Source organism: Procambarus clarkii, unplaced genomic scaffold (assembly GCF_040958095.1).
Source record: "Procambarus clarkii isolate CNS0578487 unplaced genomic scaffold, FALCON_Pclarkii_2.0 HiC_scaffold_112, whole genome shotgun sequence".
NCBI lineage: Eukaryota > Metazoa > Arthropoda > Malacostraca > Decapoda > Cambaridae > Procambarus > Procambarus clarkii.
In genome coordinates this window covers 2,617,447-2,689,535 of record NW_027189145.1, presented here as the reverse complement: position 1 = coordinate 2,689,535, position 72,089 = coordinate 2,617,447, and the positions used below count along the sequence as shown (strand labels likewise).

Sequence of the window (72,089 nt, the reverse complement as noted above, 5' to 3'; positions counted from 1 at the left end):
CCCTTCCTGACCGACTCCCTCCCTCCCTCCCTCCCTCCCTCCCTGACCGACTCCCTCCCTCCCTCCCTGACCAACTCCCTCCCTCCCTCCCTTCCTGACCGACTTCCTCCCTCCCTCCCTTCCTGACCGACTTCCTCCCTCCCTCCCTTCCTGACCGACTTCCTCCCTCTTTCCCTTCCTGACCGACTCCCTCCCTCCCTGACCGACTCCCTCCCTCCCTCCCTGACCGACTCCCTCCCTCCCTCCCTTCCTGACCGACTCCCTCCCTCCTTCCCTTCCTGATTGACTCCCTCCCTCCCTCCCTGACCGACTCCCTCCCTCCCTCCCTGACCGACTCCCTCCCTCCCTCCCTGACCGACTCCCTCCCTCCCTCCCTCCCTGACCGACTCCCTCCCTCCCTCCCTCCCTGACCGACTCCCTCCCTCTCTCCCTCCCTGACTGACTCCCTCCCTCCCTGACCGACTCCCTCCCTCCCTCCCTTCCTGACCGACTCCCTCCCTCTTTCCCTTCCTGACCGACTCCCTCCCTCCTTCCCGTCCTGACCGACACCCTCCCTCCCTCCCTTCCTTCCTGACCAACTCCCTCCCTCCCTCCCTTCCTGACCGACTCCCTCCCTCTTTCCCTTCCTGACCGACTCCCTCCCTCCCTCCCTGACCGACTCCCTCCCTCCCTTCCTGACCGACTCCCTCCCTTCCTGACCGACTCCCTCCTTCCCTTCCTGACCGACTTCCTCCTTCCCTCCCTGACCGACTCCCTCCCTCCCTTCCTGACCGACTCCCTCCCTCCCTTCCTGACCGACACCCTCCCTCCCTTCCTGACCGACTCCCTCCCTCCCTTCCTGACCGACTCTCTCCCTCCCTTCCTGACCGACTCCCTCCCTCCCTTCCTGACCGACTCCCTCCCTCCCTCCCTTCCTGACCGACTCCCTCCCTCCCTCCCTTCCTGACCGACTCCCTCCCTCCCTCCCTTCCTGACCGACTCCCTCCCTCCCTCCCTCCCTCCCTTCCTGACCGACACCTTCCCTCCCTTCCTGACCGACTCCCTCCCTCCCTCCCTTCCTGACCGACTCCCTCCCTCCCTCAATTCCTGACCGACTCCCTCCCTCCTTCCCTTCCTGACCGACTCCCTCCCTCCCTTCCTGACCGACACCCTCCCTCCCTCCCTTCCTGACCGACACCCTCCCTCCCTCCCTTCCTGACCGACTCCCTCCCTCCCTTCCTGACCGAATCCCTCCCTCCCTCCCTGACCGACTCCCTCCCTCTCTCCCTCCCTCCCTGACCGCCTCCCTCCCTCCCTCCCTCCCTCCCTCCCTCCCTCCCTCCCTCCCTCCCTCCCTGACCGACTCCCTCCCTCCCTCCCTCGCTGACCGACTCCCTCCCTCCTTCCCTTCCTGACCGACACCCTCCCTCCCTCCCCTTCCTGACCGACACCCTCCCTCCCTCCCTTCCTTCCTGACCGACTCCCTCCCTCCTTCCCTTCCTGACCGACACCCTCCCTCCCTTCCCTTCCTGACCGACTCCCTTCCTCTTTCCCTTCCTGACCGACTCCCTCCCTCTTTCCCTTCCTGACCGACTCCCTCCCTCTTTCCCTTCCTGACCGACACCCTCCCTCCCTCCCTTCCTTCCTGACCAACTCCCTTCCTCCCTCCCTTCCTGACCGACTCCCTCCCTCTTTCCCTTCCTGATCGACTCCCTCCCTCTTTCCCTTCCTGACCGACTCCTTCCCTCTCTCCCTCCCTGACTGACTCCCTCCCTCCTTCCATTCCTGACCGACTCCCTCCCTCCCTTCCTGACCGACTCTCTCCCTCCCTTCCTGACCGACTCCCTCCCTCCCTTCCTGACCGACTCCCTCCCTGACTGACGCCCTCCCTCCTTCCCTTCCTGACCGACTTCCTCCCTCCCTCCCTGACCGACTCCCTCCCTCCCTTCCTGACCGACTCCCTCCCTCCCTTCCTGACCGACACCCTCCCTCCCTTCCTGACCGACTCCCTCCCTCCCTTCCTGACCGACTCTCTCCCTCCCTTCCTGACCGACTCCCTCCCTCCCTTCCTGACCGACTCCCTCCCTGACTGACGCCCTCCCTCCTTCCCTTCCTGATCGACTCCCTCCCTCCCTCCCTTCCTGATCGACTCCCTCCCTCCCTCCCTTCCTGACCGACTCCCTCCCTCCCTCCCTTCCTGACCGACTCCCTCCCTCCCTTCCTGACCGACACCTTCCCTCCCTTCCTGACCGACTCCCTCCCTCCCTCCCTTCCTGACCGACTCCCTCCCTCCCTTCCTGACCGACTCCCTCCCTCCCTCAATTCCTGACCGACTCCCTCCCTCCTTCCCTTCCTGACCGACTCCCTCCCTCCCTTCCTGACCGACACCCTCCCTCCCTCCCTTCCTGACCGACTCCCTCCCTCCCTTCCTGACCGACACCCTCCCTCCCTCCCTTCCTGACCGACTCCCTCCCTCCCTCCCTGACCGACTCCCTCCCTCTCTCCCTCCCTCCCTCCCTGACCGACTCCCTCCCTCCCTCCCTCCCTCCCTGACCGACTCCCTCCCTCCCTCCCTCCCTCCCTCCCTCCCTCCCTGACCGACTCCCTCCCTCCCTCCCTCGCTGACCGACTCCCTCCCTCCTTCCCTTCCTGATCGACTCCCTCCCTCCCTCCTTCCCTTCCTGACCGACTCCCTCCCTCCCTTCCTGACCGACTCCCTCCCTCCCTTCCTGACCGACTCCCTCCCTCCCTCCCTTCCTGACCGACTCCCTCCCTTCCTGACCGACTCCCTCCCTTCCTGACCGACTCCCTCCCTCCCTTCCTGACCGACTCCCTCCCTCCCTTCCTGACCGACTCCCTCCCTCCCTCCCTCCCTCCCTCCCTTCCTGACCGACTCCCTCCCTCCCTCTCTCCCTACCTTCCTGACCGACTTCCTTTCTCCCTTCCTGACCGACTCCCTCCCTCCTTTCCTCCCTCCCTTCCTGACCGACTCCCTCCCTCCCTCCCTCCCCTTCCTGACCGACTCCCTCCCTCCCTCTTTTCCTGATCGACTCCCTTCTTCCCTTCCTGACCAACTCCCTCCCTCCCTCCCTTCCTGACCGACTCCCTCCCTCCCTTCCTGACCGACTCCCTCCCTCCCTTCCTGACCGACTCCCTCCCTCTCTTCCTGATCGACTCTTTCCTTCCCTTCCTGACCGACTCCCTCCCTTCCTGACCGACTCCCTCCCTCCCTTCCTGACTGACTCCCTCCCTTCCTGACTGACTCCCTCCCTTCCTGACCGACTCCCTCCCTCTCTTCCTGATCGACTCCCTCCCTCACCGACTCCCTCCCTCCCTTCCTGACTGACTCCCTCCCTCCCTGAGAGGGAGCCACTGGGGCTCGTCCAGGAGGAGTCATTTCATTGCATTCAATGTTGGGATTTTTCACACACTATGGTACTGTATATTGCATCTTTCTGGAAGAGTGTGAAAGAGCTTGTCAGCTGGTCGGAAGAGTCTGCAGGGTCCTGGCGCCTGACAGCTGACTAGACAGCGCTTCGGATTCGTAGTCCTGAGGTTCCGGGTTCGATTCCCGGTGGAGGCATAGAAAAATGGGCAAAAAGTTTCTTTCACCTGATGCACCTGTTACCTAGCAGTAAAGAGGTACCTGGGAGGTAGACAGCTGGTACAGGTTGCTTCCTCGGGGTGTGTAACAAAATGGAGGCCTGGTCGAGGACCGGGCCGTGGGGACGCTAAGCCCCGAAATGATGTTAAGATAACCTCCTTGAGGTTACCTTGAGGTGCTTCCGAGGCTTAGCGGCCCGGTCGTCGATCAGGCCACCTGGTTGCTGGACTGATCAACCAGGCTGTTAGACACGGCTGCTCGCAGCCTGACATATGAGTCACAGCCTGGTTGATCAGGTATCCTTTGGAGGTGTTTGTCAAGTTCTCTCTTGAACACTGTGAGGGGTCTGCCAGTTATCCCCCTTATGTGTAGTGGCAGCGTGTTGAACAGTCTCGGGCCTCTGATGTTGATAGAGTTCTCTCTCAGAGTACCTGTTTCACTTCTGCTCTTCAACGAAGGTATTCTGCACATCCTGCCATGCCTTCTGGTCTCATGTGATGTTATTTCTGTGTGCAGGTTTAAGACCAGCCCCTCAATTATTTTCCACGTATAGATTATTATTTATCTCTCCCGCCTGCGCTCAAGGGAAAACAGATTTAGGCTCTTTAGTCGGTCCCAGTAGTTTAGATGTTTTACCGAGTGGATTCTAGCAGTAAGGGATCTCTGCACGCTCTCTAGGTCAGCAATTTCTCCAGCTTTGAAAGGGGCTGTCATTGTGTAGCAGTACTCGACTCTAGAGAGCACAAGCGTTTTGAAAAGTATCATCATCGGTACAGCATCTCTAGTGTGAAAAGTTCTTGTTATCCAACCTGTCATTTTTCTTGCAGTTGTGACTGCAACTTTATTATGTTCTTTAACCCTCAAACCGCTAGGGGCCCAAATGGAATTCACACCCACTTTACCTTGAGGTTACCTTGAGGTGCTTCCGGGGCTTAGTGTCCCCGTGACCCGGTTGTCGACCAGGCCTCCTGGTTGCTGGACTGATCAACCAGGCTGTTAGACGCGGCTGCTCACAGCCTGACGTATGAGTCACAGCCTGGTTGATCAGGTATCCTTTGGAGGTGCTTATCCAGTTCTCTCTTGAACACTGTGAGGGGTTTGCCAGTTATGCCCCTTATGTGTAGTGGAAGCGTGTTGAACAGTCTCGGGCCTCTGATGTTGATAGAGTTCTCTCTCAGAGTACCTGTTGCACCTCTGCTTTTCAACGGGGGTATTCTGCACATCCTGCCATGTCTTCTGGTCTCATGTGGTGTTATTTCTGTGTGCAGGTTTGGGACCAGCCCCTCAATTATTTTCTACGTGTAAATTATTATGTATCTCTCCCGCCTGCGCTCAAGGGAGTACAGATTTAGGCTCTTTAGTCGGTCCCAGTAATTTAGATGTTTTACTGAGTGGATTCTAGCAGTAAAGGATCTCTGCACGCTCTCTAGGTCAGCAATTTCTTCAGCTTTGAAAGGGGCTGTCATTGTGCAGCAGTACTCCACTCTAGAGAGCACAAGCGTTTTGAAAAGTATCATCATCGGTATAGCATCTCTAGTGTGAAAAGTTCTTGTTATCCAACCTGTCATTTTTCTTGCAGTTGTGACGGCTACTTTATTGTGTTCTTTAAAGGTAAGGTCTTCCGACATGAGTACACCCAGATCCTTTACATTGCCTCTTCGTTCTGTTATGATTTGCCTGAGTTTTGTACGTGGTTTCTGTTTTTATATTTTCAATTTTTCCGTAGCGCATGAGCTGGAACTTATCCTCGTTAAACACCATATTATTTTCTGTAGCCCATAGAAAGACCTGATCTACATCTGGAGGTTTGCCGTGTTCTCTATGTTGCCAACTCTCATGAAAATCCTAGTGTCATCTGCAAAGGATGATACAGTGCTATAGGTTGTGTTCTGGTCTATGTCCGATATGAGGATGAGAAAAAGTACTGGAGCAAGCACAGTACCCTGGGGGACTGAGCTCTTCACGGTTGATGGGCTGGATTTTATTTTGTTGACTATTACACATTGGGTTCTGTTAGTCAGGAAATTGTAGATCCATCTGCCTATTTTCCCGGTAATTCCTTTTGAACGCATTTTATGTGCAATAACACCATGGTCACATTTATCAAAAGCTTTTGCGAAATCTGTGTAAATTACATCAGCGTTTTGTTTGTCTTCCATAGCATCTAATGCCATATCATAGTGGTCCAGCAACTGCGACAGGCAAGAGCGCCCTGTTCTGAAACCATGTTGTCCGGGGTTATGGAGATGCTGTGATTCCATGTATTTTGTGATCTTACTTCTTAGCACTCTCTCAAAAATTTTTATGATGTGCGATGTTAGTGCTATCGGTCTGTAATTTTTTGCCTCTGCCTTATTTCCTCCTTTATGGAGTGGTACTATCTCTGCTGTTTTTAGTATGTCAGGGATAACGCCAGTATCTAGGCTTTGTCTCCACAGAATGTGAAGGGCCTGCGATAGTGGTTTTTTACAGTTCTTGATGAATATGGAGTTCCAAGAATCCGGGCCTGGTGCAGAGTGCATAGGCATACTGTTTATGGCTTCTTCAAAATCTAGTGGGGATAGGGCGACGTCTGATATGTGATTTGATGTTGGTATCATATCCATGAAAAATTCATTTGGGTTATCAATCTTTAGTGCATTTAATGGCTCGCTGAAAACAGAGTCGTACTGCTTCCTCAGTAACTCACTCATTTCTTTGTTGTCATCGGTGAAAGTTCCATCTCCCTTTCGGAGGGGCCCGATACTAGATGTGGTTTTTGATCTTGATTTTGCATAGGAGAAAAAATATTTTTCGGATTTCTCTCTATTTCACTGATGGCCTTTTGCTCTCTTTGCCTCTCCTGGGTTTTGTATGATTCTTGTAGCTTGAGTTCAATTGTTTCTATTTCTCTACCTAACCTTCTTCGCCGTTCTTGAGATAGGGTGCGACTCTCAAGTTGTTCCGCGATTCGTTTTCTTCACCTATATAGGGAACGACGTTCCCGTTCCAATCTGCATCTCTTTCTCTTTTTTCTTAGGGGTATGCGGTTTGAACATATTTCTAGTGCTACTGAGCTTATTTTTTCCAGGCACTGGTTCAGGTTTGCATTTTCTAGCTGTTCTTCCCAGTTTATTTCTGTGAAGTCCTGGTTTATTTGCTCCCAGTTTATCCGTTTATTATTGAAGTTGAATTTACTGAAATCTCCTCCACCGGGAATCTGGACTGGTTTTGAAGGTCCATTCCCCATGGTTGTCAGAACTTCAATTAAGTTGTGATCTGAGTAACAGGTATTTGTAATCATTATGTTCCCGATCAACTCATCATTATTAGTGAAAATGAGGTCCAGCGTGTTCTCCTTCCTAGTTGGTTCTACTATTTGCTGGTTTAAGGCAAACCTATCGCATATCCGTAGCAGGTCATTTGCATGTGCCTGTTCATTTAGGCTACTTCCTGGTATTCTTTCTGATATTACTGTATTAGCCAGGTGCTTCCATTTCAGGTGCCGTAGGTTGAAGTCCCCAAGCAGGATGATGTTCGGAGCTGGATTTGTGGGGTTTTCCAAGCAGTGCTCTATTTTCATTAGTTGGTCTTTAAACTGCTGAGGGTTTGCCTCCGGTGACTTATATACAAGGACAACAACTACATTTAGGATCTCTATTTTGACTATCAGCACTTCCACCATATCATTTGAGGTGTTTAGCAGCTCAGTACAGATGAGTGTGTCTTTGATGTAGAGGCTGACCCCACCCTGAAGCCGGTGTTTCCTATCACATCTGAAGAGATTGTATTCTGGGATCCATATTTCACCATCAAGGTAGTCCTTTGTGTGAGTTTCCATTAGGGCTGCAAACACTGCATTTGCCTCATGAAGGAGACCATCTATAAAGTGAACTTTGTTGGATTTGCGTGTTTTTATACCCTGAATGTTGGCAAATATAAATGATGTTATCGTGTTAGTGGAAGTGCTGGATGCTTTAATTGGTGTTAATATCTGAGGCTCTGATAAGGAGGCCACTGTGTTTGCGTCCTCTCTAGCATTTGACCGAGTTGGTGGTAGAGTCTGGTCATTTTTAGCCATTCTTCTCCTCCTCCTCTTGCTAAAAAATTATCCCGGTCGATGGAGTAGTGGCTGTTTTCATAGTGGTAGTCTGTCGGTTTTATTCGCCTGGTACCTCTTATATGAAAAGCTGGACATTCAGCATTGAAGCACTCTTTCCTGTCCAAAGAGTTCTTGCAAATTTCTGGATGAAAGAATTCACAGCTTTTGGTACATTTACCTGTATTGAGGAGGTTTCTGCACTTTCTAGGGTGATCGTGTGTACATGTTCCATTTGTTCTTCCCGATTCCCCATGCTTACAGGTAGCCCATTTGTAATACCAGCAGATTTTGGGGCCTTGTTTTGTTTGTGTCCCTCTGCCAGGGACCGCACTCTGCTGCGGCGCCCCCGACACTGTGCCCTGCTCCGGTGCCTGTGACACTGTGCCCTGCTCCGGTGCCTGTGACACTGTGCCCTGCTCCGGTGCCTGTGACACTGTGCCCTGCTCCGGGGCCTGTGACACCGTGCTCTGCTCCGGTGCCTGTGACACCACGCTCTGCTCCGGTGCCTGTGACACCACGCTCTGCTCCGGGGCCTGTGACACCGCACTCTGCTCCGGGGCCTGTGACACCGCGCTCTGCTCCGGTGCCTGTGACACCGCGCTCTGCTCCGGTGCCTGTGACACCGCGCTCTGCTCCGGTGCCTGTGACACTGTGCCCTGCTCCGGTGCCTGTGACACCGCGCTCTGCTCCGGTGCCTGTGACACCACGCTCTGCTCCGGTGCCTGTGACACTGTGCCCTGCTCCGGTGCCTGTGACACTGTGCCCTGCTCCGGTGCCTGTGACACCACGCTCTGCTCCGGTGCCTGTGACACCACGCTCTGCTCCGGTGCCTGTGACACTGTGCCCTGCTCCGGTGTCTGTGACACCACGCTCTGCTCCGGTGCCTGTGACACCACGCTCTGCTCCGGTGCCTGTGACACCGCGCTCTGCTCCGGTGCCTGTGACACCGCGCTCTGCTCCCAGGCCTGTGACACCGCGCTCTGCTCCGGGGCCTGTGACACCGCGCTCTGCTCCGGTGCCTGTGACACCGCGCTCTGCTCCGGGGCCTGTGACACCGCGCTCTGCTCCGGTGCCTGTGACACCACGCTCTGCTCCGGGGCCTGTGACACCACGCTCTGCTCCGGGGCCTGTGACACTGTGCCCTGCTCCGGGGCCTGTGACACCACGCTCTGCTCCGGTGCCTGTGACACCACGCTCTGCTCCGGTGCCTGTGACACCACGTTCTGCTCCGGGGCCTGTGACACCACGCTCTGCTCCGGGGCCTGTGACACCACGCTCTGCTCCGGGGCCTGTGACACTGTGCCCTGCTCCGGGGCCTGTGACACTGTGCCCTGCTCCGGGGCCTGTGACACTGTGTCCTGCTCCGGGGCCTGTGACACTGTGCCCTGCTCCGGTGCCTGTGACACCGCGCTCTGCTCCGGGGCCTGTGACACTGTGCCCTGCTCCGGTGCCTGTGACACCACGCTCTGCTCCGGGGCCTGTGACACTGTGCCCTGCTCCAGTGCCTGTGACACCGCGCTCTGCTCCGGGGCCTGTGACACCACGCTCTGCTCCGGGGCCTGTGACACTGTGCCCTGCTCCGGTGCCTGTGACACCGCGCTCTGCTCCGGTGCCTGTGACACCACGCTCTGCTCCGGTGCCTGTGACACCACGCTCTGCTCCGGTGCCTGTGACACCGCGCTCTGCTCCGGTGCCTGTGACACCGCGCTCTGCTCCGGTGCCTGTGACACCGCGCTCTGCTCCGGTGCCTGTGATACCGCGCTCTGCTCCGGGGCCTGTGATACCGCGCTCTGCTCCGGTGCCTGTGACACCGCGCTCTGCTCCGGGGCCTGTGACACCGCGCTCTGCTCCGGTGCCTGTGACACCGCGCTCTGCTCCGGGGCCTGTGACACCGCGCTCTGCTCCGGTGCCTGTGACACCGCGCTCTGCTCCGGTGCCTGTGACACTGTGCCCTGCTCCGGTGCCTGTGACACCGCGCTCTGCTCCGGGGCCTGTGACACCGCGCTCTGCTCCGGTGCCTGTGACACCGCGCTCTGCTCCGGTGCCTGTGACACCGCGCTCTGCTCCGGGGCCTGTGACACCGCGCTCTGCTCCGGTGCCTGTGACACCGCGCTCTGCTCCGGGGCCTGTGACACCACGCTCTGCTCCGGGGCCTGTGACACTGTGCCCTGCTCCGGTGCCTGTGACACCGCGCTCTGCTCCGGTGCCTGTGACACCACGCTCTGCTCCGGGGCCTGTGACACCACGCTCTGCTCCGGGGCCTGTGACACCACGCTCTGCTCCGGGGCCTGTGACACTGTGCCCTGCTCCGGGGCCTGTGACACTGTGCCCTGCTCCGGTGCCTGTGACACCGCGCTCTGCTCCGGGGCCTGTGACACTGTGCCCTGCTCCGGTGCCTGTGACACCACGCTCTGCTCCGGGTCCTGTGACACTGTGCCCTGCTCCGGTGCCTGTGACACCGCGCTCTGCTCCGGGGCCTTTGACACCACGCTCTGCTCCGGGGCCTGTGACACTGTGCCCTGCTCCGGTGCCTGTGACACCGCGCTCTGCTCCGGTGCCTGTGACACCACGCTCTGCTCCGGTGCCTGTGACACTGTGCCCTGCTCCGGTGCCTGTGACACTGTGCCCTGCTCCGGTGCCTGTGACACTGTGCCCTGCTCCGGGGCCTGTGACACCGCGCTCTGCTCCGGTGCCTGTGACACCGCGCTCTGCTCCGGTGCCTGTGACACTGTGCCCTGCTCCGGGGCCTGTGACACTGTGCCCTGCTCCGGGGCCTGTGACACTGTGCCCTGCTCCGGTGCCTGTGACACCACGCTCTGCTCCGGTGCCTGTGACACCGCGCTCTGCTCCGGTGCCTGTGACACTGTGCTCTGCTCCGGGGCCTGTGACACCGCGCTCTGCTCCGGTGCCTGTGACACCGCGCTCTGCTCCGGTGCCTGTGACACCGTGCTCTGCTCCGGTGCCTGTGACACCGCGCTCTGCTCCGGTGCCTGTGACACCACGCTCTGCTCCGGTGCATGTGACACCGCGCTCTGCTCCGGTGCCTGTGACACCGCGCTCTGCTCTGGTGCCTGTGACACCGCGCACTGCTCAGGGGTCCCCGGGGTTGTGTGGGGTCTATGTTCTCCTATTCCACATTCCATAACATGGCATTTATTAACATTAAATTCCATTTGCCAAGTGGCGCTCCATGTACTTATTTTGTCCAGGTCTTCTTGAAGGGCATGACAATCATCTAAGTTTCTTATCCTTCCTATTATCTTAGCATCATCAGCAAACATGTTCATATAATTCTGTATACCAACTGGAAGATCATTTATATAGACAATAAACATCACTGATGCAAGAACTGAACCCTGTAGTACTTGTGGGGTAAAATCCAGGCAGCTAATCTCTCTTTTCAAATTGATTTAATAAAATAAAGTTATGTCTTATTTATTTTCTTAGTAAGTAAGTATTAATTAAGTGGACTGTATGTACTGGTAAACTGCCTGAAATCTTCTTACACACTATTGGAGGGACAATTGGTAGCTTAAACCACTATGTTATGGTCCCTTCTTAAACTACCAATTGTTTACCTTTAAAACTATTATTTCAGTTATTTCATTATAAGTAATTAATTATAACTACTGCTACTGCTATAATGTCTTAGCTGTGCCAGTAGAATGGGCCTAGTAAGGCGTGTAGGTGTAGCCTCAAGATGGGTGTGGCCCTGCCTCTTTGTGCCACGTAATGGCGGCTGGTGGGAAGGACAAGGCTTGGCAAACAAGTAGTTAATTATGTGTATGAACCAACTGTCTGCACAGATTCTTGAAGCTCCTCTCACAATTTACGGTGTTTTTGGGGATGTCCTACGACATAACCATCTACATATTTATATTAAACAGTGCACTTGAATAATAAACAATACTTGGTAGACGGATACAGATGTCGTTGTGATGTTGTTAGGCTGTGTGGCTGGTGTTGACACGTAAATGGGGTGTCTAGCTGTTTACACCAGTTAAGACAGCGTGGTAAGCTCATCCCATGTTTGTTGATATGTGGTATGGACGCCTTCCTCTCCGGGGTGACGCTCTTATGCCCTGGTTCCTCACTCAAAGTAATTTTACATTAACAAGGGAACCTAGCTACTATTTGTTGTAAATAATTATATTCAATCTTAGTGATTACTTTTTTGTTAACTTTAGATACTAAACTAATCTATTAACAATGTTTCATAATGTAAATATACGATGACTTTGATGACGTCACGGAGTCTCCCATTTTCCATCCTGAAGGGAGTATAGACTAGGGGAGACTGTGTTATTTGTGTGTGTGGTTGTATGTGTGTGTCGGTTTCCCGACATAATTCCCAGGGGCAGAACACGGGTCGAAGTCCCGGTAAGGACTGCGAACACTTTATTCTTCTCCCTCAGAATTATAGTGCTGCTTTAATTTGAGTTTACATTGTTGTGCAGCAGTCCGTTGGGGACGTATGTCCCGTACTGGCGTATCGGGTGCTGGAAGTCGTTGTACGTCTTCTTTCCTGGCCAGTTCTAAAGGTACTAATTTCTCTAAAGTTTTGAGAGTAGTGTTGCCTTTGCATTTTACTTTCACTATTCTCAAGATGCCCTGGCTGTCTGGATGAACAGAGACTATTTCTCCTATAGGCCACTCCGAGCGTGGTCCGTCACTATCCACCAGAACTATGTCACCAAGGTTCAAGTTAATTCTATTATAGGGACTGTTTGCCCCGTAATGATACTCCCTCAGAGCTGTTAGGTATTCACGAGTCCATACGTCATTCCACCGACTTATCACCCCTGAAAGATGTTTGAAACGTTGAACCAAATCACTCTCTTTGACATATGAAGGATCCTCTGGTTCCTCATCCGTAAGGGACACAAGTGTTTTGAGAGGTCTCCCATACATCAAATGAGCTGGACTTAATGGTTCACGCTGCAAAGCATCATCAGAGAGGTAGGTAAGTGGTCGGTTGTTAACTCGTGCTTCTATTTCTATGATTACTGTTTGAAGCTCCTGAAGGTCAATCTTTTGGCGGTGTAGGGTTTTCCGTAAAGACCGTTTCACCGTACCAACCATCCGTTCATAGAAGCCTCCATGCCATGGTGCTCTGGGAGGTATGAATTTCCAATAGCACTGCCGTTGAGTTAGGGCTGTGCGTACCTTTGGGTGTGTCCAGATTTTCCTCAGGCATGCTTCTCCTGCCACCAAGTTGGACCCATTGTCTGAAATCATTAACTTGGGACAAGATCTACGTGAAGCAAACCTGCGGAAAGCCTGTAAGAATGCTTCGGCACTCATATCGGGAGTCACTTCTAGATGGACTGCCCTTGTTGTGGCACAAGTAAAAAGACAGATATAGGCCTTTACTGGTTTCTTGTCTTTAGTGCCTGTCAGTGTTAGTGCTCCTGTGAAATCTACTCTTGTTGTCTCAAAAGGATGAATATGTACGACTCGTTCCTTCGGAAGTGGAGGAGGGCCAGGATATGGACACACTCTGGCATCGTATCTCCGGCATACAACACAGGATTTGATTATGGATTTTACTGTCTGTCTACCTTGGGGTAGCCAGTACTGTTGTCTTAATTCTGTGAGAGTATCTAATACCCCACCATGCAGAGTGCAGTATTTGTGTATATGTAACACAATTAGTTTGCTTACTATGTGGTGACGTGGGAGCAATATTGGATTTTTTGCCTCCAGATCTATGTCAGCATGTTGTAAGCGTCCTCCGCATCTTATCAAGTTATAATTGTCAGTGTCTAACCAGAGACCCAGATCATGTTGTAGCTTCTTAGGAACATTGTCAATTTCTGTCCCGAATGTGTCGGTCTGAGCTCTTTTAACCCAGTACCTTAAGGCACTAGGGAAATTATGCTTGATTCCTATTTTCTTTAGAAAATCAAACACTACTTGGGTGACACCTACAAGTTTGTTCAGTTCAGAGTACCGAGCAGGATCAATTACCAAAGTCTGAGGTAGTTCCGGGTTCTCAGTGGGAACAGTGACATTGGTCACAATGACTTGTGGCTTTTGTTCAGGCCACTGGTCGCTGATTAGCCACTGAGGTCCGTTGAACCACATCTCTGCCTTTGTTAATTGCCGTAAAGTCAGGCCTCGGGAGAGATAGTCAGCTGGATTCTCTTTAGTAGGTACATATCTTAGTTTATACCCTGCTGACAACTCTCGTATTTCCTTAACGCGGTTACTCACGTAAGGATTCTTACTGTTATTGTTTTTAACCCACTGTAGCACTGCCTCATTATCTGACCATACTACTGTCTCTGTAAAGTGGATGTGGCTTAAGGCCTTGATCAGATAATGAGCCAATCTTACACCTAGCAGTAAGGCTGTTAATTCCAGTTGTGGCAGTGATCTTTTCTTTAAAGGTGCCACTCTGGCCTTTGATGTGAGCAAATTGGCTTGCCCATTTGAGACCAGGTAAGCTACTGTACCATAAGCCTTTCCTGAGGCATCACAAAATACATGCAACTTAATTGGTTCCTTTTCATTTACTGTTGTGTTCCTAGGGAACTTGACAGACTCTAGGATGCTTAAATCTTTCACTAACCCTTGCCATTTTTCTTGTAGGGCAGGTGTTAGAAGATCATCCCAGCCTATCTTTTGTTGCCAACATTCCTGTATTATCATCTTCCCATTAATTAGTATTGGACTTAATAAGCCTAATGGGTCGAAGGGTTTGCTGACTTGTGATAGCAATTTTCTCATTGTTAAGTTAGTGGTATCTGTCTCCACTGACTTGATTGTCAACTGATCGGTTGTCGTGTTCCATTGGACACCTAGAACCTTTGTCATCTCGGGTACTTGGTAGTCGGGAAATTCAGTTGTGATCAGTTGTTTTAATCTGTCATTGTTAGAGACCCAAGACTGGAGAGGCATATTGGCTCCCATTAATTCTCGATTGGCCTCATGGTATATGTCCAACAGCTTACTTTCACTGTTGGCTGTTCCTTGAAAGTTATCCACATACAGGTTTTCGCTAATTTCTGTCTTGTTCGGGCTATTGGACTTCTTCAAGTGCGTATCCAAGGTAGCTTGAAGCAGAAATGGTGAGCTCGTGGCTCCGAACAAAACAGACGCAAACCTATAAGTGATTATTTCACTGTTTGGATCATTAGGATCCTTAATCCATAGGAACTTTGTGTAGTTCCGGTCTTCTTCTTGAAGACCTACCCTAAGGAATGCCTTGCTAATGTCGGCCGTATATGCATAAGTCCCTATACGAAACTTTAACAGCACGTCATAAAGCCTTTGTGTTAGGCTTGGGCCTGTTTGAAGGCAATCATTTAACGAAACACTATTCTGCCCCATCTTAGCACTGCAATTAAATACTATCCGTAATGGGGTAGTCGCAGAATCCTTCTGAACATGGTGGTGTGGCAGATAATGTCCTTCCTTTGGGTTATCATTTGTTACAACTTCGATAAATTTGTCATCGAGCTGCTTCTGTATTATTTCATGGTACAACTTCAAGTTCTCAGGTTGTCTTTGTAAACGTAACACCTGTGATCTTAATTGATTTTGTGCCATGAAGTAGTTGATGGGTAGCTGAGGGTGATTCAGCTTCCATGGTAACCTGACCCAGTACTGATTATCTCTGTAGATAACTGAGTCTAGGTATTGTTTATAAGTCCAGTCATCATCTGGACTAGGCTGTTCAGGGACAATGCCGAGAGTTGCCAGGTCCCATAACTTATATACTGGGGGATCAAGCTCATCCTCGGAAATGTCTCTGAGTTGCAGTGGAGACTGTTCTCCTAGTCATGCAACCATTACTGTGTTGGCATGTTGGTGATCCACAGGTGCGGGTTGTTTTAGCCGTAATACTGGGCCTGTTAGTAAATAGCCACCTGCAGATGGTAACACGTTCATACCGTGGTAATCTTCCTTTCCTATGATAAACTTATGGTAGACATCTGATCCCATAAGGATTCCAATATCGGAAAGGTTGTCCGATGTAATGTTATCAGCCAAAGGCATTCCCTTTTCTTCTAGGAATTTGGCTGTTGTTCCTAGACCTTCTATATACAGGTCTGTTGGAAATCTATCTACTACTAGTGCTGGTACTTTTCGTACATAACCTCCTAGTCGTACTGTGGGTCGTACTACCCCGTAAGTTCGGGCTCCTGAGTTAGTCAGGAATCCTTTTATGTTTATCCGTGTCTCCTCTACAGGTGTAAGTTTCAGTTTATCTACCAACTCCTTGGATATAAAGGTCAGTTGGGACCCCTGATCAAATAATCCACGTACGGTGGCCTTTTTCTTTCCATTTCTAATGATCAATCGTGCAGTAGGTAGAGCTGATTTATGGTTAGACCTGGTTGTGAAGACACTTATGTCAGGTAACACAGTACAAAGTTTTACTGATGCTGTAGCTCCTTCCTCCTCCTGTGGTTTGGGAGACTTTATACTTGTGTCCCCACAAAGTGCAGTATGGTGTTGACCCTTATGGCACTTAGTGCAGATGCGCATTACTGTTGTGCAATTGTCGGGATGATGTTCCCTTATACACTTGCTACATCTATATAACTCCTTGAGTCGTTTTATGCGTGTTGCACGATCAGGGTAGCGTCTGCAATTGTACATGGAATGTGATTGCTCACAAAACACACATGGTTTCCAGACATTAACAGTATCTTGAGGAGTCACCGTCTTGGGTGATGCGTTGACTGTAGGTTTGGAAGGACCAACTGCATATGTTCCTACACTGCCCTGATTCCACTTTGTGGAGGGGGAAGATGTTTTAGCTTTGTTTGGAGCACTGTTTGTACTCTGTTGTTTACTATTAGTAGCAGATGTGGGTTTAGATGGTTTTTCTTCTGGATTAACTCTTTCTCGTTCTATGATGGTTTGTAAACCCTTTGTAATCTCATTTACAGTCAAGGATGACTTACCTACTAATACAAACAACTTATCCAGTATGTCCCTGGGTAATTTCCGTGTCATGTGGACTTGTATTATCCAGTCTGACTCATCCAGGTTCACTTTATTTTTAAGTGCCTTGAGTATGGACTCAAGCTCCAATCTGAAGGTTTGGAGTGAGACTGCAGTATTATTTGGAGGTTTAATGTCTAACAGTCTCTGTGTTAGAATTCTGATAGTCCTTTCAGGTTTAGCGTAATTATCTTTCAGGAGTTGCACTGCATTGTCATAATCATCATCTGTGTGATTTAGATTACAGACTACCTGATACGCTTCATCCTTCAAGACACTCTGTAAGTATGTAAACTTTGTTGTTTTTGGCACATTAGCATTAGAATCCACAGAATCGACAAATTTGCTCCAGAAACCGTCCCAACTCTCGTCTTCTCTTCCAGAAAAAGTTGGTAAACTAAGTGATGGCAATTTGACTTCTGGTGCTGTCTGTTTCTGGGAAGTTGTGGTTACAATATTTATATTAGCTTTATGGGCATGTATGATATCATCAAAGTATTGCAACTGTGTAAACATTGTATCTTCATAATCGGAATGTTCTTGTATAACATCTTGTAATGTTTCTCCACCAACACTGGTATTCTGTAGTAAAACTTGATATTCTTTCATTTGTTGCAACACACGGTCATATTTGTTCCGTGCAAGCCTAAGATAATTTTCCAATGCTACATAGTTAACTGGAGTTTGTTTACTTATGTCATCACATGTGCTAATCTGCCGTGATAAATGATCCCTCAATCCTGTGAGGGTTATTTGGACATTTTTGACAGTAGACATTTTGGAAGTACTTGTTAGTCGTATAGACTATATTTAAATATACACTGTAAAATCATACACACTATAATTTGAGTGGTAGACCTGTATCAATGCTGGTATCCGCAAGTTAGCCCATCATTATCACTCTTGGTTGGTACAGAGACACAGGTTAACACTCAAAGGTGAAATGATTATAGTTAAATTGTACTAATGTTATATTGATATCATATTGACAACACAACTCGGGTTGTCTTAAATACTGCATAAAAATATGTACTTGCTAGGTTGTAATATGTGTTCAACTCTAGACAAGTGTAAAATTCTTACCCTTACACCAGGTTAGCACAATAAATTAGACTAGGTTGCTGTACAACACCAGCCTAAAATGTTCTACCCTTGTGCAAGAATTAGTAGTAAATAATGTGGCATGCAGTAAATGTTACAGTAATGGCAATAATAATGCAATAATTACAAAAAAACATATATAAGTAACTTATAAGTAAAGTAGCCTCTTATCAACCTCTTGTAATGAAATGAAAAAAGCACAATTGTTCCTTTGATACTGTCAGAACAATAATAGTGCTTGTTGTAAGTTCTGTTTGCTATGAGATTGAAAAGTTAGGCTAGAAAAATGCAAAAAATATAGCAGTGTCTTCCTGCTATAATGTGTGTAGGTAATATTGCACTATCACTATATGTATGTATAATATCTAGTTCAAAGAACTAAATATAATCCGGTTCCGTAGGACCAAACTATTGTGGGGTAAAATCCAGGCAGCTAATCTCTCTTTTCAAATTGATTTAATAAAATAAAGTTATGTCTTATTTATTTTCTTAGTAAGTAAGTATTAATTAAGTGGACTGTATGTACTGGTAAACTGCCTGAAATCTTCTTACACACTATTGGAGGGACAATTGGTAGCTTAAACCACTATGTTATGGTCCCTTCTTAAACTACCAATTGTTTACCTTTAAAACTATTATTTCAGTTATTTCATTATAAGTAATTAATTATAACTACTGCTACTGCTATAATGTCTTAGCTGTGCCAGTAGAATGGGCCTAGTAAGGCGTGTAGGTGTAGCCTCAAGATGGGTGTGGCCCTGCCTCTTTGTGCCACGTAATGGCGGCTGGTGGGAAGGACAAGGCTTGGCAAACAAGTAGTTAATTATGTGTATGAACCAACTGTCTGCACAGATTCTTGAAGCTCCTCTCACAATTTACGGTGTTTTTGGGGATGTCCTACGACATAACCATCTACATATTTATATTAAACAGTGCACTTGAATAATAAACAATACTTGGTAGACGGATACAGATGTCGTTGTGATGTTGTTAGGCTGTGTGGCTGGTGTTGACACGTAAATGGGGTGTCTAGCTGTTTACACCAGTTAAGACAGCGTGGTAAGCTCATCCCATGTTTGTTGATATGTGGTATGGACGCCTTCCTCTCCGGGGTGACGCTCTTATGCCCTGGTTCCTCACTCAAAGTAATTTTACATTAACAAGGGAACCTAGCTACTATTTGTTGTAAATAATTATATTCAATCTTAGTGATTACTTTTTTGTTAACTTTAGATACTAAACTAATCTATTAACAATGTTTCATAATGTAAATATACGATGACTTTGATGACGTCACGGAGTCTCCCATTTTCCATCCTGAAGGGAGTATAGACTAGGGGAGACTGTGTTATTTGTGTGTGTGGTTGTATGTGTGTGTCGGTTTCCCGACAGTACTCCACTTGTGACATTTCTCCAGTCCGATACATTGCCTCTGATCACAGCCCTCATTTTTCTGTCAGTCAGAAAATTTTTCATCCATGTTAGAAGCGTACCTGTCACTCCTCCAGTATTTTCCAGTTTCCAGAACAACCTCTTATGTGGAACTCTGTCGAAAGCCTTTTTTAGGTCCAAATAGATGCAGTCAACCCAACCATCTCTTTCCCGTAATATCTCTGTTGCTCGATCATAGAAACTGAGTAAATTCGATACACAGGATCTTCCAGATCGTGTCCCAAGGCTTCTGTGTCCGGAGATGTGCTATTGGGTTGACCTAGTTTCCCCTTCTTCCTTGTTCCAGGGTTCAGATCTCCCAGGTCGTCCGCAGGGTTATTCGGTCCAGCCAGCCTGCGGTCTATCCCCGTGCCCACAATATTCATAAGTTTGCTGCGCTTGCTGCCGTCTTCAGTACCATGTCTTAGGCTGACATTTGGGCGCGGGGTTTTTGGTGGTCGAACAGGGTCCTGGCTACGCGCTACCTGGTCAGTGTTCCTGGGCCTAGTTGGGCCTGTGTCGCTTTGTATCAGCGGTTGCAGCCAGTTGTCTTGACTTCGGGTTGAGGAGCGAGTGCCGACCACCTCCCGGGTAAGTCCATTTTTATTTTTGTCTTTGGGTAAGTAGCTCTGAGGAGCCGAAGGGCCTTCTCCTAGAAAACCAGTGTTGAATGTAATGAAACACCATTATCTGGGTGCAACCTTGAGGCTCCTCGGCATCCCTCCCTCCCTCCGGTCGGCAATTTTTGTTGCATGTTTTTGACATCCAGCCTCAGAACTGAGGTGTGGGTATCTGGCATGAGGGTCTGGGGCTTCCCCTTCCCCCTTCCAGGGAGGGGGGGAGCTGTGCAGACAAGCTACGCGGTGATGTGGTAACGTTGTGCTCATTTTTGGTTGAGGAGTTCTGTCCACTATTTCGGCTTTCTGCAACAATTTCTTCACCAGAATAAGGGTTTGTTTTGGGGTGCTTACCTTTCTGGGTGCCTAACCCAGTCAATGGAAGACATAATTCCTCCAACCTTACAGGGGTTTCTGTAGGCTATTGCTCCTTGTGCCTCTCTGTGGGGGTCAGATTCTGGCTCGTGGTACCCGGTAGGCATAGTACTTCATTCACACTGACTGATGCCAAAGTCTAATACAGGGGTACCTCAGCTTACGAATTTAATCCATTCCCAGAGGCGGTTCATAAGCTGAAAGTAAATTTTATACCTAATTCACCCAAATCTTCAGTACTAACATATGTATAAGTTTTCCCTTATCTTTATTGATGACTCTTGTTAGCGTATGGCAGACGGTGAGGAGGGGGGCGGGGGAGAGGAGGGAGAGGTATTAGTGTTTGGAAGGGGAGTCTTCTTCCATTATAACATCAGGCAGTAATAACTTCTTTGCGGTACACTCTCTGGCATGTTTTGCCTGCATACCACTAGGACCTGCCTGTGGCTCACTGCTTGATTTTCTCACAAAAAATCTATCCATAGAAGATTGTTTTTCCCTTTGTCGTAACATTTTGTTCTACGTTCATCTACGTCCTCTAATTACTTAACACAAAACTGCTATTAGAACAATATCAAACTCTGGCCCCAGACAGCACTTGGTACTCTTACTAAAGTCTTTAAATATGTTAGATATTAAGTCACTGCACATCCTCTCATGTGTACTCTATATATTTAAAACTCTGAACAGTAATGCCAATCCTGACCTTAAGGATTAAGCTTTAGTCTAAGTGTTTTTTTCCCCCTCATCTTGCCCGAAACGCTCTGTGTATTAGTGGCTTTAGGTATTGTATGTACTAGCTCTATCTATAAATCAAACATTATGTTTGTAACTTATCTTCTTTGTATGTACTTTTTCCATGAATAAACATTTTGAATTTTATTTCATTTTTGACTTGTCTGTAGTGAGGTATCACAGTGTCATTAAATAAAGTTGATGCAATGGCCTACTAGAGCTTGTTCTGGATGAGTCGTTTCGACAAAAGTTTGCATTTCTTCCCACAGTCTACACCATTTCCTAATTGTTGTGGAAGGGGCATTCCATACTGCCTTTTCCTCCCCTGAAAACATTTCCTCATCTGCCTTTTGTTGCTGCTCCTTGTTAGGGGCTAGGAGTTCGGTGGTCAGTTCTTCGCTGTGTTTTTACACCAACTCCTCATCAGCACCATCCAACTTCAAGCCCAATTTCCAGCCCAGAGTAACAATTTCCTCAACAATAGACACTTCAGATCCAGGCTCAAACCCCTCAAAGTCTAGTTCTGAAACACATTCAGACCACATTTTAACCTCATAACTGCGCCAACCGAGTATTCTCGGTTGGCGCAGCTTTCTGCCGAAGCTCTTTTCAAAAAATCAAAACTATTTTTTATTTTTTCGTACCCACTCTAAATGTGTGCGAGGTTGGTTGTGTACGAAATGGACTCTTAGGACCTCCAGTGAGAGGCAGCCATCTTGGAAAAAATTCCCAGAATGCCCAGTCGGGAGCATTAACCACTTAACTGTGCCAACCGAGTTTTCTTGGTCGGCGGGAAATTGCGCCAACCGAGAAAACTCGCTTTGATTTTTCGTAACCAATTCTAAATGTGTACGAAGTTGGTTGTGTACGAAATGAACTCTTAGAACCTCCAGTGAGAGGCAGCCATCTTGGGAAAAAATCCCAGAATGCCCTAGGGCTGCTTGCTGGGTTAGTACTGAATGAGCAACCATGGGTGGCGCACGCGCCTCTGCCTCCCAAACACCTGTCCGACGCGTTGTTGAAAGATAATGCTCTGTCGGTGAAATTCAAACCTTATTGTTTGAAGAACTTAAGGGTCATAATATTGGGGAAGCCAGGCGCAATAAGGACCTAACACAAAGGTCGGATGCAAGCGAGACGATATAGCGAGCGTATCCAGTTGTAGCTCTGAGCGTCACCCTTGCAATCCTATGATATTTATTTACATGATACTTACATGAATCGTTTTTTGCGTTCAGTGATGATGCATCTGATACAAATAGCATAGATGAACAGTGTTAGCGGCTTCCATGGTGGTGTTTTCCATAGATATTTTCAAGAATACCTGAATCTCTTCCTGACTGATGGACACTCTTGAGGTAAGCTGAATCTCTTCCTGTGTGGGACCATACAAAGCGATCTTTTCAAGACTACCTTACAAATTGATCTTTTCCTATAATCTTTTCAATACTACCTTATGCTTTACATGCTTGGTTACATACAACCTACGAGTTCTAAAGCCAAGGGTGTACGTGAGTGCGTTCTTTGCAAGCACACAGAATGAAGAAACAGGAAGCGAAAATTTATCTGTACCTGGTGCACTGAGAGCGAAGTCACGCTGTGTACCATGGGCTACTTCGTTGATTATTACTCACTTCCGAAGTACTGAGTGTGTAATACAGTGTGTTACTGTGTAAATAGTGTGTGAAACTGTACATATCGTAATTTTAGTGTTTTTTTAACAGGTAATATTGCGACTAAACATTTATTGTGGACACATTACTGACACATGTATCACAGTTCCATGGAACATTATGAATGTTCTACTGTATACATATTGTAAAGGACACAAATATGCATCATATACGATAAAAAAACAAATAAAACCGCATTGGAAATACATAAAACAAATAATTGAAAATATATTTGTGGCCACACCCGGTGCTTGAATGGCCCGCGCGACTGGGTCTGGGCGAGTCACGCACGGGCGACCAGGCCCTGATGACGTCACAGCGCATCTTGTCCATGTCCCTACAGCCAAAGTAAGTGGAATTTGGTACTTATTTTGACATAGACATGTTCAGGGAAGGGAATTTTATCATTTTACGAAGAAAAAATAATTTTTTGGGAACACTTCATTTCATGCACACCGGGGGGAATTTCTCAATAAACTCCGAGCAGCACGGTGGTTAAGGGAGCTGGTCGGCCGAGCGGACAGCACACTGGACTTGTGATCCTGTGGTCCCGGGTTCGATCCCGGGCGCCGGCGAGAAACAATGGGCAGAGTTTCTTTCACCCTATGCCCCTGTTATCTAGCAGTAAAATAGGTACCTGGGTGTTAGTCAGCTGTCACGGGCTGCTTCCTGGAGGTGGAGGCCTGGTCGAGGACTGGGCCGCGGGGATACTAAAGCCCCGAAATCATCTCAAGGTATCCTCAAGATAGCCCAAGGGCTGCTGACTGGGTTATTTCTTAGTGAGCAACCATGGGTGGTGCACATGCCTCTGGCTCCCAAACACCTGACAGACGCGGTGTTGAAAGATAGCGCTTTATTGGTGAAATTCATACCTTATTGTTTGAAGAACATGAGGGTCATAATATTGGTAAAGCTAGGCGCAATAAGGACCTAACACAAAGGTCGGATGCAAGTGATACAGCACCTATGAGGACGATACAGCGAGCGTATCCAGTTGTAGCTCTGAGCGTCACCCTTGCAATCCTATGCTACCTCCAATTTATTTAGATGATACATATATGAATCGTTTTCTGTGTTCAGTAATGATGCATCTGATACAAGTAGCATAGATGAACAGTGTTAACGGCTTCCATGTTGGTGTTTTCCATAGATACTTGGTTGATGGGGTTCTGGGAGTTCTTCTACTCCCCAAACCTGGCCCGAGGCCAGGCTCGACTTGTGAGAGTCTGGTCCACCAGGCTGTTGCTTGGCCGCTCCAAGCCACATACCCACAGGCTACATACGCACCGCTGGGCCACATACCCACCACAGCCCGGCTGATCCGGAACTTCTCTAAGAAAACCGTTCAGTTCTCTCTTGAAGATGTCCACGGTTGTTCCGGCAATATTTCTTATAGTCGCTGGGAGGACGTTGATCAACCGCGGACCTCTGATGTTTATACAGTGCTCTCTGATTGTGCCTATGGCACCCCTGCTCTTCACTGGTTCTGTTCTGCATTTTCTTCCATATCGTTCACTCCAGAACGTTGTTATTTTACTGTGTAGATTTGGGACCTGACCCTCCAGTATTTTCCATGTGTATATTATTTGGTATCTCTCTTGTCTCCTTTCTAGAGAGTACATTTGGAGAGCTTTGAGATGATCCCAATAATTTAGGTGTTTTATCTCGTCTATGCGTGCTGTATATGTTCTCTGTATTCCCTCTATTTCAGCAATCTCTCCTGCTCTGAAGGGGGAAGTGAGTACTGAGCAGTACTCGAGACGGGACAACACAAGTGACTTGAAGAGTACAACCAATGTGATGGGATCCCTGGATTTGAAAGTTCTCATAATCCATCCGATCATTTTTCTGGCTGATGCGATATTTGCTTGGTTATGCTCCCTAAACGTTAGATCGTCAGACATCATTATTCCCAAATCCTTGACATGCTGTTTTTCTACTATGGGAAGATTCGATTGTGTCTTGTACCCTGTATTATGTTTCAGATCCTCATTTTTGCCGTTCCTAAGTACCTGAAATTTATCACTGTTAAACATCATGTTATTTTCTGCTGCCCAATCAAAAACTTTGTTAACATCTGCTAGTAGTTTTTCAATGTCTTCAGCAGAGGTAATTTTCATGCTGATTTTTGTGTCATCTGCAAAGGACGACACGATGCTGTGACGTGTATTTTTGTCTATATCAGATATGAGAATAAGGAACAGCAGCGGTGCAAGGACTGTACCTTGAGGTACAGAGCTTTTAACATCGCTTGGACTCGATTTTATCTGATTGACTGTTACTCTTTGTGTTCTGTTCGACAGGAAATTGAGTATCCAGCGTCCTACTTTTCCAGTTATTCCCAGTGACCTCATTTTGTGAGCTATCACCCCATGTCACATTTGTCGAACGCCTTTGCAAAGTCTGTGTATACAACATCTGCATTTTGCTTTTCTTCTAGGGCTGCTGTGATTTTGTCATAGTGGTTGAGTAACTGTGACAGACAGGATCTTTCCGCTCTAAATCCATGTTGTCCTGGATTGTGCAATTCATTGTTTTCCATAAAACTAGAAATTTGATTCCTAATCACTCTTTCAAACACTTTTATTATGTGTGATGTTAGTGCAACTGGCCTATAATTTTTTGCCAAGGCTTTACTCCCCCCCTTGTGCAACTGAGCTATATCTGCAGATTTAAGTGCTGCTGGTATCTCCACTGTATCCAGGCTCTTTCTCCATATTACGCTGAGTGCTCTCGCTACTGGTACTTTACATTTCTTTATGAATATTGAATTCCATGAGTCAGGCCCAGTAGCTGAGTGCATAGGCATATTGTCAATTTCTCTTTCAAAGTCTTCCGAGTTTGTGGTAATATCCGTTATATTATCTGCAGCTTGAATGTCATTCATAAAGAAGCTGTCTGGGTCATCAACTTTCATGTTGTTTATTGGTGTGCTAAACCTCATACATGAGGCCTCATACTGGCCTCTTAGAATTTCACTAATCTCTTTGTTGTCCTCTGTGTACGTACCTTCATTTGTAATTAACGGTCCAATACTGGTCAAGGTTTTGGATTTTGATTTTGCGTATGTGAAAAAATATTTCGGATTTTTCCTTATCTCTTGTATAGCTTTCTGTTCCAATTCCATTTCCTCAGACTCATATGATCGCTTCAACGTTTGTTCTATTTCTTCCATCTCCCTGCTTAGGCTTGTTTTCCTTGCTTGTGATAGTTGTGTCTGTCGAAGCATTTCCGTTATTTTTTTCCTTCTCCTGTACAGTCGTCTGCGTTCTGTTTCTAGAGTGGTCCTCTTTCTCCCCCTCCTCACAGGTAAGTGCTTCAAGCAGACCTTGTAAGCTTCAGCTGTCAGTTGAGCTATTCCCTGTGTGGGAGTTTTGTCGCTTAAGACCGTCTCCCATTGAATGGTTGCAAGGTCTACATTATTTTTTCCCAGTCAATCCTCCTATTGTTGAAATTGAATTGATTGAATATTCCTTCTCGATTGTTGGGTCTCTTAGACCTACTATCGTTGTTTATGCTAGGTCGCTCTTCAATGAGCTTATGGTCTGAGTATGAAGCATCTGAGATTGTGATGTCTCTGATTAGTTCATCATTGTTTGTGAATAACAAGTCTTGTGTGTTTTCGTTCCTAGTTGGTTCTGTAATCTGTTGATTGAGCGAGAATTTGTCACAGAATCTCAAAAGTTCTCTGACCTGTGGTTGGTTATTTCCCGGGTCATTCCCTGCTATGATATTTGTGTTTGCCATTCTCCATCTTAGACTCGGTAAATTGAAATCTCCAAGGAAGATAATATCTGGAGCTGGGTTTGCTAGGTTATCAAGTATGTTCTCTATTTTGTGCATCTGCTCTGTGAATTCCTCAACTGTTGTATCTGGTGGTTTATATATTAGAATTAGGTTTAGTTTCTCTAACTTAATTCCAAGTACCTCTACCACCTCATTAGTTGAGTTTAGTAGTTCTGTGCATACCAGGTTTTCTTTAATATACAGACTTACTCCTCCATTTGCCCTAGTTTTTCTATCACATCTATATAAATTATAATTTGGAATCCAGATTTCACCATCCATGTAATCTTTTGTATGAGTTTTCGTGAATGTCCCAAATATTGAGTTTGACTCTAATTGGAGGCCATTTATGAACTTAACTTTATTTCTTGACTTTGGCTTTAAACCTTGAATGTTTGCAAATATGAATGATTGTCCATATTGTGTGTCACTTCTGGAAGGTTTTGGTAGTTCTCCCTCCTCTCTACCCTGACCCAGGGTGTGTTGTTGTGGCAATGGTTTGCCCAGTTTTGGAAGTGATACTGGGGAGTGTGGTAGTCTCTGTGTAGTTGGGGGTTGTAGTATGTGTGGGCTTGATGACGAACCGTAGTCCAGTTTTGGGCATTTCCCCCTCTTCATCCGTACTCCTGCCATGTTTCTGCCTGTCTTGTTTCTCCCTCTGTTTGTGCCTGCCTCTAAAAAAATTTCAGGGCTATTATATTGGACTTCCTTTCTTATATAGCGCTGTGTACCTCTGACGTGGAAATCTGGGCAATGAAGATCGTAGCATTTCCTCTCATTAACTGAGAGTTTGCATAGCTTAGGGTGAAAATATCTACACTCTGTATCAAAACGACATCTGCCTTTCCCTAACCAGTTTCGGCATTTCCGTGGGGTGCATGAATGAGCATTCCGTGCCTCTGGGCCCATATCTGCACTGTCCTTTTACATAATACCTGCAAATATTTTCATCTGTGATTGTATTATTCTTGTTTGTACCCTTCTTCTTGAGATATCTTGAGATGATTTCGGGACTTTAGTGTCCCCGCGGCCCGGTCCTCGACCAGGCCTCCACCCCCAGGAAGCAGCCCGTGACAGCTGACTAACACCCAGGTACCTATTTTACTGCTAGGTAACAGGGGCATAGGGTGAAAGAAACTCTGCCCATTGTAACAGGGGGGTCGGGGAAATAGCTCTATCTTGTCCATTATTCCACCCCCCAGTTAACTAACGAGGCCGGGGGAAACAGCTCTCTCTAGTCCGTTGTCCCGTCCCCAGTTAGCTAACTATTCTAGAGCACCTCCAGAGTTCCTAAGGCATCCTCTCTCGTTCAACACCTTGTAACCTAGGTATTTGACTACCTAGGTGCTAAGACTACAAGGCGCCGTAACTTGATCCGCTACCAGAAACTCTAGAGAGAACTCTAGAATACATTTCACTGCCACAAACGTATAAGAGACACGAAAGGAAAGAAATGAATAGTGAAGTAATTAGTGAGGGTTTGGGGTGAGAGGTGGGAGGAGCGAGGAGGGTCATTAGTTGAAAGTGAGAGTTTAGAGAGGGGTGGAGGGAGAGGTATAGATAGGTAGAAGTAGAAGAGTAGATAGTAGAAGTAGAAGAGTAGATAGTAGAAGACAAAATGCTGGCACCATCCATTCAAGATCATTATATACCAGACAAGGAATGGAACTTGTCTGTATCACAATATTCACAAAAGATGTTATCAAGAGGTCATTATTAGTATGTCCCATCTTTATCATGTACTCATTAAATCATGAAACCAGTAATCACAGAGGCTTTCTCACCTCAACTCAAACTCTAGGGGACACAAAGGCAATTTAAATAATAAATTCAATTATATTTCACATGATAACTATTATAATTTAAGCAATGTTCAAGATCTATATATGTAAAGTGAGTCATCCTCCAAGAATCTGAGAACACTACAACTGACTGCCCCTGATCATCACACAACACTTGTAAAACACGACCAAGTCACCTTAATGTTCAACTCACCAAGTGTCTGCCTATAGCTGGATAGAGGGGGGAGGGGGTCTATAGTTGACAGAGACTGTCTCGCCCTGCCGGCCGACAGCCTCCCTGCTAGGGCCGTCTTCTCTGCTCTGCTCACTGCCGTTCTTCTCTGTCTCATTAATGCTCTCGAATCGATAGTTCTCCGAGTATATATTGGAGAACCTAGTAGCTAACTCCGCCCACAAGTAGATAGCCTCTGGCTCTCTACCAAGCCACTCCTTAAACGTCGGCATGTTTGAAGGCTACCAGGCTCCAATTATAAGATTTGCAGAAGCAAGGTGAAATTCTCATGATCTGACCTCAGGTCACTTGAGGTCATTAATGGTTAGAGGTGTGAAACTCAGGCTTACCAAGCTGGCGCCTTCTCAAATTCCTGTCTGTGACTCATGTACTCTATGTATGTATTAAATACAACTAAACCAAACACTTTTACAGTGTTACATCTCCCCTTCTCCTCGAAAATAAAGTTTTTGCAACACTGCTAAAGCAAGCTAGCTGTGTGCGACAACTTTATTAACGAAAAAAAAATACATCCTAGCTAAACAAATATACATCACCCTACTCTAAAAATGAAATATGTAGACAGACGTCCATTGTCTCTGGCTGGGCGACGTCACTGCTTGGTCTTGTAGATAATCCTGTACCACATTTCTTCAACACAACTGCCTCCGTCGCTTCTCCGTCGTTAACGCACAACAACCCTTGGTCAACCAGAAAGCCGTTACTACTTGAACTGCGCACAGGACCGTGGAATTTGGTTGTCCCAGCTGATCTGTAATTGGCCCTACGTCAGTCACCATGAGAGACGTATATTGGGGTTTTTCACAGCTATGGGGACTAGTTTCGAGTTTCTAAGTTTCGAGACCTTCATATAATAGTTGCCAACAGTAGAAATCCCATCCTACTCTTCTCCTCCCTGTTGCTCCAGCACGCCTCCTTCGGAGAGCCACTTCTGACAGCCACATCAAGTCCGCACGACACAGGAAGAATCACTCAACAGAGCACAATGCTTGCAGGAGGGGCGGCCAGTTAAGGCAAACGATCCTGTCTTGCAATTACGCTCCATGCAATGATGCTGACACCAGCAAGGGACACTAGGCATCGTGTCTCACTCAGCTTGTCTTATCTTCTTCTTTCTTCTCTCTTCTTTCTTCTCTTTCTTCTCTCTTCCTTCTCTCTTCCTCCTCCCATGGGTCTTTGACAAGCGACCTGGGGTCCATTGGGGTCCGTCTGTCCTGGGGTCCATCCTGGGTAGACCAATGTTGGTGGGACAGACTGGAGTCGTTATTGTTCCTCTTTCCATCTTTACTGGGTCGTCTGCAGAACGACCTGGGGTCCACTGGGTAGACCCATGTTGACCGACCGAGAGGGCTGCATCTTGGGGTCCCCCGGGGTGGTGGTACTCACCTAGTTGTACTCACCTAGTTGTGTTTGCGGGGGTTGAGCTCTGGCTCTTTGGTCCCGCCTCTCAACCGTCAATCAACAGGTGTACAGATTCATGAGCCTATCGGGCTCTGTCATATCTACACTTGAAACTGTGTATGGAGTCAGCCTCCACCACATCACTTCCTAATGCTTTCCATTTGTCAACCACTCTGACACTAAAAAAGTTCTTTCTAATATCTCTGTGGCTCATTTGGGCACTCAGTTTCCACCTGTGTCCCCTTGTGCGTGTTCCCCTTGTGTTAAATAGACTGTCTTTATCTACCCTATCAATCCCCTTCAGAATCTTGAATGTGGTGATCATGTCCCCCCTAACTCTTCTGTCTTCCAGCGAAGTGAGGTTTAATTCCCGTAGTCTCTCCTCGTAGCTCATACCTCTCAGCTCGGGTACTAGTCTGGTGGCAAACCTTTGAACCTTTTCCAGTTTAGTCTTATCCTTGACTAGATATGGACTCCATGCTGGGGCTGCATACTCCAGGATTGGCCTGACGTATGTGGTATACAAAGTTCTGAATGATTCTTTACACAAGTTTCTAAATGCCGTTCGTATGTTGGCCAGCCTGGCATATGCCGCTGATGTTATCCGCTTGATATGTGCTGCAGGAGACAGGTCTGGCGTGATATCAACCCCCAAGTCTTTTTCCTCTCCCAGATGATACCTTGTATCTGGCCTCCTGCTCCCTACACCTATCTTCATTACATTACATTTGGTTGGGTTAAACTCTAACAACCATTTGTTCGACCATTCCTTCAGCTTGTCTAGGTCTTCTTGAAGCCTCAAACAGTCCTCTTCTGTTTTAATCCTTCTCATAATTTTAGCATCGTCCGCAAACATTGAGAGAAATGAATCGATACCCTCCGGGAGATCATTTACATATATCAGAAACAAGATAGGACCGAGTACAGAGCCCTGTGGGACTCCACTGGTGACTTCACGCCAATCGGAGGTCTCGCCCCTCACCGTAACTCTCTGCTTCCTATTGCTTAGATACTCCCTTATCCACTGGAGCACCTTACCAGCTACACCTGCCTGTCTCTCCAGCTTATGTACCAGCCTCTTATGCGGTACTGTGTCAAAGGCTTTCCGACAATCCAAGAAAATGCAGTCCGCCCAGCCCTCTCTTTCTTGCTTAATCTGTGTCACCTGATCGTAGAATTCTATCAAGCCTGTAAGGCAAGATTTACCCTCCCTGAATCCATGTTGGCGATTTGTCACGAAGTCCCTTCTCTCCAGATGTGTTACCAGGTTTTTTCTCACGATCTTCTCCATCACCTTGCATGGTATACAAGTCAAGGACACTGGCCTGTAGTTCAGTGCCTCTTGTCTGTCGCCCTTTTTGTATATTGGGACCACATTCGCCGTCTTCCATATTTCTGGTAGGTCTCCCGTCTCTAGTGACTTACTATACACTATGGAGAGTGGCAGGCAAAGTGCCTCTGCACACTCTTTCAGTACCCATGGTGAGATCCCATCTGGACCAACAGCCTTTCTAACATCCAGATCCAGCAGGTGTCTCTTGACCTCCTCTCTCGTAATTTCGAACTCCTCCAAGGCCGCCTGGTTTACCTCCCTTTCTCCTAGCACAGTGACCTCACCCTGTTCTATTGTGAAGACCTCCTGGAACCTCTTGTTGAGTTCCTCACACACCTCTCTGTCATTCTCTGTATACCTGTCCTCGCCTGTTCTAAGTTTCAATACCTGTTCTTTCACTGTTGTTTTCCTTCTGATGTGACTGTGGAGTAGCTTTGGTTCGGTCTTGGCTTTGTTTGCTATATCATTTCCAAAATTTTTCTCTGTTTCTCTTCTCACCCTGACGTACTCATTCCTGGTTCTCTGGTATCTCTCTCTGCTTTCTGGTGTTCTGTTATTCCAGAAGTTCCTCCACGCCTTTCTGTTCAGTTTCTTCGCTTCCATACATGCCCTATTATACCATGGATTCTTCTGTTGCTTCTCGGATTTTTCCCTTTGGGCCGGGATGAACCTGTTTACTGCCTCCTGATTGTGGTGGTGGAGCCATGACCTCCAGGTAGTGGGCTGGTCGTGGTGGTGGTGATAACCACCCGTGAGTATGGTACACAGCAGCCGTCTCCCTCTTTTGTATGTGCGCCTCGCCTCTCTTCTGGCTCCAACCTGTGAATGAACAGAAAGGCGACAATACCGTGCTCCCAAAATGTTGTGTGACCCTGTAGTTTGTATGGGGTTTACACAGTCAAATCATAACGTTCTCCTCCTGGCAACGACTACACTCAAATTTTAATAATCCAATTAACTCTGAATGATACTGACTTGGTGGAACATAAAACAGTAACAGAGTAAAGTTTAGAGAAGAGAGAATAAGCTCGTCACTACTTTTAATTTGTTACTAAATGAATCTCCACAAAAAAAAATTATCAATACTAATAGACAAAACACTAGCCTAACTTAACTGTACCGTTCTTAATCTTAAGTACTTAATTAACCGTTACTCCCACCCTTAACCTACAGCCACCTACGTGACCCAGAGTGTTTCCCTAGCTTCTCCGCCGGTCAACAACTCAAAACTTTTGCCACCCCTGTGACCAGACTATCTAACGTCGAGCGTCCCCAACGTGAAGTCTACTGACATACTAAGCCTCCCCCTAGTATGCTGTACAATACCAGTACACCTCGGGTTATTGCATTCAAATGGAGTAAAACAGTCGATCGCAATAATCTGAGCAGAACCACCACTTAAAACTACTTAAGAACTACACCTGCCACTCCCCAACTGACCTAGGGACCAGCGGTGGCTGGGTGTCCCCCTGGGACATGCGAGGTCACCTGTCACACTCAGCTGAGCTGCACTACCAACACCGCTAAGTTCCCAAATCACCAAATCTTATCACTAACATAAATCACTACACACGCAAGTTCTGGTGAACATTATCTGAACTCCACACAACTCACAAAATCACTAAAACACAACGCCAGAGAATCACTATCTCCTAACCTGAAAAAACTCGCTAACTCGCAAATATTAAACACCTGTCAAGATCTCCCTGATAGCGCCTGAGCGGCAAAAGACACGTGGGACTGAACAATGTTAAATGAACACTACCATAAACATTGTTCAACACCGCTGCCAACATTGTAACGGGGGGTCGGGGAAATAGCTCTATCTTGTCCATTATTCCACCCCCCAGTTAACTAACGAGGCCGGGGGAAACAGCTCTCTCTAGTCCGTTATCCCGTCCCCAGTTAGCTAACTATTCTAGAGCACCTCCAGAGTTCCTAAGGCAGCCTCTCTCGTTCAACACCTTGTAACCTAGGTATTTGACTACCTAGGTGCTAAGACTACAAGGCGCCGTAACTTGATCCGCTACCAGAAACTCTAGAGAGAACTCTAGAATACATTTCACTGCCACAAACGTATAAGAGACACGAAAGGAAAGAAATGAATAGTGAAGTAATTAGTGAGGGTTTGGGGTGGGAGGAGCGAGGAGGGTCATTAGTTGAAAGTGAGAGTTTAGAGTGGAGGGAGAGGTATAGATAGGTAGAAGTAGAAGAGTAGATAGTAGAAGTAGAAGAGTAGATAGTAGAAGACGAAATGCTGCCACCATCCATTCAAGACCATTATATACCAGACAAGGAATGGAACTTGTCTGTATCACAATATTCACAAAAGATGTTATCAAGAGGTCATTATTAGTATGTCCCATCTTTATCATGTACTCATTAAATCATGAAACCAGTAATCACAGAGGCTTTCTCACCTCAACTCAAACTCTAGGGGACACAAAGGCAATTTAAATAATAAATTCAATTATATTTCACATGATAACTATTATAATTTAAGCAATGTTCAAGATCTATATATGTAAAGTGAGTCATCCTCCAAGAATCTGAGAACACTACAACTGACTGCCCCTGATCATCACACAACACTTGTAAAACACGACCAAGTCACCTTAATGTTCAACTCACCAAGTGTCTGCCTATAGCTGGATAGAGGGGGGGGGGGTCTATAGTTGACAGAGACTGTCTCGCCCTGCCGGCCGACAGCCTCCCTGCTAGGGCCGTCTTCTCTGCTCTGCTCACTGCCGTTCTTCTCTGTCTCGTTAATGCTCTCGAATCGATAGTTCTCCAAGTATATATTGGGGAACCTAGTAGCTAACTCCGCCCACAAGTAGATAGCCTCCGGCTCTCTACCAAGCCACTCCTTAAACGTCGGCATGTTTGAAGGCTACCAGGCTCCAATTATAAGATTAGCAGAAGCAAGGTGAAATTCTCATGATCTGACCTCAGGTCACTTGAGGTCATTAACGGTTAGAGGTGTGAAACTCAGGCCGACCAAGCTGGCGCCTTCTCAAATTCCTGTCTGTGACTCATGTACTCTATGTATGTATTAAATACAACTAAACCAAACACTTTTACAGTGTTACACCATTGTTTCTCGCCGGCGCCTGGATCCGCAGGATCGCAAGTCCAGTGTGCTGTCCGCTCGGCAAGCATGACTTGGCTACCTCTGTGTTTTTTGTTCTAACTTTCTCGTTTCTGCATTCATTGCACATTGCCCTTGCACGACTTGGCTACCTCTGTGTTTTTTGTTCCAACTTTCTCGTTTCTGCATTCATTCTCAGTATTGGCCTTACCTTTCTCCTTGTTGCTTTCGTCTTTCTCATTTGTGTTCTCATTCATCTCATTTTTTCTCTCCTTATTCATATCACCAGTTTGCTCTACAATATTGATTTCTTCATTTTTGCCTTCATTTTTGTGTACCTCGACACTATGTCCTTCTACATTGCTACTTTGACTCTCTAAATTCTCAGTCCCTGGGTTGTGCTTAGAGTTCGTTGCTGTCTTTATATACTCTGCATATATTTCTGGTAGTTTCTGTGTGAATTGTAGCCTGTGTACTTCAGGAATGTTATTCATTAGTATGGTAATGTTTTCCCACATCTGTCTGTCTCTTTGACAGATCCAGTAGTTACCTTCCCGGTTTGCATATTGTGTAGGTAATCCTGTACAACTCAGGTGAAATCTTGTTACAAATGTTACATACAATGCCTACAACAGTCTTCCGAAGTGACTTAAGGCAGCCTCCACACACCTCCATGTTGGGTTTGTGATGTTATGATATTATATGCATATATTTATAATATTATATGTATGTATTGTCGGGTACGTGAGGCAAGTAACAGTATACAAGATATCCTAAGTACTTTATCCTGTCAACGGTCGCCAACGTTGGGGTGTCTCTCTCTCTACATGGACACCACCCAGTAGTATTAGCGATAACTGTTACTCACCGTAGCCCTGCTGGTCTTCACTCAATCCTCGCGGCGCCACTGTTCGCCAGGAGAGTATCCCAGTCGATCCCCAGCCAGCCTTAAAGCCAAAGAATGAGTGGGAACACAGTTTGCTCTCTCCTAACCATGTGCCCGCCCCAACAAGGGCTCTACTACTAACTGCAAGGTCGCCAACTGGTGTTTCCCGTGTCCAGTAACACGTCAGTGGTATTGTGGAATTGTGGTACTAATGGCAGAGCTCACTTATTAAATCTGGTCTCAGGCAGGTATATGTCTCTAATACTCTCACTCTTTGGAACTGTTCTATAGCAACAAGATATATGGATGGATAATACAAACGCATTTTGTATTTTACTTAAAACTTTAAGGTATTATATCCGTATCAACAACGAAACATCAAGTACAATGCAGAAAGTTACTCTCTCTTCATAAAACTGGGGCTCATCTAGAGGGCAATACTCCCCCCTCCTGTCAATGTCATAATCAGCTGAGCGGCCCCCCTCATCATGCGAATGCTTAGTATTTGTTTCTTTGGCGTGAAGCGCCTGACTCTTTAAATTCGCATTTAAATTAAAAAATTTAAATTCTATGTTTGTAATCAACACAATATTTCTATAATGGCAATAGAATGCAATGAATCACCACACTGATCTCAAGTTCAATAACTCATTTCTACAGCAATTAACATAATATTTCACTATAATAGTGTAATGCACTGTAATTCATAATAATTACAATGAATGCAATTAACCACGGTACTGTTCTTAGATTCAGTAATTCCTCTCGAAGGCGATAACACAATTAATCACTGCACACATGGAAATGTTATTCATCACACCAACATATACATATACAGAGATAAATTCATCAATATCGATAATAATAAGATAAATACTGGGCACACAGCCTAACACCAATAACTGGTACACTTATATATATATTCTCTGGCATAAGTTATCATATTAATGTCACATGAAAGAAATCATCAACAACACAGTCAACTCTTCAATAATTCCAGGTGCCTGCACACACCACAAATATATATTCCATGAGAGCTTTCTACAGCCTCTCTTCTCACAACTGTGTCCTACAAAACGCTTGTGCTCTCTAGAGTGGAGTACTGCTGCACAATGACAGCCCCTTTCAAAGCTGGAGAAATTGCTGACCTGGAGAGCGTGCAGAGATCCTTTACTGCTAGAATCCACTCAGTAAAACATCTAAATTACTGGGACCGACTAAAGAGCCTAAATCTGTACTCCCTTGAGTGCAGGTGGGAGAGATACATAATAATTTACACATGGAAAATAATTGAGGGGCTGGTCCCAAACCTGCACACAGAAATAACACCACATGAGACCAGGAGGCATGGCAGGATGTGCAGAATACCCCCGTTGAAAAGCAGAGGTGCAACAGGTACTCTGAGAGAGAACTCTTATCAACATCAGAGGCCCGAGACTGTTCAATACGCTTCCACTACACATAAGGGGCATAACTGCCCGACCCCTCACAGTGTTCAAGAGAGAACTGGATAAGCACCTCCAAAGGATACCTGATCAACCAGGCTGTGACTCATACGTCAGGCTGCGAGCAGCCACGTCTAACAGCCTGGTTGATCAGTCCAGCAACCAGGACACTAAGCCCCGGAAGCACCTCAAGGTAACCTCAAGGTAACCAAAGTGCCGTGACATAGACATTAGTGAGCCTTGCTCACGACATGAAAGATACTCTGGCTAAATATATAGCTGATTAAAGGGGAATTGGGAGGGAAACTAGAATCACCTACTTCCACCTCACTGATGTGGACTCGCCCTCCGGTAGGAGTTGAATTGCTGCTCCTGGTCCCGGCTCTCGCCTTGTAGGGAACGCCCCCACACACACACACTGATGCGTTCTCCAGGAACCCAATCAACGTCCCAAAATAAACGCGTCGTCTCCGTGCTCTGTCCTCCGCAGGTCTGTGTTTCTCCACAACTTTTTGTGGGGTTGGAGTCGGTCTCCCGGCCGTCGACTTCTCCTCACAACTACGGCTGCCAACCTACTTCTCGGCTGCAGTTCGTCCTGATTCCCAATTAGTTTTCTTTTTCACTGCTTCCCGGTGGATTGGCCCAGCCGCTACGTTGTCTCTGTGAAGCTATCATACGCCCCAGATATCACTGTCTAGACTTCACTTCTTGCACAGCACCTGTCCCTGGAGCACTTGTTGCTCAATATTCCGTCGATTCCCTCTTCAATCCAACACATGAACAAGGGAAGACCTCACGGCGTACTTGCAGACTACGGGTGACGCGTAAAATCCACGGGAGCGGGGTACAACTGTCAAATCTAACAGGACCAACCTTCGCACATCCGTCCCCCTTGATGTGTCGTGTCAGACTAGTTCCCTCACGGAGGATTGGCCCAGCCACTACGTCATCACTGGTGAAGCTATCAGACGCCCCAGTCGTCACTGCCTAGACTCCACTCTTGCACAACACCTGTCCCTGGAGCACTTGTTGCTCAATATTCCGTCAATTCCCTCTCTGGTCCAACACATGAACGAAGGAAGACCCCACAGGTGCTGGCAGACCGCCGGTGATGCGTAAATCCTCTGGAGATGGGGTAAACTGTCAAACTGACAGGATCCCCCAGCGAACGTCCGACCTCTTTGGCGTGCTGTCTCAGACTGGTCGCGCCAAAGAGGCACGATCTCCGGACCCCCCCCTGCCTTCGTGACGTCATACTTGCCAGGGGCGGTTTTCATTGGCTCCCTGTGCCACGTCACTGTCAGTGACCAATCTGGTGCCACTGACGTCACACAGTTTTGGCAGCAAAATGGAGGGGCCAGCGCCATATAGGCGTCCTAAAGGGCCTAAACCACAGGCCAAAATACTGTCTCCACTCGATCATCCGGACTATATGGGAAGGACCCCCAGCCGGATTATCACATTTTTCGGATAATGGTACTTTTTCACCTACGAGTCCAAAAGTGACAATTTCCAACTACTTTTATACTACAAACAACATAATTTGAATTGCCTTGCCACATATAATTATTAAATATTCAACTAGAAACCTCAACTTACCTTGTTGGTGTTCATCTTCTTGATTGATGCCACACATCTTGAAGTTAAGAATTCTTAACAATTTTCGTAACTTATACTAACACAACACTAAAATTAACACTTAAAATTACTGTACAGTTCATTAAGCAAAGTTAGTTTTGACTGCCAGCTGCTGAAACCTCACTGGTTGAAGGCATTTGGGTTGCCTGTGAGGCCTCGCTTGTTGAAGGCGCTTGCATGTGCCTCACTTGTTGAAGCGCTTGCATGCCCTCATTTGTTGAAGGCGCTTGGCTTGCCTGTGACGCCTCACTTGTTGAAGGCGCTTGGCTTGCGCCTCACTTGTTGAAGGCGCTTGGCTTGCCTGTGAAGCCTCACTTGTTGAAGGCATTTGGCTTGCTTGTGACGCCTCACTTGTTGAAGGCGCTTGCTTGCTTGCGCATCACTTGTTAAAGGCGCTTGCTTGCTTGCGCATCACTTGTTAAAGGCGCTTGGCTTGCCTGTGGCGCCTCACTTGTTGAAGGCATTTGGCTGCCTGTGACGCCTCACTGGTTGAACAACACATAACTTGTCTTTAATTGCTAGGACAACCTTCTTCCTCTTAACACCTCCAGAATGATTGATGCTGCTACCAGACATAGTCTTGGCCAAAAATGTTCAAAGTTACTATGAAAATAAAAAAGTTATTTAAAAAAATATTTCACTAATGGAGCAGCACTGTGACGCCGCACTGGTTGAGGTGTATAACAGTAACTTGTCTTTAATTGCTAGGACAACTTTCTTCCTCTTAACACCTCTAGAACGATTGATGCTGCTACCAGACATAATCTTGGCCAAAAATGTTCAAAGTTACTATGAAAATAAAAAAGTTATTTAAAAAAATATTTCACTAATGGCGCAGCACTGTGTATAACACGAGGGACGGATGCACATGGGTTGACCAGTGTTGGACAGGTCCACTTGGGGTGGGGCAGCTATAGCGCGTTACGTAGGCCGCCAGGAGGAAAAAAACTCACAATATTTTTTAAGGAAACTTCAGCCTGTGCACATTAATTTTAGGAAACTTATTTATTTGTTATTACATAATTACTAGTACTTATTTCATTTGTTTTTGGCTATGATTAAGTGTTCTAAAATTAATGGTAATTCCTGTACCTAGGTGGTCCCTTCCGACGCACCCCTTCCCCCCTCCCGACACCACCCACCCACCCCACCCCTTCCTCCACCATGCGTCTAGAGCCACAGACGGGATTAATACGGTATGGCCGAATATTCATCCGGCCAAACCAGCTTTTATCCGGTTCCTGTGGCCATTTTGGCCGGATATTGTGATAACTTTATCCGATCACGATTTTGGCCGTATAAGGGCGTTTTCCGGATGTTTGAATCCCGGATAATCGCGGGGTTACAGTACTCCTCTTTTAGGAATTTCTCGCCAACGCAAGAACACTACACTCTCCCACATATATCAAATTGTTGCCCGCAACGTAGAGAACGCTCGGGAAAAGTGGATATGACTCTTACAGCAGGCGTGGGAGAAATATAAGGGGGGAACACCGTCACAGTATATATATACAGTGGAACCTCTATTAACGAGTTTAATCCGTTCTGGCACCGAGCTCGTTACCTGGAAAACTCATCTTTGGAAACAAATTTCCCCATTTAAAATAAAGGAAATAAATTTAATCCGTTCCACTCCCAAAAACATCCATACTTGTATGACTTTTTTTTATGTAAATATAATATTGCACATGTAAATATAAATGTTTTGTTGTAGTATTTTAATATTTACTTTACCTTATGAAGAGTAGTTGCTGGCTTGAGGGAGACGATGGGGAGGTGGGAAGGATGAGAGGGGTTATGGTGTGGAAGGAGAATCCAACTCTGAGTCAGGCAGACTCTCTCTTCTTGGGAATGTCACACAAGGATGCGTTAGACCAGCACCAAATAAAAATCTACGTTGATTACACTCGTTGTGTCAACAATATAATAGTCTTACCACGAAGATACAATACAATGCCGTTTTCTCAAATAGGCAATGTGGTTATTAAAGAAAACGGAAATTTCATGGAAAACATGTATACAATCCCCAAGTCGATCGGATAAGAATTGGATTTTATAGAAATATTTGCTCAAATGACGCTTGAGCGCGGTGTTTGGGTGCATTCAAGAGAAAAAAAGTGTGTTACGTTCAAGCGACATAAACCTGCGAAAGTGATAACACTTTCATAAAGTGTTATCACAAAGTGATAAATTAATTAAACATTTTCACACACCGGGTTGTCACTGCTTAATCAGGGCAGTTTTTCCAAGAATGCGTTCACCTTTTCAAACATTCCAAACACTTCCCTGATCTCAGTGGAAGAGGCACCATCCTCCCTTACCTCCTCATTCCCTTACTAATGGTGTAAATTGTTGATGAGGACCTGCCATACTCCCTTGTGAGATCAATCACACAGACACCACACTCATGCTTTGCTATAATTTCCTTCTTTAAATCCACAGTAATTGTGTCTTTCTTCCTCTTGACAACACTATCTTTAGCAAGCAGCTTCTTTGGAGACATCGTGTGTTACAAATTGTAGTCGCAAAACCACTAAAAACCCGAAGAAAAGCTCAAATAAATCCATAGGGATGCTTGTCGTGTGAGATACAAGAACAACACTGGCGTCGGAGGCGTCCGAGAATTTGCGAGAACCCGCGAGACGCTAGGAAGCGCCATGTGGTTTCACTCGTCAATAGAGACAAATTTGCTGCGAGTGGCTTGCTCGTTACTGGAAAAACTCGTTAATAGAGCCACTCGTTAATAGAGGTTCCACTGTAATATGTATTCAGTATATTTATAATATTACATATGTTTATATGTTCAAGTTTGTGTGGGGGTACTTATTGCCTTGTGGAGAAAATATGGTCCTCTTGGGACCGTCTAGTTGACCGTTGTTTGTCCCAGGTCGGGGGCAGGATGCCACCGGTTGCCAGTTACTTGATTTATACACTGATTATTTGCCTGTAATGTCCTAAGGGAATTTCTACTTTCTTCCAGCTTGCAATGCTATTCACTTACTCTATTACTAGTTCCTAGATCCACTTTCCCGTATTACAGTATACAGTATATTGCCAGTATATTATCACTGAGGGAGTATACTGTTACTGAGGGACGTCCCCTATACTGTGTAGGCCTAGTGGCTGTGGTGTAAACAGTCAAGTGTGATGCCTCCTCCACAACTTTACATTTATACTTTTTCAAGTACAATTCTCTAACACTATCCACTAATTTATATGTTGTGTTACATGTTCCACTTCACTGTTCAACGTATCACTGCTCGCTATATTTGATATATATCGCTTATGCCTGTACACATGAGCCTGGTGGCCCTGGCTCACCACGTGGTCCCACGTTTAATCCATATTTAACTCAAAGTTCCATTGTTAATTTCTGTATTCAACTTTCCTACGGGTCACTATGCACTCGGTGATCACTGTGGGCCGTAATCCATGGTTGTAATCCTAAAAACGCCCGGTTTATTCCAGTGTTTTAACGGAGCGCGACGACACACGCCCGTCCCCTCCCCTGAGAACTCGCGCGAAAATAGATATTTTCAAGAATACCTAAATCTCTTCCTGACTGACGGACACTCTTTGAGGCTAGCTGAATCTCTCTCTGACTGACGGACACTCTTTGAGGCAAGTTGAATCTCTTCCTATGTAGGACCATACAAAGTGATCTTTTCAAGACTACCTTACAAATTGATCTTTTCCTATAATCTTTTCAATACTACCTTATGCTTTGCAAGCTTGGCTACATACAACCTACAAGTACTAAAGCCAAGGGTGTACGTGAGTGCGTTCTTTGCAAGCACACAGAATGAAGAAACAGGAAGCGAAAATTTATCTGTTCCTGGTGTAACGAGAGTGAAGTCGTGCTGTGCACCATGGACTACTTCGTTGATTACTACTCACTTCCGAAGTACTGAATGCGTAATACAGTGTGTTACTGTGTAAATAGTGTGTGAAACTGTACATATTGTAATTTTAATGAATTTTTAACAAGTAATATTTTGACAATAAACATTTATTGTGGACACATTACTGACACATGTATCACAGTTCCCTGGAACATTATGAATGTTCTACTGTATACATATTGTAGAGGACACATATATGCATCATATATGATAAAAAACAAATAAAACCACATTGGAAATACATAGAACAAATAATTGAAAATATATTTGTGGCAACACCAGGTACTTGAATGGCCCGCGCGACTGTGTCTGGGCGATTCACGCAAGGACGACCAGGCCCTGATGACGTCACAGTGCACCTTGTCCACGTCCCCAGAGCCAAAGTAAGTGGAATTTGGTATTTATTTTTACATAGACATGTTCTGGGAAGGGAATTTATCATTTTACGAAGAAAAAATAATTTTTTGGGAACACTTTATTTCATGCGCACGGGGAATTTCCCAATAAACTCGGCGCAGTGCGGTGGTTAACCCTTAAATTGCGCATCGCATCATATCATATGATGCTTTGGTCTACTGCGCACGATTTGAAATTCCCGCAGGGTATAGGGGGTCCCCATATGCTACTCAGGGGCTATAGTAAACAGCCGCCATTTTGAAAAAAACTCCAGCTCACGCTACTATCGCTTGGGAGGCCTCAGTTACCCAGCAGCCACCATGTCGAGCGCACGGCCGAACGCTTCCCGGGCACGCCCCACGCAATCACTCACCCAAGAGCAAATAACCAGTGAATTATTTTCCGATGGTGAGGAAAGTGACTTTGATGACTCTGATATAGATAAAGACTACACACAATTGACCGATGAAGATAGCACGGACAGTGAAAATGAGATACAGCCGCCTCCCATGGCGAGACCTATACGCTCACCCATGCCACCTCGCCCAGCGTCTACCCCAATTCACCCACGACCATACAGTTCCTGTGCTTATTTAGAGTCTGAGGATATTTTCGGTGACAAGTCAGAGGAAGCTGACTCTTTTTCTGGTTTTAGTGAAGTGGAATCAGAACATAGTGTTACCGAGCCTGGTGCCAGTACCAGTGGTGTTACTGGGCGAGATTTTGTCGCGTCAGCAGCGTCTTGCCCAGCCAAGTGCCACCGCATGGAACAATTTGAGGCACCAAGAGCCTCATGTTCACGTTCTTCTACCTCACGTGCACGTAGCAGCCGTACTGTGCGTAGACGGGCTTCAGCTCCTGGTCCACGGGGTGCATCGCTTCCTCACCGTAGTGCCCCTGTTGCGCCCCCTGCGTCTCGCAGGACACCAGGTGTACTAGTGTGGAGTGATGATGCTGGTTTTATTCCCTGAATTCCTGCCTTTGACAATAAGGACATTGGGATTACAGAGCTTTTCCCTGATAATGGAGAGTATATGAGTGAATGTGATTATTTTACAGCATTCTATGATAAGCCGCTCATGGAATATATTGTACACCAAACGAACCTTCATGCGGCTCATCTCATTAGAAGAGAGATAACAGAATTTTCACGATTGCAACGTTGGAAAAACACCATGTCTTTTTGGGAATAAAGTATGCAATGCGTTATAAGCTGGAAGAAAATAAGGAGGTTGAAGCAGTTGAAAAACCAGACTTCAGGAGAGGACATTATGGTGACCTTAGAAATTTTTTTAGTGAGTATAATTGGACAGACTTGATGCTAGGCAAGGAAGTGAATGAGATGTATGGCAAGTTTTGTGAAATATATGATAAAGGCACAAAAAAATTTATACCAAAACAGAGATGCAGAACTAGGAAACAGGATTGGTTCAATAGAAATTGCGAGAGGGCTAGAGACCGAAAGACACAAAAATGGAATCAATACAGGAAGAGGCCGAACCCCCAAACATACCAGCGATACAAAGATGCGAGAAACAACTACACGGCAGTGAGGAGAGAGGCAGAAAGAAATTTTGAAAAAGGGATTGCGGACAAATGTAAAACAGAACCAGGTCTATTCTATAAATTCATAAACAACAAATTGCAGGTAAAGGATAATATTCAGAGGTTGAAAATAGGAAATAGATTCACGGAAGATGAAAAGAAAATGTGTGAAACACTAAACGAAAAGTTCCAAAGTGTGTTTGTACAAAATGAAATCTTTAGGGAACCAGATACAATAAGAATTCCAGAGAACAACATAGAACACATAGAGGTGTCTAGAGACGAAGTGGAAAAAATGCTCAAGGAGCTCGGTAAGAACAAAGCAGCTGGCCCAGATGGCGTTTCACCATGGGTTCTGAGAGAATGTGCATCTGAGCTCAGCATTCCACTTCACCTGATCTTTCAGGCATCCCTGTGTACAGGAATCGTAGCAGACGGGTGGAAACAGGCTAACATAGTTCCAATCTACAAAAGTGGCAGCAGGGAAGACCCCCTCAATTATAGACCTGTATCATTGACAAGTGTAATAGTGAAAGTATTGGAAAAACTAATCAAAACTAAATGGGTAGAACACCTAGAGAGAAATGATATAATATCAGACAGACAGTATGGTTTTCGATCTGGAAGATCCTGTGTATCGAATTTACTCAGTTTCTATGATCGAGCCACAGAGATATTACAGGAAAGAGATGGTTGGGTTGACTGCATCTATCTGGACCTAAAAAAGGCTTTCGACAGAGTTCCACATAAGAGGTTGTTCTGGAAACTGGAAAATATTGGAGGGGTGACAGGTAGGCTTCTATCATGGATGAAAAATTTTCTGACTGATAGAAAAATGAGGGCAGTAATCAGAGGCAATGTATCGGAATGGAGAAATGTCACAAGTGGAGTACCACAGGGTTCAGTTCTTGCACCAGTGATGTTTATTGTGTACATAAATGATCTACCAGTTGGTATACAGAATTATATGAACATGTTTGCTGATGATGCTAAGATAATAGGAAGGATAAGAAATTTAGATGACTGTCATGCCCTTCAAGAAGACCTGGACAAAATAAGTATATGGAGCACCACTTGGCAAATGGAATTTAATGTTAATAAATGTCATGTTATGGAATGTGGAATAGGAGAACATAGACCCCACACAACCTATATATTATGTGAGAAATCTTTAAAGAATTCTGATAAAGAAAGAGATCTAGGAGTGGTTCTAGATAGAAAACTATCACCTGAGGACCACATAAAGAATATTGTGCAAGGAGCCTATGCTATGCTTTCTAACTTCAGAATTGCATTTAAATACATGGATGGCGATATACTAAAGAAATTGTTCATGACTTTTGTTAGGCCAAAGCTAGAATATGCAGCTGTTGTGTGGTGCCCATATCTTAAGAAGCACATCAACAAACTGGAAAAGGTGCAAAGACATGCTACTAAGTGGCTCCCAGAACTGAAGGGCAAGAGCTACGAGGAGAGGTTAGAAGCATTAAATATGCCAAAACTAGAAGACAGAAGAAAAAGAGGTGATATGATCACTACATACAAAATAGTAACAGGAATTGATAAAATCGACAGGGAAGACTTCTTGAGACCTGGAATTTCAAGAACAAGAGGTCATAGATTTAAACTAGCTAAACACAGATGCCGAAGAAATATAAGAAAATTCACCTTCGCAAATAGAGTGGTAGACGGTTGGAACAAGTTAAGTGAGAAGGTGGTGGAGGCCAAGACCGTCAGTAGTTTCAAAGCGTTATATGACAAAGAGTGCTGGGAAGACGGGACACCACGAGCGTAGCTCTCATCCTGTAACTACACTTAGGTAATTACACTTAGGTAATTACCAAGAGCTACGCTTGTGGTGTCCCGTCTTCCCAGCACTCTTTGTCATATAACGCTTTGAAACTACTGACAGTCTTGGCCTCCACCACCTTCTCACCTAACTTGTTCCAACCGTCTACCACTCTGTTTGCGAAAGTGAATTTTCTTATATTTCTTCGGCATCTGTGTTTAGCTAGTTTAAATCTATGACCTCTTGGTCTTAAAGTTCCAGGTCTCAGGAAATCTTCCCAATCGATTTTTATCAATTCCTGTTACTATTTTGTGATCATATCACCTCTTTTTCTTCTGTCTTCAAGTTTTGGCATATTTAATGCCTCTAACCTGAACCACTTAGTAGCATGTCTTTGCACCTTTTCCAGTTTGTGTGCACGTGTGTATGTGCATACGCACGTGTGTGTGTATTTATATGTGTGTATAAGCCTGAATGGTCGGAGGCGTCTAAGAATGTGCAAGAAGCAGCGCGTCCCCACCGTGTGGTGTTGACGTTACTCAAACCAGCGTTCGTCATACGGGACAATTTGACGCCGATCGGGCCATTCGTTACCCAAAATGTTCGTCTTTTGGGGCGATCGTTATGCGAGGTACCACTGTACAGTACTTATATATAACGTGTGTATAGAGGGTATAAACAGCAAGAGAAGGTTGAGAGCCGCCATTTTGGTGATGGCAGTGGCGTCGTCTGCATGACGCCACCGTGCAGACGACGGTGTTGTTTACTGGTTACCACGATGGTCTTTGGGCACCATACAAGTTAAGCGTGTCCAGACCACGGTTGTGTGCGGTCGCAAGGTTGGCGCTCTTGGCGTCCGCTGATTGGTGGGAGGTGGAGTATTGCCCCACACTCTTCGTTTTTGCACGTGGTGATACAGGATATTGTGAATTTGTTCTCGATTATTGACAGCGTCGAAGAAATGGCTGAGGCGGTATGTCTAAGTGGTAGTGAGGAGGAGAGACAAGATGATAACAGACCGTTTGAGGTATTAGTGAACAGAAAGAAACGGAGAAATAATAACAGACAGCGAGACAGTGAGAGTGACGATGAAATTACAAAGAGACCAAAGAATGAGACCCTACTCAGCAAGACTCAAGACAAGCAAGACAAGACAAGAAGGAAGAGGCTGTTGTTCCCTACAACATGCCAATTGAATTTCCACCAAAAGCTAGAGTGGACGGTACGTCTAGCTAAACAATGTTTGGAATACAAACCACTCTTCAAGGAGGGTCTTCACCGGCCCTACATAACAGTTGGGACTGAACAGGCCGTGGAACGCCTCACGACGGTTGGTTTTGAAAATGTAGTAATGGTTCCTCCAGAAGAAGGTATGTTGCACACAAAGATCATAGTTTTCAAGTTTCCAACTTATTTGGATCCTGACTGTCGTCTTCTTAACAATGATAATGTTGTCTGGGCGAAGAGGAACAGTGTTCGTGGTGACAAACGAAGCCAGGTTGTTGCCTTGGTAAAGGGTGAGGCGCTGGAGAAAATTTTTGTGCAAGGATTAGGCTATAGGAACGTTGCAAAATACGTTGAGGAGCCCATACTGTGCATGAAGTGTTCACGTTGGGGACATATGGCATGGAAATGCCAGTTTGACTCCAGGTGTCGGTATTGTGGGAAAAAACACGACTCGCGAGAGTGTAGAGTCAAGATTGAAAGAAGTGAAAAAATCATCCCATTTTGTTGCAACTGTCGAGGCAGCCACAATGCTGGTTCCTCTCTATGCCCCATGAAGCCTCATCTGAAAGAGACTAGGACGGGTCCTACAAGCAGGATAGATGTATCCTCGCAGCAAGGAAAGATTGTGCAAGAGGAACATGGAGGAAACAGTTGGAAGCCAACGACAGCCCCTATGATCAATGTGTGGGAAAAAGGGACGGAGAAAGTAAAGGCGAGCTTAGGGAAAGTACATCATGCAGTGGAAAAACTGAAACCTTGTGACGACAAGGTTCAGGACAATATGGTCACCTCTGAGGTTGGTAATCAAATTTTGGAGTATCTAAAAAAACTAGATAAGAGGATTGAGGCATTGGAAAAATTGGCTATGGAAGGTAGACGGAGTGAAGATGGTGGTGAAACAGGACGTGTAATTGAAAGTAAAACGGGACGTGAAATGGAAAGTGAAACGTGCGTAGAAGAAAGTAATGATGTGCATGAGGTAACGATGATAGAGGATAGTCAGGAGAATACACTTTCTAGTAGTGTTCGCAGTATTCAACCTCCTGTTGTGACAAATGGTGAAAGAAAGGTTAAAGTAAAACGGGTTACAGAAATAACAAAGAAAATAGATATGAATAATATTACCTTCGATGTTAGTAGTAGTTGTGAAAGTGAGGAGAAAGAAAAATGTTACGGTGTTGGAAGGAAGTTTCTAAGGTACTCTCGTATCTCATGGAATGTGACGGACAGGGCAAAGGTAGTTTTATTATTAATTATGGATGAAAGTAAATTGAGAATATTATCTTGGAACATTAATGGATTAAAAACTAGAGTGTGGATGTACACTATTATACTCCTAGAGAGAATATTGACATAGTAGCACTCCAGGAAACTGGGGATAGGGATGGTAGCATTCTGAGGCTAAATGGCTATAGAGGCTTTCACTTACATGCTGATGGAGGAACTAGGGGGGTCTCATGTTATGTCAAAAGTACCATACCTGCCGAGATAACTGGAATCCCTCAGAGATATAGAGGTATTGAAAGTATTAGCTTGCGGATACAATTAAAGGACCGAGAGTTAAATTTCATTAATCTATACATCTCTGATAGCTCCCTTGATTTAAGATACTTAACAGATTCCTTCTTTTCTGAAGATACACTTGTGGTAGGGGATTTTAATGCCAGACATCCAGCTTTAGGATCAAGGGGTAAAGCAAATAGGAATGGTTGCAGATGGTACAAGTTTTTGCAGGAACATAAAGATGTTCAACTGCTGGACGAGCCCTCTCCTACTCATTTGAGGGGAGGGAGATTAGATTATGCTTGTTTAATAAATGCTGAGGGCGTAGAGGGGAATTGTCTTACTGTGGATGAAATGCTAAGTGATCATTTTGCATTACAAATACAGCTTAAACTAGATAAAAAGCATGCCTGCCTTCAGAGGAAAAGGTTAAAGTTTAATGAGGGAGAATTAAGGGGTCTTGTTGGCCATATTAAGTCTTGGTATGATACTTATAAGCCAGTTTCGGCAGAAGCATTTTATGAAGATTTAATTAAGGAGGTAGATGTATTTAATGCAACATTGAACCGGAAACCATCTAGTATAAAAAGGCATCCCCCCAGAAAAGAAATTTATACACATGACAAGATGCTTAAGGGGTGGACATTAACAATGAGGAGAGCTCACAGGGATTGGAATAGGAATGGTAGGACTGAGGAAGGGAAGAATGCTTTACTGGCAGTTGCTAGGCTGTGTGGGGAGAAGAGAAAGGAAATTAGGAGCAAGTATTGGCAGGAATTTGCAGAGAAAGTTGGGAGTAACAGAAACTTGAAGGAAATCTGGCAAGACGTAAATAAAATAAGGGGTAAAAAGCAAAATTTTGTTGCACATTCAGACCCGCAAGGAATTGCAAATGGGCTCGTAAATAAATGGGCGGAAGCTGCCAAACTTGTTCATTACCTGCTGTAACGAGAGAGTCATTAGATTCTTGGAAAGATCTAAGAAAGGATTTTATACTTATAGCAGGTAACAGTGGTGATGTCACTTGCACAGGTATTACCAGAGAAGAACTAATAACGGCGATTAAAGTTGAGAAATCTAGCCCCCTGGGGAGGATGGAGTAACTTATGAAATACTTAATGAACTTGCCATTATGACGAAAAGCCCACTTTTAGACCTCTTTAATATTGGTTATAAAGAGGGCAGTATTCCCAGTAAATGGAAAAAAGCTATGATCATCCCTATCCCTAAAGCCAATGGAGAGTATAGACCTGTCTTTAACCTCGTGTTTTTGTAAAATGATGGAGAGGATCATTTTAAATAGACTTTTATATATAATAGGTGATCAGCTGTCTAGTAATTTGTTCCAGTTCCTCAAAGCAAAAAGTACCTCTGATTGTATTATTAAATGTCTAGCTAATGAAAATGATTATTATAGAGTTTTCATTGATTTACAAGGAGCTTTTGATAAAGCCAACAAAGAGGTTATTTTATATGAATTAGCTGGTCTTAGTGTTAAAGGGAGATTATTGCGCTGGATAGGGGATTATCTTTACGAAAGGAAGGCTCAGGTGTGGTATCAAGGTTGTATGTCAGGTGTGAGGTCTTTTGAACTCGGCACACCTCAGGGAGGAGTGTTGAGTCCCACCCTGTTTAAGAAGCACATCAACAAACTGGAAAAGGTGCAAAGACATGCTACTAAGTAGCTCCCAGAACTGAAGGGCAAGAGCTACGAGGAGAGGTTAGAGGCATTATATATGTCAAAACTAGAAGACAGAAGAAAAAGAGGTGATATGATCACTACATACAAAATAGTAACAGGAATTGACAAAATCGATAGGGAAGATTTCCTGAGACCTGGAACTTTTAGAACAAGAGGTCATAGATATAAACTAGCTAAACACAGATGCCGAAGAAATATAAGAAAATTCACTTTCGCAAACAGAGTGGTAGACGGTTGGAACAAGTTAGGGGAGAAGGTGGTGGAGGCCAAGACCGTCAGTAGTTTCAAAGCGTTATATGACAAAGAGTGCTGGGAAGACGGGACACCACGAGCATAGCTCTCATCCTGTAACTACACTTAGGTAATTACACAGATAATGGCAGAGAGCCGCAACTGGACACAAACATGATGCACCCCCCAGCCTAACCAACCATCAACAACCCAAGGACTACTCCAGAAAGCAGGAGTCCCATTCTTTGCCATAAAAGGAGACAGCTGCAATTGAACAAACCTACTACCAGGACCAAACCGGCAGAAACCTCTGTGCCAGAGGAGAGCATGAAGCTAACAGACCCGACCCCCAGAGGCCAATTCCAACAGGAAAAAGAGCCTTAGAGAAACAATCCTTAACCCAAGGGACCACTACAAACGGAGGAGGAGAGAGAAAGGAAAGCACCCGATCCAAAGACCAGGATGACTCAGGTAGCGAGTGAACAGGCCAGAGGTGAAATAATGCACGAGACAGCTTGCGGAACGGTAGAGAAGTTAAATCGACCCCAAACACAAACTGTAGTGGCTCTGCCAGCACCGCACGATAAGAAGCGACAGTATTAGGTCTAAGATGACGGTCCTGTAACAACCACGAAAGAAAAGACAACACCACAGCATCAGAAACCTAAGTAAACCTACGAAGGGATAAGAAAAACTGAAAGGACCGCCAGGAAACTTTATACTGACGCCGAGACAAAGCACACACGTGGGACACCATCAAAGAAGCCACCTGCTCACCATACAAATGGTGATAGACTCGAGTAAAAAAATACCAGACACGAAGACTCGAGGGGAAGATCGAACCAGCCATGTAGCAGACTGGGGAGATCTCCTGAAAAAGGCAGAGGGCAGGAAGACCCCCAGGTTCAGACACAGAGCAAGCAGCCCCTGAAACCAAGGCTGGGTCGGCCACCAAGGGGCCCAAGAGGACTACTCTCCCCCTGGTAAGTCTTCTTCTTCTTCTTGTTGATAGTAGGTGCAGTTTGCATGAAGGGTTTGTCCTCCCGATGACTGCACCAGTACTGATGTTGTTGGACGCGTTTATGTTGAAGATGATCGGAGCTACCAAGGTGCTTGTTGCGTTGTGCTGTAGATAGAGTCTCCCTGGTAAGTCTCCTAGCGAGCCAGGGGCTTGGAGCAACAGCGGAACAGCAGGGAAGAGGTAAAGGTAACCCCACCTCGACCAGTCCTGCCAAAAGGCATCGACCCCGACTGCCTCGTAGTCAGGGAAAGGAGCCACGTATATGTCCCTTTGTTCGTATTCCACCCGCGCTAAAGAGTTTGTCTTTATCCACCCTGTCAATTCCCCTGAGAATTTTGTAGGTGGTTATCATGTCTCCCCTTACTCTTCTGTTTTCCAGGGACATGAGGTTCAGCTCCCTTAGCCTTTCCTTGTAACTCATTCCTCTCAGTTCCGGGACCAGTCTGGTGGCATACCTCTGAATCTTTTCTAACTTTGTCTTGTGTTTAACTAGGTATGGACTCCAGGCTGGAGCTGCATACTCCATGATTGATCTTACATAAGTGGTATACAGGGTCCTGAACGATTCCTTACACAAGTTTCTAAAGGCAGTTCTTATATTGGCCAGTCTAGCATATGCCGCTGATGATATCCTTTTGATGTGGGCCTCTGGGGACAGGTTCAGTGTGATATCGACCCCCAGATCTTTCTCTCTATTTGACTCTTGTAGGATTTCACCTCCCAGATGGTACCTTGTGTTCAGCCTTCTGCTCCCTTCGCCTAATTTTATTACTTTACACTTTCCTGAGTTGAACTTTAGCAGCCATTTTCTAGACCATTCCTCCAGTTTGTCCAGGTCGTCCTGTAGTCTCTGTCTATCTTCATCCGTTTTGATTCTTCTCATAATTTTTGCGTCATCAGCAAACATTGAGAGGAATGAGTCTATAACCTCTGGAAGGTCGTTTACATACACTAGAAACAGGATGTATCCGAGAACAGAGCCCTGTGGAACCCCGCTGGTGACATCTCGCCACTCTAATGCCCCCCTTCACTGTTACTCACTGTTTCCTATTGCTTAGATACTCCCTTATCCACTGGAGCACCTTACCTTTTACTCCTGCCTGCTGCTCTAACTTTTGTAACAGCTTTTTGTGAGGTACTGTGTCAAAGGCTTTCTGACAGTCCAAGAAAATGCAGTCTGCCCACCCTTCTCTTTCCTGCCTAATTTGTGTTGCTTGGTCATAGAATTCTATTAGGCCTGTGAGGCACGATTTACCATCTCTGAACCCATGCTGGTGGTGTGTTACAAAGCTGTTTCCCTCCAGATGCTTTATGAGCCTTTTCCTCACAATCTTCTCCATCACCTTGCATGGTACACAAGTTAGGGAAACTGGCCTGTAGTTCAGTGACTCTTGCCTGTCACCATTTTTGTAAATTGGGACTACATTAGCCGTCTTAACAACGTACTAACGTACAACGTAATAACAACGTACTGGAGTGAACGACATGGAAGAAAATGCAGAATAGAACCAATGAAGAGCAGAGGTGCCATAAGCACAATCAGAGAACACTGTATGAACATCAGGGGTCCGCGGTTGTTCAACACCCTCCCAGTGAGCATCATAAATATTGCCGGAACAACCGTGGACATCTTCAAGAGGAAACTAGATTGTTTTCTTCAAGGAGTGCCGGACCAGCCGGGCTGTGGTGGTATGTGGGCCTGAGGGCCGCTTCAAGCAACAGCCTGGTGGACCAAACTCTCACAAGTCAAGTCTGGCCTCGGGCCGGGCTTGGGTCGTAGAACTCCTCTCAGAACCCCATCAAGCAGGTATCAAGCAGTAAGGACCAACATGGTTTCTATAGTGAAGACACTGATGGCACCATGGCTGAACAAAGTCCACATTTTATACACAGATAACTATTATACAAGTCCCTCGCTAACTAGGTTCTTGCTTGAAAATAGAACTAGTGTGTGTGGCACAGTAAAGGCAAGAAGAAGGGAAATGCCAGTATTTGACAATATTCTTGAAGTTGGTGACTGTCAGCTAAGAAAAAGTGATCAAAAACTCTTAGTGCAGTGGAAAGACAAGAGAGAAGTGAACATGTTGACCACCGTTCACAATGGCACAATGGTGGACGGTGGCAGGGTGAAAAGAACAAAACAAATAAAGAGCACCACTTGGTTTCCGAACCCCTTGGGGACGAGACCCGTCGGTTAACATGTAAGTTCGTATACGAGAAATGGAGGAAAAATATATAAAAAATGTGTGAAAAAATCTAGGGGTAAAATCGACAGGTTCATAGCATAAATGCGACCATATTTTGTTTGTACTCACCAATAATTGAAGTCCTGATCTGCTTATGTTGATGACTGATGTTGATGAAGCATAGTTATTTACATGGAAGAGGTGGTGGTGGATGTTGATGGTGTTGGTTTGACTGAAGTTTTTGGGTTGACTGAAGTTGTTGGGTTGACTGGGCCAACATGTGATGAGTCAGGTGCAGGTGATGCAATGCGAGCTTTCTTGGAAGCCATTGCAAAAGACTCTTTAATTGACATTTGTTTCATTCCCTTGGCTCTTGTTTTTAAAAACTTCATATACAAATTGTACTGAGTCATCATGTCCTTAATTTCAAACTCGCTGTTACTCGTGTCCATAAATGCCAGAATTTCTTAAAAAAAATTCTGAATTTTTTCCACATTACAATTTTCCTTTAACGTTTCTTCATCCTCTTCCTCTTCCTCTCCATCTTCTTCATTGCACTCGTCTGGCTTTTTTGCTGTACATACTAATTCTATAATTTCATCATTAGTCATGTTTTGATTGTTTGGGGCTTCTTCATCAAAATCTATCCATCTATCGATGTCATCTTCTATTGTTTCAGTTACCAGTTCTGCTCTCAGCTCAGGGGACTTAATCCCCTTGACATAGGCTAGGAGTTCCTCTCTTAATTTTTTCTTCTCGCTAACTTTCTTCACCGCAAATCCTTCAAAATCTGCCTCGTCATCTTCGTCAGGAAACAGACTTGACGTGGGCCAAAGTTTTTCCAACCATTTCTTAGTGTTGTCTGCTTTACCTCATCCCACGCACTAGCAATAGTCCAGATAGCTGACTTTATTGTGAAGACTTTATAAAAGTCCTTAAGTGTTCCAAGCTGATTATTAAGACGTCTGGCAAACATCCTCTTGTAGTGGTGTTTAAGGTTCTTAATTATTCCTTGATCCATGGGTTGGATCACTGAAGTTGTATTGGGTGGCAAGAACGTTCCAATAATATTGCCATATACTAGCTCATCACCTCGTGGATGCGTTGAACTGTTATCTAACAGCAGCACAACTTTGCTATTTTGCGGGAGACCAACACTTTTCAGGTGCTCCTTCACCTCGGGTACAAAGTTCTTATTAAACCACTCGACAAATATTACTCGAGACATCCACGCACTTGGCTGGTTCTTATAAATCACAGGGAGGTACCTGGCTGACTTTAAAGCCCTGGGGTTTTTACTAATTCCAATCACAAGTAATTTTAATTTGTGCATGCCAGCTGCATTTGCACAGCACAACAAAGAAATTCTCTGTTTGTTCTGTTTATAACCACCTTAATCGTCCTCACCACTATGAGCCATCGTTTCTGTGGGAAGCATATGCCAGTGCAAACCTGTTTCATCAGCATTATAAATTTGCTCTGAAGATAAATTTTGTTCCTGCACCATCTCCGCAAATTTACTTACATACTCATCAGCACCAACAATATCAGCAGATTGTCTTTCACCATGCACTTTAATGAACCTAATGCCATGACGGGTTTTAAAACTTCTGAGCCATCCATCACTGTATACACACTCTTGAGTAATTTTCATTGCTTGGTGAAATTTACGCGCCTTTTCCATGAGCAGCCAGCCTGCCACTGGCTTCTTCGTCATCAAACTTCACGTCTCTGTTTGTACTACTCCCACACTGCGTTATCAACACTCTCCACCTTTGCTTTACTTACTACCTTCCTATTTCGTATTGCTTTATCACATTCACTTCTAGAGAAATAGTCAAAAATGATAGGTTTAGCCTTAAGAAGATCAAAAACAGTACTTTTACTAATGCCATATTCAGCGCACACGACACTTCTCGGGACACCACTCTCCACCTTCTTAATTATTTCAACTTTCTTCTCAAATGTCATCACTGACCTCTTTCTTTTACGTAACCCGCTTGTAGATGCTTTCACTGACACAATGCGTGCATTTGGAGTCGATATGGTGCACGGATGTTCCTTGATTGTGCTGATATGTAAAACAAAGTCACGGAATGAACACTCCAGTCTCGTGAAAAATTCAAACAATGGGAACAATAGACCGTGAGTCTGTGACGTCACAGGGTAGCAGGCGGTGCCCGACACGGTCAGTGAGCAAACTGAACCATCTCCCACCCACCCACCCACCACCACGGGCCGGCATGACGCTTGTCTGACCGCTTCCTTACCCGAACTTGGTTCGTGTAGGATAACCCCAAACCCGGCCGGCGTGAAGCTTGGCGGACTACTTCCTACCCGAACTTAGTTCGTGTAACATGACTCCCCAACCCCAATCGGGAAACTGGAAGTTTCGGATAACTAAAGTTCGTAAACCAAGTGGTGCTCTGGAAACTCTGCCCATTGTTTCTCGCCGGCGCCTGGGATCGAACCCAGGACTACAGGATCACAAGTCCCGCGTGCTGTCCGCTCGGCCGACCGGCTCCCTAGGTTGTCTGTATGTTGTATGTAAGTATGTAATCTATAAGCCAGACTGTGTGAAGGACTATAACATCAGCATGCGTTTGGTGGATAAATGTGATATGACGGTGAGGTCAGTCGAGTGTGTACAGAAAACAGTGAAGGCGACCAAGTTGTTTTTCCACCTTGTTGACGTAACAATGCTGAACAGTTACAATATGTATCTTGTGAAAACAGATGGTAAACGAAATTTCCATGCGTCCAGTTTTACTGTAGTGACACAATTACTAGAAACGTTTGCCAAACCAATTTCTGGCATATAAATGTTCACTGTGATCCGTTTACCACCAAACAGGTGGTAAACAAAATTTCCGTGTGTTCAGTTTTACTGTAGTGACACATTTACTAGAAACATTTGCCAAACCAATTTCTGGCATATTAAGAGTCATTGTGATTGTGAATGCACCATGCTCCCAAACCCAGACTTGCTTTCAAGAATGCCTTTCTGACACACAATATAACGAATTTACCACCAACTGGAAAGCGTGCAGTAGACCAGTGTGAGTGTATTGTATGTAAGACCACACAAAAGAGGGAACAGAAATGTAAAGTGGTCTTAACTTGGTGCACAACGTGTGAGGTCCCTTTGTGCTATGTCAAATGTTTTGAGGAGTATCACAGTCTCAAGGCCTTCTAAATGTTCAATACTGGTGCAAAAACATGTACATATTGAGTGATACCTGGTTACCAGGTTGATGGGGTTCTGGGAGTTCTTCTACTCCCCAAGCCTGGCCCGAGGCCAGACTTGACTTGTGAGTTTGGTCCACCTGGCTGTTGCTTGGAGTGGCCCTCAGGCCCACATACATCACAGCCCAGTTGGTCCGGCACTTCTTGAAGAAAACATTCTAGTTTCCTCTTGAAGATGTCCACGGTTGTTCCTGCAATATTTCTGATGCTCGCTGGTAGGACGTTGAACAACCGTGGACCCCTGATGTTCATACAGTGTTCTCTGATTGTGCCCCTGGCACCTCTGCTCTTCACTGGTTCTATTCTGCATTTTCTTCCATGTCGTTCACTCCAGTACGTTGTTATTTTACTGTGCATATTTGGGACTTGTCCCTCCAGTATTTTCCATGTGTATATTATTTGGTATATCTCTCGTGTCCTTTCTAGTGAGTACATTTGGAGAGCTTTGAGACGATCCCAACACTACCTGAGAAGCCATGTTGGTCATTAGCAGGAATGTCTACATTTGTACCCGTATACATTATCATATGTAACACAATTCCTGTTTCACAGTCACAGAGTACAAAGAATTTCAATCCAAATCGGTGGCGTTTGGAGGGAATATACTGCTTGAAGGCAAGACGTCCTTTGAAAAGCACAAGGGATTCGTCAATCACAAGCTTCTGAGCTGGTACGTAGAAATCCAAGTACTTTCCGATAAGTTCATTCAGTACGTGCCTTACCTTCCAAAGCCTATCTTCATCATTTGCAAAGTGAAGACACCTGAGGATTATTGCAAATCGGTCTCGAGACATATATTTGCCAAACATTGGTGTTGGAACAGTATGGTCTTTGCTCCAATAATGATTGATTACGTGTTTGACACAATGTTTCATCAACATACACAGTGCCAAAAACACATACATTTCACCTACAGTCGTATCTTTCCATCGCTGCAAACGGGAAAAATCGGATAACTCCTCCTCATCAATGAGATCACTCGCATATTTGTTCGTCTCCTGAACAAGATGTTCCATTAGCGGCTCATCAAAATATGCAGTAAAATAGTCCATTTCACACATATCTGCACCTTTATCAGGGAAAATGTCTGTAATTCCAACATCCGAATTATCAAAAACAGGAATTTGTGGAACAAAATCTGTCCCATCACTCCACACAAAAACACCGGGTGTCTTTCTAGAGCCAATAGCGGCACCACGGCGAGGAAACCGTGTACCAGGAGCTGAAGCAGGTCTAGGAACAGTAGGGGCGGGCAGGGATGGTGATGGAAAATTCCTCGATGTTGAGGGTCTTTGTTCCTGCGGTGCCATGCGGTGCCACATGGCTTGGCCAGATGCTGCTGACGCGACAAATTGTCGCTTGGCAACACCACACACTCCTCCACTGGCACTAGCAAAACTATTTTCCGATTCTAAGTCACTAAAACCGGAAAATGATTCACCTTCTTCAGAATCGTCGAGCAAAACATCAATATCTTGCAAGGGAGCACATGAACTGTGTGGTCTTGCTGAAATTGGGGTGGAGTGAGGGCGAGGAGGCATGGGCGAGATGCTAGGCCTAGCCCTGGTGGAGCCAGCATGTTCACACTCGTCGTCGGTCGTATCCACCTCTGAGGGCTGTGTATAGTCATGATCAAAGTCTGAGTCGTCTATATCAGACTCATCACCATCTGGGAACAAATTACGAGTAATTTCGTCCTCGGTCAGAGGTCTCGAGGAACGTCTCGCTGAGCGGGGTCGGTCGTCGGAACGTGATGCGCTCGCCATGGTGTCCGCCGGGTAACTGAGCTCTGTACACAAAGGGGACCCATGCTGGATTTTTTTCCCAGGCGGGGTTTGTTTATGTTTGGTCGAGGCTCGCCGATGACTATCCCTATCCCAGGCGGGGCGTTTAAATTATAGCGCTAGACACGAAATCATATATAAATGATGTGCGCGGTTCCGGTTTTGTCACTGATATCATTTATATATGATATGCGCGGTTTGAGGGTTAATGGGCTAGGTTCTGCCACAATAAGGCAGCGCTTACTTGAAAATAAAACTTTTAGACTTACAGTTAGCCTTTGACCACACTCTAGAAACGGCACTGAAACTTTCTGCCTCTTATGCTCAGCCAGGGGCTACAAACGCTGCCATGGCACTCTCATTAGACCTGGAGGACTCAGGAGGACAAGAAAGTGCAGAAGAAAAAGTTGAAACAGTTTCTGCATCTACAACTATTGGCTTAAAGTGCTTCTTTTGTGGTCATACTCGACATCCTCGCAGTCGATGTCCAGCTAGAGAGGCTCTGTGTATGTATTGCAAGAAAAAGGGTCATTATGCTTAGGTTTGCCGATCTCTGAAACAGTCTAAGAGTGCTTCAAACACCCAACAATCCGCTGCTATGCTCACTACTTTAGCTGGGACTTCGCCCTCTTGTCTCAATAAATCAGTGCTTAGCTCTAAGATCAATGGTATTCCAGTCAGTGTACTGATTGACACTGGTAGCTCTGAGAACTTTATTCATAAGAATATTGCCGAGCAGAGTGGGTTACTCGTCTATCCTGACAATGGGGCAGTTTCTATGGCTACTGTATTGTTCTCTTCAAAATTCCTTGGTCAGTGTTCTGTAGACTTAGAATTGCAAGGAGAAACGTACCATGGTGTGAATCTCAAAATGTTACCCGATTTGTGTGCTGATGTGATTTTGGGCCATAACTTCTTACAAAATCATTCTGTGCTCGAGATGGCTTTTGGAGGAGATAGACCTCCCCTTAGAATATGTGGATTAACTGCCGTCAAAGTTCCGGCTCCATCTCTCTTCAGTAATTTAGCACCAGACTGCAAGCCGATTGCTGTAAAATCCAGACGCTATTCTGAGGCTGACAAGTTGCTTATTGAATCCAAGACCGCTCGGATACTATGTGAAGAGATAATTAGACCCAGTCATTCTCCATAGAGCGCCCAGGTATTAGTAACTAAAGGAGAACATCACAAGAAAAGAATGGTTGCAGATTATTCACAATCAATCAATCTTGACTTCACAAACATTATTCACAATCACGGGGCTTGATGCCTACCCCTTACCGCATATATTTGAGATTGTTGTCGGAAAATCCGACACCATTTAATATATCATACAGACAGATAATATTTGCTGCTGTATTACCAACAAGTTACCCATAGAAAACGTAACTTGTAGTGGAATTACCGTCTATAGAAAACGGGATATCATCACCACATACTATTATAATTCACCAGCTATTCTGCTGGGAATTATTCTTAAATACATTAGTCTTTGGACTTTACCATCATAAAACATCTTATATAAATTAACTTAATTATCAATATTAAAGTAGAGTAAATGTGACCCTTCTATCACGTTCTGAAATCTGGACAATGTAAGCCAGGCGTCAGAGTGGAGGAAGGAGGGCAGCCATTGTTGTTTACGAGACCAGAGGCTCACACGGGAGCAAATTCAGCTCCTGTTAAATTTACTTGGACGTAGTGTTATGGAAACCAACGGTACCATTGTCAACACGCTGTCTACATATCAAGTTAAGTGTCTATCCGAAACCCGTTTATCATTCATTTATGGCCATTAATGTCAGGATATAGGGTGACCCGGTTAGATTACGTGGAAGCCTCAAACTAAAGGTAATTAAGCCAGGTCTTCATGTTCCATGTACTGTTTTCTCTGATATACTTGTCATATATAGGTATCTGGCTTCACAGCTAGCGCACTTTTGACAGTCAAGACGAGGATGCAAGATTGTGCACCAGTTACTGGGTGATATGGAAGCTACCTCAAAGAGGATAATTTGGTGTCTACACCCTAGTTATACCTGGTGGACTAACCTGCTGTACTATAAGATAAGGAACCTCATCAATGTATGTAGCTATTATTGTAGTTTGATTGGCTGCATATATATATAAACTAATAAACCCCCCCTAATGTGTAGAGGATCGATTTGTGAGATTAAGAGATTATTGCAGAAATACAGTCCACTTATCATTATACAAATTGCTATCGAAGTATATAAATTAACGTAAATATAAATTCATATAAATTAAATAAATATAAATCTCACAGGTCGGTTCCCACATTATTTGGTCATCTTCGAACCGGATGACGGATTATTTGGTCCTATGAACCCACATTTGGTCATAAATATACTAGTGCAGTGTTATTTAAACAAGGCCAGCCAGTCAAAGACAGCGGCGAAGCCTCGAGGGAGCTCAGGAGCCTCCCTCAGTTCAGATCAGCCTTAGTCAGCGGTTTCATGCACACCCACAGAAATTTGGTGGTGTGTTATTTCGTGAAATGACAGCGCTAATATTGAAGCCAGCCAATTAGTGACTGTGTCGCGAGATTGTTCACGGATTTCGTGGTGTTACATTTCGCGAGAGATTATCTACGAATTTTGTGGACTTTATTTCGCGAGGTCACTAATAATATTTAATACTTCTAGATAATATTAGAAGTTTCATAGAGGCTAATTAAGAGGCTATTATCAATAATTGTGTATATTATTTCTCCAAGATAGAGAATTATTTAATATATATTGCACTAGTGATCACAGTATAATATTTACTAATTGCCAACCCACAACAGGGTAGGATATTACCATTGACTAGTTGAACTATTATCGTTCATCCTAGTCCCATTATTACCATAGTCAGTTGTACTATATTGAACAACCTAACACCATTAATGAATGGTCCAGACCCTATTTTGGGTGTAATTTTTATCAACTCGAGTTGAGTTGTATATATAATAATTTACTTATGATCATTACACCTTTGAGTGATTAATTAGTGTCTCTTCCATCCTAGGGTGATATAGAGGAGCTAACCTAAAGGTACTTCCAGTGACACTGGTTTATCACTCAAATCATTAGTGTGTATGATTGTATATATATAATGTGTATTATTTTAAGTGCTAACCTCTAGTAGAGGTAGGATTATTGCCTAGCGAGTGCAGAATTTACCCTAGGCTACCATTAGAGCTTGTTCAGTATTATGAGCAGCCCAAGTACAAGCCCCACAAGGCTTCACCAACTAGCCAGTATGGATAATGCAGGGAGAATGAAAAGAACCCTTGCAGGTCTTAAAGGCCACTTAACAAGACAGATCAAGAAATGTGAAGATTTGTCACAACAATCTCAAGTTGATTATGCTGACCTGGAAAGCTATTATCAAGCAGCTGCAGGTAAATTTGAGCAAATCAAATGTCAAATAGCAACATATGTGGCTGAACTTGCCAACACCAATTTATCAGAAACAGAAATAGACGACATTATGGTTGATCTTGCGAATTATGAAGATCACACTCAGGCCACGTTACAGCCTTATGTCAAATTAATTGCCCAGAACAAGGCAACAGCAACAACAACAACAGTTGCATCTAATACGAGTCAAGCAGAAGCTCGACTCCCTCCAATTAATTTACCCACTTTCTCAGGAAAAGATGAGGAAGATTGGGATGAATTTTGGAACAAATTCGTTGACCTTGTAGACTCAAAACAATCTTTACCAAAGAGTAGTAAATTCTCTTATTTGCAAGGCCAATTATCAGGTGAGGCTAAAACAGTAGTATCCCATCTGAGATTAACTAATGACGGCTATGATCTGGCAGTAAAACTCCTCAAGGATAATTATGCTGATCCAGAAGTAAGAACATCACATTTAGTTCATGAGCTGTTGCATTTACCCCCACCGGAGGCTTCAGCTGATTCACTCCAAGTTTTCAAGCTGGAGATAGAATCATTGATCAATGCCCTCAGCCTGACAGCAGATACAAACGGGGCTGAGTGGGTCTTGAAAATAATTGTCCAGGAGAAAATACCTAGGGACATATTGAGACAAATGAGTGCTCATTACAATAAAAGCATCTTATCTATGAATGAAATATCTGAAGGTTTAAAGTCAGTAGTTCATCAATTACGAACACATGACAAATTAAAACCACCAAGTAAACCCTCAGAAACCAATAATAGTAAACCACAGAGTACCAAAGGTACTCCAAATCAATCTAGACAATATAATTCAACACCAAAGTGGAACAGTGGCAGTGTGGGCGTATATGCAGTTGGACCCTCCAAGCCTATAGTTACTGTGTCATCCAAGAACGTGACACCAAAGGGTACTGGAAGCTATGGAACATGTTTGTTCTGCAATGAGAAACATTCAATGTACCACTGCCCTAATTTTCCTGATAGTGACGCCCGTGTTGAGCGACTCAAAGATTTGCAACATTGCACGAGGTGCCTCAGGAAACATAACATCAAGGATTGTGATACCCAATTACACCCTTGTAATAGGTGTAACAAAGGTCAGCACCATGCAGCATTGTGCAGAGACACCAAAACAACGTCTCCAAGATCCAAGGTGGAAGATAGCATTCCCACCACAGTACAGTACTGCAAGGTGCAACCAATAAAGAGTGTCGAATCGGCAAAGTCTAAAGGTAATACGACTTTGCCTACTGCCCAAATTACCATCCTGAATAAGAGGGCCAAGGTCCATACCCGTGGGTTGTTTGACCAAGGATCCCAGAGAACATATATCACTAGAAAGTTGGCAGATGAATTACAATTAAGACCTGTAGCCCAGATGTCATTCAACATCTCAGGGTTTGTAACAGATGCAGGACCTCAAGTCTACCAGGTGGTACAACCATCAGTACGCTTAGGCAGGTACGTCTGTCGAGTACAAGCCATTGTGGTGGACAAAATACCAGTAGACCTACAAGTTCAAGGTCTGAGAGCAACAGCCAAATTCCTGAGAAATAGAGGAATAAAATTGGCAGATAATATTAAGTCTGATCACCTCACTGACTTCGGTCTCCTTGTTGGGACAGACTATTGCCATCGATTCATCGGTAGCCCTACTAAATATCAGGGTATAACCATGTTAAACTCTGCAGGAGGTAAATTACTCTCAGGCCCAGTATCAAGCCTGAGGAGACCTATGCCTGCAGATAAACAATACCAGTAGAAATCTAAATTTGTCAGCTGATTATATTTCTCCAGTAGCATTATACTAAGGAGATTACAGCTGACTATACCAACAGAAGTTGATGTTAGTATCATCATTTAAAGCTGGAGATGAGTTCATGAGGCCTCAGTGGCAAATCAGTGAACAGTAGCTTAAACAGCTACAAGTCACTGCGACCAATGTCACTGAACCCACTGCAGTCTCAGAACCATACTTTACTTTAATGATGAGCTATTCAATCTTCTGAAACAATTAACTAAATTAAACCCCAATAAATCTGATGACTGATTTGATACATTTATTATTTAATCAAGATGTATTCCATGGGTCTCAGTGTTTATATATCAGTGACCAGTTACCTGAAGAAACTTCAAGTTATATCTATGTCACTGATCTCACTGCAGTCCCTGAATCATACTTGACTGTAGTACTTGATCACATCCAGTCTTCTGGGTAAAATAATATGTAATAAGGCTTGAATATTAGCCTTTCAAGAGTTGACAGGGAAATGAAATCGCATTAGACTTCTAACCCCTGCAACTCTAGTACGGGACATCCGTCCTGTACGAACAGACGCACAAATGTGTGATTACTAACTACTAACATCAAATTAATCTAATAATTCGAAGGAGGAGTATCGGTGTTCGTCTGTTCTAATTAGGACTTCGACCCGTGAGCAGCCCCCTGGGGAATTATGTCGGAAAATCCGACACCATTTAATATATCATACAGACAGATAATATTTGCTGCTGTATTACCAACAAGTTACCCATAGAAAACGTAACTTGTAGTGGAATTACCGTCTATAGAAAACGGGATATCATCACCACATACTATTATAATTCACCAGCTATTCTGCTGGGAATTATTCTTAAATACATTAGTCTTTGGACTTTACCATCATAAAACATCTTATATAAATTAACTTAATTATCAATATTAAAGTAGAGTAAATGTGACCCTTCTATCACGTTCTGAAATCTGGACAATGTAAGCCAGGCGTCAGAGTGGAGGAAGGAGGGCAGCCATTGTTGTTTACGAGACCAGAGGCTCACACGGGAGCAAATTCAGCTCCTGTTAAATTTACTTGGACGTAGTGTTATGGAAACCAAAGGTACCATTGTCAACACGCTGTCTACATATCAAGTTAAGTGTCTATCCGAAACCCGTTTATCATTCATTTATGGCCATTAATGTCAGGATATAGGGTGACCCGGTTAGATTACGTGGAAGCCTCAAACTAAAGGTAATTAAGCCAGGTCTTCATGTTCCATGTACTGTTTTCTCTGATATACTTGTCATATATAGGTATCTGGCTTCACAGCTAGCGCACTTTTGACAGGTCAAGACGAGGATGCAAGATTGTGCACCAGTTACTGGGTGATATGGAAGCTACCTCAAAGAGGATAATTTGGTGTCTACACCCTAGTTATACCTGGTGGACTAACCTGCTGTACTATAAGATAAGGAACCTCATCAATGTATGTAGCTATTATTGTAGTTTGATTGGCTGCATATATATATAAACTAATAAACCCCCCCTAATGTGTAGAGGATCGATTTGTGAGATTAAGAGATTATTGCAGAAATACAGTCCACTTATCATTATACAAATTGCTATCGAAGTATATAAATTAACGTAAATATAAATTCATATAAATTAAATAAATATAAATCTCACAGGTCGGTTCCCACAATTGTGAATAATGTTGCTAGATTTAAAGTATACAGCACGCTAGACTTGAGAAGTGCTTACCATCAAGTGGGTTTAACCACTTAACTGCGCCAACCGAGTATTCTCAGTCAGCGGGAAACTGCGCCAACCGAGAAAACTCTTTTTGATTTTTCGGTACCAATTCTAGATGTGTACGAAATGGACTCTTAGGATCTCCAGTGAGAGGCAGCCATCTTGGAAAAAATTCCCAGAATGCCCTAGGGCTGCTGACTGAGTTAGTACTGAATGAGCAACCATGGGTGGCGCACACACCTCTGGCTCCCAAACACCTGTCCGACGCGGTGTTGAAAGATAACGCTGTCGGTGAAATTCAAACCTTATTATTTTAAGAACATAAGGGTCATAATATTGGTGAAGCTAGGCGCAATAAGGACCTAACACAAAGGTCGGATGCAAGTGATACAGCACCTATGAGGACGATACAGCGAGTGTATCCAGTTGTAGCTCTGAGCGTCACCCTTGCAATCCTATGCTATCTACAATTTATTTAGATGATTCATAGATGAATTGTTTTCTGCATTCAGTGATGATGCTTCTGATACAAGTAGTATAAATGAACAGTGTTAGCAGCTTCCATGGTGGTGTTTTCCATAGATATTTTCAAGAATACCTGAATCTCTTCCAGACTGACGGATACTCTTAAGGCTAGCTGAATTTTTTTCTGACTGATGGACACTCTTTGAGGTAAGCTGAAATTCTTCCTGTGTAGGACCACACAAAGCGATATTTCAAGACTATCTTACAAATTGATATTTTCCTATAATCTTTTCAATAATACCTTATGCTTTACAAGCTTGGCTACATACAACCTACAAGTACTAAAGCCAAGGGTGTATGTGAGTGCGTTATTTGCAAGCACACAGAATGAAGAAACAGGAAGCGAAAATTTATCTGTACCTGGTGCACTGAGAGCAAAGTCGCACTGTGTACCATGGACTACTTCGTTGATTATTACTCACTTCCAAAGTACTGAGTATGTAATACAGTGTGTTATTGTGTAAATAGTGCGTGAAACTGTACATATTGTAATTTTAGTGAATTTTTTTAACAGGTAACAGGAGGGGTTACAATTGAAAAGATCTCTTTGAAAGACCCTCACTGGAAGAGATTCAGTCATTCTGGAAGAGATTCGGACAACCAGGAAGAGATTCAACCATTTTGGAAAAGAATCGGCTATTCTTGAAAATATCTATGGAAAACACCACTATGGAAACCACTAACACTGTTCAAATATCTTCAACACCACGTCGGACAGGTGTTTGGGAGCCAGAGGCACGTGCGCCACCCATTGTTGCTCACTCAGTACTAACCTAGCCAGCAGCCCTAGGGCATTCTGGGAATTTTTTCTAAGATGGCTGCCTCTCACTCGAGGTCCATTTCGTACTGAACCTACCGCGCACGCATTTTGAATGGGTACAAAATATTCAAAAGTTGTTTTTTTTTTGATTGGCGAAGGTTTTCCACCGACCAAGTTTTCTCGGTTGGTGTAGCACAGTGGTTATGGGTTAAGGTGCTCAAACTTTTCCCCCAGATAAAAATTAAATTGTACAGTAATTGCTCAAACTTGTCCCACAGGTAATACCTGCAGAATGGTAGAAGTTTCTTGCCACTCAAGCATGCGGGTCCAACAGAACCCATGCCATGCCCCCAACGAAAAGAATGGCCAGTCTGCCAGCCAGGAAGACTCCGGAACCTCCTTACCTTGAGGTTACCTTGAGGTGCTTCCGGGGCTTAGCGTCCCCGCGGCCCAGTCGTCGACCAGGCCTCCCGGTTGCTGGACTGATCAACCAGGCTGTTGGACGCGGCTGCTCGCAGCCTGACGTATGAGTCACAGCCTGGTTGATCAGGTATCCTTTGGAGGTGCTTATCCAGTTCTCTCTTGAACACTGTGAGGGGATTGCCAGTTATGCCCCTTATGTGTAGCGGAAGCGTGTTGAACAGTCTCGGGCCTCTGATGTTGATAGAGTTCTCTCTCAGAGTACCTGTTGCACCTCCGCTTTTCAACGGGGGTATTCTGCACATCCTGCCATGTCTTCTGGTCTCATGTGATGTTATTTCTATGTGCAGGTTTGGGACTAGCCCCTCTAATATTTTCCACGTGTAAATTATTATGTATCTCTCCCGCTTGCGCTCAAGGGAGTACAGATTTAGGCTCTTTAGTCGGGCCCAATAGTTTAGGTGTTTTACTGAGTGGATTCTAGCAGTAAAGGATCTCTGCACACTCTCCAGGTCAGCAATTTCTCCAGCTTTGAAAGGGGCTGTCATTGTGCAGCAGTACTCTACTCTAGAGAGCACAAGCGTTTTGAAAAGTGTCATCATCGGTATAACATCTCTAGTGTGAAAAGTTCTTGTTATCCAACCTGCCATTTTTCTTGCAGTTGTGACGGATACTTTATTGTGTTTTTTAAAGGTAAGGTCTTCTGACATGAGTACACCCAGATCCTTTACATTGCCTTTATGTTCTATATTATGATTTGACCTGGTTGATACCTGGTTGATGGGGTTCTGGGAGTTCTTCTACTCCCCAAGCCCGGCCCGAGGCCAGGCTCGACTTGTGAGAGTTTGGTCCACCAGGCTGTTGCTTGGAGCGGCCCGCAGGGCCACGTACCCACCACAGCCCGGCTGATCCGGAACTTCTCTTAGAAAACCGTCCAGTTTTCTCTTGAAGATGTCCACGGTTGTTCCGGCAATATTTCTTATGCTCGCTGGGAGGACGTTGAACAACCGCGGACCTCTGATGTTTATACAGTGCTCTCTGATTGTGCCTATGGCACCTCTGCTCTTCACTGGTTCAATCTTGCATTTTCTTCCATATCGTTCACTCCAGTACGTTGTTATTTTACTGTGTAGATTTGGGACCTGACCCTCCAGTATTTTCCATGTGTATATTATTTGGTATCTCTCTCGTCTCCTTTCTAGAGAGTACATTTGGAGAGCTTGAGACGATCCCAATAATTTAGGTGTTTTATCTCGTCTATGCGTGCCGTATATGTTCTCTGTATTCCCTCTATTTCAGCAATCTCTCCTGCTCTGAAGGGGGAAGTGAGTACTGAGCAGTACTCGAGACGGGACAGCACAAGTGACTTGAAGAGTACAACATTGTGATGGGATCCCTGGACCGAGTTTTGTACGTGGTTTCCGTTTTTATATTTTCATTTTTTCCATAGCGCATAAGCTGGAACTTATCTTCGTTAAACACCATATTATTTTCTGTTGCCCATAGAAAGACCTGATCTACATCTGACTGGAGGTTTGCCGTGTCCTCTATGTTGCCTACTCTCATGAAGATCCTAGTGTCATCTGCAAAGGATGATAGAGTGCTATAGGTTTGTGTTCTTGTCTATGTCCAATATGAGGATGAGAAAAAGTACTGGAGCAAGCACAGTACCCTGGGGGACTGAGCTCTTCATGGTTGATGGGCTGGATTTTATTTTGTTGACTATTACACATTGGGTTCTGTTGGTCAGGAAATTGTAGATCCATCTGCCTATTTTTCCGGTAATTCCTTCTGAACGCATTTTATGTGCAATAACGCCATGGTCACATTTATCAAAAGCTTTAGCAAAATCTGTGTAAATTACATCAGCATTTTGTTTGTCTTCCATAGCATCTAATGCCATATCATAGTGGTCCAGCAACTGCGACAGGCAAGAGCGCCCTGTTCTGAAACCATGTTGTCCGGGGTTATGGAGATGCTGTGATTCCATGTATTTTGTGATCTTACTTCTTAGCACTCTCTCAAAAATTTTTATAATGTGCAATGTTAGTGCTATCGGTCTGTAATTTTTTGCCTCTGCCTTACTTCCTCCTTTATGAAGTGGTGCTATCTCTGCTGTTTTTAGTATATCAGGAATAACGCCAGTATCTAGGCTTTGTCTCCACAGAATGTGGAGGGCCTGCGATAGTGTTTTTTTTAGTTCTTGATGAATATGGAGTTCCAAGAATCCGGGCCTGGTGCAGAGTGCATAGGCATACTGTTTATGGCTTCTTCAAAATCCAGTGGGGATAGGGTGACGTCTGATATATGATTTATATTGGTATCATATCCATGAAAAATTCATTTGGGTTATCAAACTTTAGTGCATTTAATGGCTCACTGAAAACAGAGTCGTACTGCTTCCTCAGTAGCTCGCTCATTTCTTTGTTGTCATCGGTGAAAGTTCCATCTCCCTTTCGCAGGGGCCCGATACTAGATGTGGTTTTTGATCTTGATTTTACACAGGAGAAAAAATATTTCGGATTTCTCTCTATTTCACTGATGGCCTTTTCCTCTCTTTGCCTCTCCTGGGTTTTGTATGATTCTTGTAGCTTGCGTTCAATTGTTTCTATTTCTTTACCTAACCTTCTTCACCGTTCTTGAGATAGGGTGCGACTCTCAAGTTGTTCCGTGATTCGTTTTCTTCGCCTATATAGGGAATGACGTTCCCGTCCAATCTGCATCTCTTCCTCTTTTTTTCTTAGGGGTATGCGGTTTGAACATATTTCTAGTGCTACTGAGCTTATTTTTTTCCAGGCACTGGTTCAGGTTTGCATTTTCTAGCTGTTCTTCCCAGTTTATTTCTGTGAAGTCCTGGTTTATTTGCTCCCAGTTTATCTGTTTATTATTGAAGTTGAATTTGCTGAAATCTCCTCCACCGGGAATCTGGACTGATTTTGAAGGTCTACTCCCCATGGTTGTCATAACTTCAATTAAGTTGTGATCTGAGTAACAGGTATTTGTAATCATTATGTTCCTGATCAATTCATCATTATTAGTGAAAATGAGGTCCAGCGTGTTCTCCTTCCTAGTTGGTTCTACTATTTGCTGGTTTAAGGCAAACCTGTCACACATCCGTAGCAGGTCATTTGCATGTGCCTGTTCATTTAGGCTACCTTCCTGGTATTCTTTCTGATATTACAGTATTAGCCAGGTGCTTCCATTTCAGGTGCCGTAGGTTGAAGTCCCCAAGCAGGATGATGTTTCGGAGCTGGATTTGTGAGGTTTTCGAAGCAGTGTTCTATTTTCATTAGTTGGTCTTTAAACTGCTGAGGGTTTGCCTCCGGTGACTTATATACAAGGACAATAACTACATTTAGAATCTCTATTTTGATTATCAGCACTTCCACCATATCATTTGAAATGTTTAGCAGCTCAGTACAGATGAGTGTGTCTTTGATGTAGAGGCTGACCCCACCCTGAAGCCGGTGTTTCCTATCACATCTGAAAAGATTGTACTCTGAGATCCATATTTCACCATCATGGTAGTCTTTTGTGTGTGTTTCTGTTAGGGCTGCAAACACTGCATTTGCCTCATGAAGGAGACCATCAATAAAGTGAACTTTGTTGGATTTGCGTGTTTTATACCCTGGATGTTGGCAAATATAAATGATGTTATCGTGTTAGTGGAAGTGCTGGAAGCCTTACTTGGTGTTAATATCTGAGGCTCTGGTAAGGAGGCCACTGTGTTTGCGTCCAGGGTGTGTTGTTCTGGAAGTGATTCGCCCAGTTTTGGTAGTAGGACGGGTGTTGTGTGGTGTAGCACCTGTGTGCTTGTTGATAGTTTGCATTCCAGTCTTGTGGGTATCTCCCTTCCCCTCTGTAATCCTGTAGTGGTTCCATCTGACTGTTCCTCTCTCTTATATTTATTACTCTGTTTCTGCCTTCCTCTAAAAAATTTCCAGTAGAGTCATATTGATCTTCCTGTCTATAATGCTGTGTACCTCTCACGTGGAATTCCAGACACTGAAGATTATAGCATTTGTTGTCCCTAATTGAAAATTGACATAATTTCGGGTGGAAGTATCTACACCCTGTTCCAAAACGGCATGTACCCCTCGCCAACATGTTCCTGCATTTTTGAGGATGCAGAAAATGGCATTTTGCTCCTAATTTTCCATATTTGCATATTCCTTTAGCGTAGAATTTGCAAATGTGTTCCGGTTTTGAGTTTTTCAAGGTATTTATATCTTTGTCTGTCGTGTCTACCTCTTTATTGGAGTTGCACTCAATACCGAACCGGAGAGAAGAAATGAGCTCAAATAGGATGGATCCATTACAAAGGCAGAATCCTGGTCTCGCGGGGGATACGTAGCAAGAGCCTCCTGAACCTACTTAGGTGAGATTCGACAGGCAGAAAACCTCTGTAAAGACAGAGCCCAGGAAGCCAAGGGAGCCCGGAACCGAACCCAGGGAGAAGCCGACCTCAAATCATACTCATACAGGGAAGGGAGGTAAGAAAACCCCTCCCCTTGTAACAACAAGCCTCATGAAGAGGCACCAATACCCAAGCAGTGTCAAAGGAGGCCAAAGGCCTCCCAGGTCAACGTATCCCCAGCCCCGGGATCTCCCAATTCAGGACCCCAGGGCAGAGCCATCCTCCACACCCTCTACCCCTGAAAAAAAGGCAGAATCCAGGAGTAAGGCTGAGAAGAAGAGGGCCTTGCTGGGGGGACCCAGAAGCCTCGGAACGAGGAGCCGGCTCGAA

The 72,089-nt window shown here is 45.0% G+C and overlaps 1 protein-coding gene across 1 annotated transcript; it reads right to left on the bottom strand.

Annotated features, from left to right (window-relative positions):
* Positions 1-21,288: 21,288 nt before the first annotated feature.
* LOC138360475 (aspartic and glutamic acid-rich protein-like) lies at positions 21,289-58,679 on the bottom strand. Its single transcript, XM_069320264.1, has 6 exons — positions 58,355-58,679; positions 57,817-58,000; positions 55,120-55,250; positions 54,167-54,529; positions 34,408-34,587; positions 21,289-21,404 (listed from the first exon to the last, which is right to left on the bottom strand). The coding sequence occupies exons 1-6, from the start codon at positions 58,677-58,679 to the stop codon at positions 21,289-21,291; spliced, it is 1,299 nt and encodes a 432-aa protein (XP_069176365.1).
* Positions 58,680-72,089: the final 13,410 nt, after the last annotated feature.

Bases quoted from the DNA above. Each gene is read 5' to 3' on its own strand.
- LOC138360475 (XM_069320264.1), bottom strand. From the start codon at position 58,679: ATGGCGAGCGCATCACGTTCCGACGACCGACCCCGCTCAGCGAGACGT. The intron at 54,530-55,119 runs GTTTGCACTGGC...GAGGTAAAGCAG, and splicing joins TTATAATGCTGATGAAACAG to ACAACACTAAGAAATGGTTG. The intron at 34,588-54,166 runs GTAATGTGGAAA...AGCACAACCCAG, and splicing joins AGAAACGTTAAAGGAAAATT to GGACTGAGAATTTAGAGAGT.